The sequence below is a fragment of the Rosa rugosa genome, chromosome 1 (assembly GCF_958449725.1).
Source record: "Rosa rugosa chromosome 1, drRosRugo1.1, whole genome shotgun sequence".
In the NCBI taxonomy this organism is placed as follows: Eukaryota; Viridiplantae; Streptophyta; class Magnoliopsida; order Rosales; family Rosaceae; genus Rosa; species Rosa rugosa.
Genome location: NC_084820.1, coordinates 49909609 through 49981697, shown reverse-complemented (window position 1 = coordinate 49981697; position 72089 = coordinate 49909609). Strand labels below are relative to the sequence as shown.

The following is a 72089-nucleotide window of genomic DNA, read 5'->3' as shown; positions in this document are numbered from 1 at the left end:
TCGAAAACATGGAGGAGGTCAGCCTCTTCCTCACCTATAAAAGGTTCTCTCCTCTCTCCTCATTAATTACTCATTTACTACTTACCTACTGTTATTCTGTCAACATAAATACATTGACTAACTTAGGCATCGGGAAGAGAAGACCGCCCAGCGCGGTCTCCCTTTGACGCCCTTTGTATTTTATTTGATAGGTAGCGAAAATATTGATTACATCACGAGTAGCGGTCCGCCCATCGGACCAGCGTTAACCAAGGTTTAGCCACCGCTGAATCTTAGACATTAACAGTATTAGTACTTCCAGAATAGAGCATGTGAGCTTTTTTTCACCAAGTTTCTACAAAGGTGTATCACCATGCTTTGTAAACACAAATAAATATGTTGTTTACCCCATACAAAACAATTAACTTACAGGATATTTAACTTTGGCATTTGAGAGTAAATATCTGGAATTTCCAATCGTCTGGCTACCGGGTCTCAAACTATACCTGAGGTGAATGCTATTTTCAGTGGTGGCCGTGCCAAGAGACATGGCAACAAGCATGGCAATACTAGTGCTCGTGTTAAGGGACGTGACCGCCATCAATCTAATGGTCAAGGCCGAGGGGGTACCAGCCAATAGTTGGGTCCAAAGAACAATGAACAAAATTCACAAAGGCAAAGGTTAGATGACTAAAGCCCCTAAGAACAATGAAAGTTTTTGCACTAGATGTGGCTGTAAGGGCCATTTTTGGCACACTTGTCGCATGCCTAATCATTTAGTGACACTTTACCTAGCTCCCTTAAAGGGAACAATGTTGAAATAAATTATATTGATCAATCAGATATGTGGGATTCATCTGAGTCATGGGACACCACTCCACTCAATGTCCATCACTTTTTCGTGGACAATGGAAAACATGTTGACGACATGATCAACAACGGTGTTCTTGGCACCGATTCGTTTTAAGCCTATGTTTCAGCATTGTTTTATCCCCCTTAGTTTTGTTTAGTCATTTTTTTTTCATTTGGTTTTTTCTTAGTTGTATTTTCCTATTTTGGAATTGAATAAAGGATCTTTTTTATATCGCTTACATGGATTACATTTGATTATTGCTTACTTTTATACTGATCATGTTTGATTATATACTTATCACAGGCCCATAATGATTACGTGCATAATTGGAATTTTGTTGAAGGAAACACGAATTATATGTGTCTGGCCCGAACAACGTTTCAGTTGTAATAGAGTAGAATCTTCAAGATATCCTAATCAATGTTTGATTAGGTTTCCTTGTATGTTACAAAAAAGCCCCTATTATCAATGAAAGTACACAATCATTCTCTCGAATTTCCTTTCTCTTAAAGATGTTATCAGCGAAGCCCGAACCCTGATTCGATAAACCAAAACCCTAGAAAAGAAAATTATCGCAAAACCTAACTTGTCGGTCAGTCCTTTGGCCAAAACCAGCCAATTTCGGCCAGCAAGTGGCCAACCTTGGCCAGAGCTTCGCTAGCTCCCACCGGGTTATCCTCGCTAACCCTTGTGCTGTCCCAAGCAGCGCCCCCATGCCCTCCATCTAGCCTTGCTAGCATACGCCCAACAACACCAGCTCATGCTAGCCTCGCTAACGAAGCCCCAACACCCCCGTGCTTTTAGATAGACTTACTAGCCCTTTCACCCAGCAGCCCAACACATACCAACCAGCGCCCCTCGCTCTTGCCCCGCGTACTCCTTCACGCCTAGGGATGGCAATACCATCCCCATTCCCGGGGTCATTCTCCACACCCATCCCGCCCTAATCCCCAATAAAAATATATTAGGGATTCCTCGTCCCCATCCCCACTGGGGACTAAGCCTCCAAACCCGCCCCAAATCTCCAATAAGAATTTAATAAATAAAATAATTTATAATTTTTTTCTCATATTGCCTTTTTTAAAATCAAAATCTACAACAAATAAAATTAAAACATGATTAAATTCATAAATCATAATTCAGTGAGTGCAAAAGTCAAAACACCTAAAGTAAAAGTATAGCCATTAATGTAAAGTAGTAAATATAAATATTTGTGATTTGTATTATAAAAAATAAATTACTATATATATATAAATTATATATGTATATATTATTGGGGCGGGTTTGGGGAAGGGGATCACAATACCATCCCCGCCCCATCCCCAATCTTAGATAGCGGGGATTTGGGGGTCCCCCTCCCCATTCCCTATTTGTCCCCGAATTCTCCCCCCATTAGGGGCGGGTATCCGATAGAGCTCCTCCCCGCTGGGGATTTTTGCCATCCCTACTCACGCCTGCCCCGCGTACGCCCTCTGCCTACCCAGCGCCCCAAAGCTTAGCCTCGGCAACGCATGCCCCAACGCCAACTCTCGGCCATGCCTCGGCCAGCACTCAGCCATGCATCGGCCAGAACGCAGCCCAGCCTTGGCCAGCACTCCTTGCAAGCCCCAGTTAGCCTCGCTAGCATCCTTTTTCAAGAACAAGGCTTTCAAGCTTCAATTTCTAATTAAGTTTTACATTAAAGTTCATGCTTTCGTTAAAATTTCTGTACTTTCTTTTCTTTGGAGACTTGTGACCTCCCTTCTCCTACATCCCACATTTCTTTTACCGTGGGACTTGAGCCGAACTGTGGGGGGTTCGTGATATCTCCGAACGAGGAGTTTGTTGAGATTTGTTAAATGATTGATCATCATACATCAATGTTTTGATCTAATCCAATATCTCTTGGAATCGAATTTTTTGGGAGTGATTACGCTTAGAAATTCATATTATTTTCGTGGTAGCATTTAAGCCCCGAACCTAACTTTTTTCTTGTTTTATTTCAGGACGAGCAACCTGAACAAATTGGACTTTGCTACATTGGGAACAACGACCACTGGATATCACAAGTGGGTTCGTAATGTCCGCGAACACCTCAAGGCCCAAGAGATCCTAGCAACGATCCAACTACGCCCCACTAATATGCTTACCCAAGTTGCTACTGATGCTTTGGAAGCAAATTCTGCCAAAGCTATCATTCTGATGACACGTCATATGGACGAGTCTCTTCAATTCGAGTATTTGAATGAAGAAGATCCCCGAAAGCTGTGGATCTCACTCGAAGAGCGCTTTGGGAATGTTCGTGACTCCATACTTCTAGATTTAGAAGTGAGATGGCATAATCTCTGCTTCTGTGATTTCAAGTCTGTATTTGAGTACAATTCAGAAGCCCTTCGCATCAAATCTTTCATGGAATTATGTGGTAAAGACATCACAGATGCTATGCTGATTGAGAGGACTCTCTCCATCTTCCCTGTCTCTAAACTGATGGTTGCTAAGAACAATTGCATTGAAGCGAATGCAAGATGGACCACAAGGTTTCATGAGCTTATTGGAGCTATGTCTTTTGCTAAAAAGCACGACAACATCCTTGTAAAGAACTATAATTCGAGACCCCTGGGAACACAGGCGATTCCGGAGTCCAATTATAGTGGCACCCTTAAGGGAGGACCCCGCGAGCGAAACCCTAAATCTAAGGACAATTCCAGAGGCTTTGGTCCATATAATCGCTCTGTTTAAGAAGGTGACCGCCAGAATAAGCGAACACGAAGCCGAGGAGGCAGCAATGGGAAAAGAGAAGCCACCGTCGCCACCACCGGCGGAGGTCTAAGGAGTCGTCCTACTCGCACAAATAACGGACCTCAATCAAGAAAGTCTGACCATAAAGACATGTGTTTTCGATGTGGAGCATACAGTCGTTCGACTCACATTTGTAGAGCCTCTGAAAATATTACCACCGCATACAAGGTGTATCGCGAAGCAAGAGAAGCTTACAATGTGAAACAAGAAGATCAAGATGAGGATCTCGAGTTAAGAGTTGAAGACTTCAAATCTAGCAAGGATAAAGAGACTGCAGATTTTGTTTAATGTATATACCTCTACTAGTATGGAGAATTTTCTATGTCACCAAACATAAGTAACCCTCTCTTAGTGAGCCCACGAGCCATGGTGGGACTCGACTGCGATATCATCTCTTAGTCTGACATCCAAGCTATCCCACGATAGTCAGAAACGGCCAAGACCTCACCGGAAAGCCACTTTCCCGGCCTTGCTAAGATGCTTCATTATAGGCATTTCAAGACTAGAATAGCTATTTTTGCATCCCACATTGAAAAACAAGTGAAAGGAAAGAGACTCCCTTACTTATAAAAGGGACCTCCTCCCACTTAGATAGGCATCCCATTACATCTCTTGTAATCAACTTGGGCCTTATAGTGCAATATTAAAGTGGAAGTAGTCTTCCGCTAAGGCGGGAGACGAATCACTATACGTTAAGTCTCTTACTTTCTCTTTCTCTCTAATGTTAACTAGAGCCTCCGACTCTATATGTTAACATTGGCGCTGTCTGTGGGAAGCCGATACAAAGGCTTCGTCACTCACCATGTGTTAAGTCAGCTTAACGCAGCTACAAAAAATAAAAATAAAAGTAGCTTTCTATTATTCTCAATCTGGTCACTCAAGAGTCTACTGTGGGCTTTCTTCGTTATGTCCAGCACCTAAACACCCAACATCATGCCATCCTTACCACAAAAAAAGAAAAAAAAAACAAAAATTTGGTGCTTATTTACTCTGGACACCCATTCTCCCCCTTGCGTGCATCATCATCAGCATCTAGGCGTCATGTCAAGGCGCCATTTAGAGTGTCGAAGCGTTGCATCTTCGTCCAAGTGCTGTAATTCATCATCTTGATCAAATCAAACTTTAAACAGCGTCAGCGCAATATTCCAAGAATAACTGCGTCAACACAAACCTTTGATCAGTGTCAACTCAAATCTTTGATCAACGTCAACCTGAGCTACCGGGCGGGCACTTGGAAACCTAGCAGCAATGACGATCTCGTTGCGGTAACGCACAAGCCTCCGCTTGGCATGACACCACCAATCAAGGTGCACAAGCACAAACCCAACATTGTGGCACGCAAGCAAGGCCCGACAGTAGGCCATTCATACCTCGTCAGCATCAGTGGTTGGTATCTTCGATCATCATAATCATGGCCTCTATCTCCTCTTCCCGTTGCGTCAAGACGGGGTGTCACATCATTGAATCGAGCGTTGAGCGCCAACGCAAAACGCCGAGCGCCAATCCTTAGCGTTATGCAACTTCACCGCTACATCCACTCAACAACGCTCTTTCCTCTCTACGTGCACAGACTAGCGTACACTACATTTCCATCCATCCAATTTTCAGTGAGCAGTTAACAACGACCACCCGCTGCATTAATCCCCACCCCAAGTCATCATCAGCGTCCGGTGCTAACTGGCTAGGATAACCACATGTGAAGTTCTCCTCAACCCACTTCTTTGACCGGCCACTCACCATTATTCCAGTCTTCGATCAACTGTCAGCCAATCACCACTCGTTTTGCTTGTAGCAAGACTGGCTAGCTAAGTCTCCCATACCTCAATTTACCGGTTTACTAGTCATTCGGACGGTAAACGATAATTTCTTTCACTTTTAACTTCATTTTGGTAGTTTTAGAGGGCTTCAAAAAGTTGAATTTTTGTTTCGTTCACCTTTTGAGAAAATTTTCTTCACGGAAGCTACAGAGAACGTTAAACCGAGTTCGTGGACACGTAGCGTGCTCAAATCGGAGTTTGTATACGAAAGTTATGGTCTAAAAAATAAAAGTTACTATTTCAGAAATTTTACTATAAATAGAAATTCACCTAAAGTAAGTTTCTATTTTTGGAAAGTCACCGAAAGCACAATCTGATTTTTTCTCTCGACTCAACTCGGTCCGACCGGATCAGAATTTCCAATTCCAGAGACCTTCGGCGACAATCCTTGTTGGGTTTTGAAGCCCAAGATACAAACTACAATCCCTCCAAATGGTTTGAAGAGATTTGAAGTGAGATGGCTGAATCAAAGATTTGAAATCCGAGAGTTTTTCTGACCGTTCGAGCTAAATTCCGGCTGATTCTTTTGTTTCTGGGCTTTGTTGTAGTTTTAGTAATGGAAGGGGTTGATGAGAGGAACATTTTGGCATAGGTAGTTGGACCGAATTTGGGGTCGGTGACGGCGGTGCGTGAGGCCGTTTCTGGCATTTTACCTTGGCTCGTTAGGTAGAGCTTGGCAATACGAACATGTCCATATGCTTTTTTTGTTGGGGTTGGTGAACTTTTGGGTATCAATTAGAATTTATGAAGTTTCAGATTTTTGGGTTGTGATTCGAGGAGATCTGACCGTTGGATCGTCTTCATTTTTCATTAGGATGTTAGAATAATTAAGTTGGTGAAACCATTGAAGTTTGGATTGATTCCGATGTGATTTCAGCTGTTCGATGAATTACTTGTGCGAGGGGTTTTCGAGTTTCGTTTTAGAATCGTATTTAAATTTGGAATTGTCGTTTACGAATTACAATTTTGTACAGGATGTGATACCGACCCATCGCTCAACGAAGATCCTTAAACTTGGCCATGTTAGCTGTATACTGTGAGTAGACTTTGATTTTAAATGATGCATGCACTTATATTTCTGAATTAACGATTTATTTAATTATCATTTATTGAGCTTATGTTTTGGTTTTGGAATGCAAATTGAAATGATGATTTTCAACGAATTGTTTTTTCGATGTGATTTTTGGAACTAAATATATATTTTTATTCGTTGATTTTGAAATTTCTAAAAGATCTTCGAAAATGGAATTTTCGATGGAATTATACTTATCTATTATTTATCGACTTTTGGTTTTGGCATTGGAAATGCTTTAGCGATGATTTCGGATTCGGATATTGTTTATGATTTTTGTTTTATAATTTAATCTCGCATATGAATTTCTTTTATGAATTGTGTTCTTATCGAGAATATTTTGGCGTGTGGGACACTTCATCGGTTTTTGTTTTGGAAGTGAGAAAGAGACTAAATCCTCATCCCCTCTCAAAATTTTATTAATGAAAGAAATGAGAATACAAACAGGCTAAAGGACTAGACCAAAGCCAGCCATGGAACATTACACAAGATTACCAACCAACAAAGTCCATGATACAAAGAAAAGGTAGCCAACAGCTAAATCTAATCAAGGACATCAAACCAAACTCCAGTAAGTAACAAGGACTGAGACCATTAATCAACAAACAAATCTGTAGACAGGCCCATGAAGCAAGGTCTCGACCAAAAGCAGAAGACAAAAGCTAAGGCAATGAATCACATCTATGAGTACCTTCATGTAATGCACCATAGTTCTCTAACAAATCTGTCTTAGCATTCCCTTCCCGAAAGATGTGAGTGACATGCAACTGTAATTGTCTCTCTAATACCATACTGTTTAGCCACTCAATGCGCAGCTTCCAAGGGACAAGAGTCGGGGACATGAAATATCTCACCATTACGGATGAGTCCAATCCACAAATGGTGCCAATTACGTGACCTGGCCACCCGTAATGCTTCTAGAAAAGTATGAACCTCAGCATCAAGGGCGGTAGGAATGAAAGCATGAACAAAAGCACCCTTAGCATCGCGCGCTATACCACCATAGCTCGCATTGTCCTCGTCCCAGAAAGAACCGTCTGTGTTTATCTTCACCCAAGGGGGAAGGGGAGGTGTCCAGGTCACTTTTATGAAACAGGAAGCACTTGCTCTCAAAGATGAAAGCATTAAGATGTTAAAAATAGGATAAGTTGAAGCTGAAGAAGATTGGACAAAAGCCATACCTATTGACTCTTTCAAACTCAATAAGAAGAAGCGCATGAACCTGAGGAGGTTAAAATTAAGTACCACCATCATGTCTCAACCTATTCCTTTCTGACCAAAAGCACCATAAGAGATTACACAAAGTGATGTGCCAAAGCAATTTCGCCGAGGGAGAGAGTGAAGAGATGGAGGTTGATGAAAGGAGCTCATGTAGAGAGTGTCGTTGCATGGAAGGGAACTTGAACATGTTAAAGCACCACGTCCAAATTTCCCTTGAAACCATGCACCTCTAAAAAAGATGCTCCGGTGATTCCCCATCCAACCCACAGAAGCTGCACTTAGAGGGAAGGGCCACACGTCTCCTTTAAAGCCTTTCATCAGTAAGTATCTTCCTGTGAAGAATCTTCCAAGTACAAATTCTTTTCCGCGGTTGTATTGCCCTATGCCAGATTAACGAACCCCAGTGTAACTTAGGCAGCGACTCAGACAAGGTGCCATACGCATCCTTAGTCATTGGAACACACAACGAAGTATCAGACCAAACAACATGGTCCCTCATAGGCTCGGAAGGCAGTGTATAAGAGGTGGTACAGCCGTAACATCGGGAAATGCCTGGAGGAATATATCTGGAAAATCCCATCTTCCATGCACAATAAAGTCACTGATCTTAGTGTCAAGTTGCCCCAAAGTTTGGGAATCAAACTGAAAAGCCTCACCGAAAATTTCACCCTTCCAATTATCTTTCCACAATCTTATCGATTTTCCATCTCCAATTATCCAACAGAGCTTGGAGAGAAGAGCTCGCCAAACTCTTTTCAGACCTAGCCATACTGAGGACTTTTTGTAGTATGTACAAGGTTGCAGCCCATCCAATAGAAAACGTGCATGAAGAAACTTTGTTGATGGTGAAACATTTGAAACAACCTCCCACCCACGCACATATAAGAAGCAAGGCTAGATTTAAAACAAATGGGTTCTTTAGATTCAAACCACCACTGTCCTTAGTTTGACAAACTTGACTCCAAGAAATCAAAGCTCCTCCATCTTACAACGGATCCCCATTCCAAAAGAAATAACGAATCCAGCTTTGCACCACTTTCAAGAGAGATCGTGACCAAGCATAGACACGTCATCAAATTTAATTGACTTGTCATGAGAATTACCCAACCGTACTCGTACTTTTATTTACGAGATTTTGGAAAGCTTTATTGGTTTTCTGTTTTCGTATGTTTTTCTTCACCATAGTTGGGTTGATTTATTTAGTTCTCCTCCTCACGTGGGTTGCAATCAAGGGTTTTGTTTAGTACTCTTCCTCAGTTACTTTGTGTTTGTGGGTTGCAGTCGAGTATAGAGCCTGAGAGACTCTTTTATTGTACGGTGATATTTATCTTCCCCATGTTATATGTTTGCTTAACCAGCGGGGTTGGTCTGTTTTTATAAAATTTCTGTTTTTCAAAGAATAATGTTTTATAAACGTTGCATGCATCGAGGTTTTATAAGTTTAATACGTGGGAAAGTATAAATTTCTCATTTATTACAAATATTTATTTTTGTCCACTCACGCTAACGTTGCAAAAGTGACAAGATCACATATTCCTGCTGCAAATGTGCTTGCAAGAATTGATATCCCAATTGGACACAATAATGTGGCCGCTAATGAGCATCTATTGCTCGCTTGAAGCGTGGCAGACTTATAGGTTCAAAAGATTCAGTTCCTAGAAAAAGAAAATCAATGGCACATTTGAGTCCTAATGAAATCTCCCCCGAAAAAACTTTTGGGCAAGATATCAATGTCCGACAATTTCATGATTCTGAAATTACATAAGAGGACAATATTTTGGTGATCAGAAAAATACTATATGTACACCAATGAGTTGTGAGATCGTAGAGATATGATCATTGATAATATATTCTCATTCGCAGTAGCTACTGAAATAATAAAATATGATGATACTGAACCTCGCTCTGTCAATGAATGAAGACAGACACATGATTGGCGCAAATGGAAAGATGCAATCCAAGCATAATTAAATTCTCTAGAAAAGCACTGTGTTTTCAGACCTGTTGTCCAAACACCACCCAACGTAAATCTAGTTGGTTACAAATAGGTATTTGTAAGAAAGCTCAATAAGAATAATGAGATTGCAAAGTATAAGGCATAACTTGTGACACAAGGTTTTTCATAAAGACCTGAATTGATTATGAGGAAAAATATTCCCCGTGATAGATGCTATTACATTCAGCTATCTAATAAGTTTGGTGATTTCATAAAAAAAAATGATACGTGACTTATGGATGTTGTTACTGCACACCAATACGGTGAATTAGATACTGATATTTACATGAAAGTCCCTGATGGTTTTAAGTTGCCTGAAGCAACCACAACATGTACTCAATCAAATTGAGACTATCATTATATGGGCTTAAACAATCTGGACGAATGTGGTATAATCGTCTTAGTCAGTATCTGCTCAAGGAAGGATTCATTGATGATTCTATATGTCATTGTGTGTTTATTAAGAAATCAATTTATGGCTATGCAATAATTGCAGTCTATGTTGATGACATGAATTTAATTGGAAACTCTGACGAACTTGAAAAGACTGCTGAATATTTGAAATGTGAGTTTGAAATGAAAGACCTTGGAAAAACAAAGTATTGTCTCGGTCTACAAATCGAGCATTTAGCTAGTGGAATTCTTGTCCATCAATCAGCTTATACTGAAAGAAATCCTAAAGAGATTTGGTATGGACAAAGCTCACCCACTAAGCACATCAACGGTTATCCATTGTCTTGACACCAATAATAAATATCAATTTCGTCCAAGACAAGATGATGAAAATATTCTTGGTCCAGAAATATCATATCTTAGTGTTATTGGTGCTTTACTTTATTTGGCACAATGTACAAGATCGGACATTGCTTTTGCAGTAAGCGGGTTGGCAAGATATAGCTCTGCTCCAACATTATGTCATTGGAAAGGTGTAAAATATATTTTGTGCTACCTTTGTGGTACGACATATATGAGTTTATTTTATGCAAATAAATCTGTCAATGGTCCAACAATTATTGGATACGCTAATGCATGATATCTCTCTGATCCACATAAAGGTCGCTCTTAAACAGGGTATGTCTTTACTTGTGGAGATACAACAATATCATGGCGATCAACAAAGTAAACACTTGTGGCAATTTCCTTCAATCACTCAGAAATAATTGCACTATATGAAGCTGGCCATGAATGCTTTTGGTTAAGGTAAATGATCCGCCACATCCGCAATACTTGTGATTTACCTTCAGTGACTGACGCTCCATCTATTCTCCATGAAGATAATGTGGCATGTATTGGTCAGATTAAAGAAGGATTCATCAAGGGTGATAAAGTAAGCATAATTGCACCCAATTTCTTCTACACTCATGAGCTTTAGAAAAGTAAAGAGATTGAAGTTAAGCAAATTTGGTCCGATGACAACGTAGCTGATCTCTTCACCAAATCCTTACCAAAGAGTACTTTTCAGAAGCTAGTAGATGGTATTGATTTAAGGTGACTCTCAAAGCTATCAAGTGATGCATGCGCTATCAAGTAATGCATGCAATGATTAGAGGGAGATTTCAATCAAGGGGAGCATCAAGAAACATGCTACCTAGGACATATGCGTGTTATGCTCTTTTTCTCTTTGAACCAAAGTCATTTTTGTCCCACTAGGTTTTTGTTACCTGACAATGTTTTTAATGAGGCAACAATAAGCGATTCTATTTTAACTCGATCACTGGAACTTAAAAGTTTACGAACCCTAAGCGCCACCCTTGTGGTTGTGACGCCTCTACGGCCCTGTACCATCGTCCAGGCCACCATGTTGCAAGGCAACATTCTCGTTTGGAACTGCAGAGGTATTGTCAACCTTGAAACACAACGTGCTTTGATCGATTTGGTTCACGCCAAGAGGCTGTATCTCATCTTCTTGGCTGAAACCCTAGCAACACCCCAACTCATCAATTCATTGACATCTCGCCTGGGTTTTGAGGATAATATTTTCTTTCCAAAAGGATCAGAATCGCAGGGGGTGGCTCTGCTATGGAGTTCAGAGCTTCATGTTGACCTTCGCACAAAATCTCCACATCATATTGATGCAGAGGTAAGGGAGGCAGGAACAAATGATATTTGGTGATTTACTGGAATATATGGCTTTGCTGCAAGAGAGGATCGTCATCGAACATGGTCCTTGATTGAAACCCTAGCTGCAAAGGCGTTCTCATTCCCATGGTTGATGGCGGGTGACTTCAATGAGCTCATGACCATGGCTGACAAGTCAGGTGGTCCTCCTAGAGCACTTGCTGCAATGGCGCAATTCCATCTTACTATGGAGGCTGCAGGACTAGTGGATATGGGGTTCTATGGCTATAGGTTCACTTGGTTTAATAAGTTTACTAAGGAGCGACTGGATCGTTGTTTTCAGTCTGGCTCGTGGAAAAGTCTCTTCCCCTTGAGTAGAATGCTCACTTTACCTCCTTCTGATTCGGATCATAACCCTTTGTTGGTTGAGATGCGAGCTATGCGTGAGTCACACCGAAAGCGGAGCAAGCGTTTTTGCTTTGAAGAGTTATGGCATGGGAATGAACAGTGTACCGAAATCATCAAAAGACACTGGTTATCTCCACTAACCGGGAATATGCTGCAGCAAATGGGTACCAAGATACATGCTATGGGTCAGACGCTAATGCAATGGCATAGCAATGAATTTCAAAGGCACAAAATTGAGCTACGTGAAATTCAGGAAAAGCTGCATGATATTATGAGCCAACCTTATTCTCCTTCGCAGTATGAGGAGCAAAGAAGGTTACATGTCCAACAGAGTCAACTACTATCACAGCAGAAGAAATACTTGAGGCAAAGGTCAAGGGCTATATGGTTGAAATATGGTGATCGTAATTCTGCTTACTTTCACCGTAAGGCATCTAACAGGAAAAGTAGAAATACTATTCATGGCCTACAGAATGAGGAGGGGGTGTGGACTGATGATCCGCAAGAAGTTCAGCGTTTATTGCTCGAATTTTACAATATGACCTTCACCTCTGAAGGTATAGATGATGCTGCAATCTCTGAGGTCTTTCGGGCTACTCCAATGAAAGTCACTTCCACCATGAATGATGATTTGAATTCACCATACTCAGATGAGGAAATTAAAACGGCCTTGTTCCAAATGCATCCTTCTAAAAGTCCTGGACCGGACGGTATGTCTCCCTTATTCTTTCAGAAATACTGGCACATTGTTGGTTTGGATGTCTGTATTGCTATTCGTAATTTCTTGGAAAAGGGTGAGATTTGGAAGGAGTCTAATTTTACTCACATCTGTCTCATTCCGAAGCTTAAGACACCTACTATTGCCTCACACTTTCGTCCTATAGCTTTGTGTAATGTAACTTACAGGATTAGTTCCAAAGTCATTGCTAATCGTCTGAAAAAATGGCTCCCTGATATCATCTCCCTACTTCAAAGTGCCTATGTACCTGGCCGATTAATTTCAGATAATACTCTGGTCGCTACTGAGGCTGCTCACTTCATGCACAAACTCAAGACACAGGAAGAAGGTTTTTTCTCTCTTAAGCTCAACATCAGTAAGGCTTATGATCGGTTGGAATGGCCTTTTCTGCAAGCCATGCTAGTAAAACTTGGTTTTTCGTCAAGATGGATTACTATGGTTATGAGTTGTGTCACCTCTGTAAGTTTTGCTATTCTTGTGCAAGGAGAACCTTCTGCTCCTATATACCCCACTAGGGGCATCCGGCAGGGTGACCCGTTGTCACCATACCTATTCATCTTGTGTACTGAAGGTTTATCTGCGTTGATCTCACAAGCAGTTGATTCTTGTACTATTAAGGGCTTGAAAATGTGTCTACAAGCTCCCATATTGCATCATTTATTCTTTGCAGATGATAGCATCTTATTTGGAGCTGCTACAGTTGAAGAATGTCTAGCTTACAGAAACATTTTGAACACATATGAAAGGGCTTCTGGACAGAAGGTGAACTTCCAAAAGAGTAGTGTGGTTTTTTCTCGAAATGTGCATGTTGACAGTCAAGCTACACTTGCAGCCATATTGGAAGTTGATTGTGTGGAAGAGCATGATAGATACTTAAGCCTCCCAATGCGTGTAGGCAAATCAAAGACCCAAAATTTTCAGTATATTAAGGAGAAATTGTCCAAGAAGCTAGAGAATTGGAAAGCTAAGATTCTAAGTTGTGCAGGTAATGAAATTCTAATAAAAGCGGTAGCTCAAACTATGCCGCTTTATGCTATGAATTGTTACTTATTGCCAAAGACTTTATGTGATGATATCCACAAGCTTTGTGCCTCTTTCTTTTGGGGTGACACGACTGGAAAAAAAAAATGCATTGGAGGAGTTGGGAGAGGCTTTGTCTCACAAAGCATGAAGGAGGTATGGGTTTTAAAAATATCTATGCTTATAATCTTGCTATGTTGGCTAAACAAGGTTGGAGGTTAGTCACCAACCCTACTTCACTCATTGCAAGACTATATAAAGCACGATATTTTCCACATTGTGATTTTTGGCAAGCTGATCTTGGTGAGACACCCTCCTTCTCTTGGCGAAGTATTCTTGCAGGAAGACCGGTATTGAAAGCCGGCACTAGATGGAGAATTGGTGATGGTATGAAGGTGAATATTTGGCATGATCGGTGGGTGCCAAATTGCTCCCAATTTCTTATTTCAAGGCATGCACTCTCTCCAATTGAATATGTTGCAGATCTTATTGACTCCAACACTAGGCAATGGATACCGGATATTGTACATGCTGCCTTTCACCCCACAGTGGCCATTAAAGTCCTTAGTCTCCCACTTAGTCAACATAGTGCTCCGGACAAACCCTACTGGTCCTTGGAACGTAGGGGCTGGTTCCGGTCAAGAGTGCCTATTGGGTGGCACGAGAACAGGTTCTAGCTAATGCTTTAGCGTCATCCTCCAATGGTGATCCATATCGAGAGTTGTGGAGGAGACTTTGGAAATCGAAAGTTCCGGGCAAAGTTCAAATATGTGTATGGAGGGCTTGCTGCAATTTGTTACCTACAAGAGAGCGACTAATGTTTAAAGGCTCTGTGGGAGAGCTCAAGTGTCTTCTATGAAATCATCACCTGGAGGACACTGCCCACATCTTTTGTAAGTGTCCTACAGCCTTCACTCTATTATCTCAAGCTCAGTTTCATCTTCAGACTTCTTTGCTTCCTCACATCAACTTCAAAGAATGGATGTTGGAACAAGCTTTAAATCTCACGATGGAGAATTTTGAGAAGCTACTGATGCTTATATGGGGACTATGGACCAATCGTAATACAAAATTATGGGAGGACAACGCTCGGAGTGCTGCTGACATCTTCCTTAGTTGTATGACGTGGCTGGAGGAGTTCCAGCGGTTGCGAGCGAGTGATGCATCACCTAGGCAACCTGGTACACGTACATGGCTACCTGCAAATGAATCTACTTTGAAACTGAATATTGATGACGCGTTTGTGCCTCACCTAACAAAGGGTGGACTAGGAAGTATTCTTCGCAATTCTAAGGGAGAAGTTCTTGCTGCATTTCAGAAGGTTGTTCAATATGTGAGTTCTACTCTTCATGTGGAACTCCTTGCCATACAAGCCGGGTTGGAACTCATCATGAGGCACAATTACCGGTCTGTGATTATTGAAACGGACTGTCTGGTCGCAGTGCAAGATATCTGTAGTGCTTCTCCAATCCTCACAAAATATGGGACGTTGATAGATGGCATCTGAGCTACCCTAACAACCTTGCTGCAGGTACAATTATGCTTTGCTCCCCGAACGTGCAACTGGGCAGCACATCGACTAGCTAGTATAGCTTTTGATTATGATAATTGTAACAACTGGTTGAACTCCATTCCGGAGTGCATCCAAGACATTGTACAACAGGAGTCCCCTCCTCCTTGATTCAATAAAGTTCAGTTCTGTTGCCTTCAAAATGAGGCAACAATAAGCACGTCTAACACCATATCATTAATTGGTAGACATCCAAGGGGGAGTGTTGTAAATATTATTAATATGTGGTTGTCCACGTATTTACTCATTAATTTTGAAGAAAATTTTCACAGTTTTTCAATAATCTTTCCTTTGTTTTATTGGATACATTGGGAAGTACTATAGCCCATATCACCGTACATATACTAATCAAACACTATAAGAAATTGTTGAAAAAAATTACCTTAAAAAATTGAAGTGGACATTTTTTTTCTCCTCATAATCTTTTTTGTTTTGTTTTTTTTTATTATTAGCTCTGTTTACTAGAGGTTTAGAGGATCGAAACTCAAGGTAGTTGCTATGCTCCGCCCGCTCTCAGGTCATCACACGATATAGAAAAACCATTGAAAACAAGCATGGCAATAAAATATCAAATCCCGTAATTCACAAAGAAGTAATAATAGTCATGCAATATCGAGAGAAGCAAAATTCTAACCGAGAGAATCCCGAGTCACCCTACCTAGAATATAGCATCTTTGACTCCATTTGCTTTCTTAGGCTAACACCATCACATTTTACATTTCGGGTAACAGGAGTCTCTAAATATAAAATTCCAAACTGTAACATTTGACAAATATTGTCAAGTCCATTCAGTTACGGGTTCTTCTCTTCCCTATCGGACCGGCTCACACTCTTCCGAGACCTCTCTTAGAGGAAGAAGAAGAGAGAGAAAAAAAGTGGAATTGAGGGGTATAATAGATATTTTGGACAATTGGGTGAGAAATTGAGAGAAGGAGTATTCTGTTTAATAAAAAAAGTGAGGGACTAAACTGTTTTAAGGAACAAAGTACAAGGAGTAATTATGTAATGACTTGGATTTTCATATTAATTTCGTGTATAGTGCATGAAATTAATGAATGAATGTCCCAGTTGGTACAAATTATGGTTTCGAGGCCTTGTTCTGATGATTAATTGAGAATTAGAAATTATTTCGGACAATTATTTGCTTGAAACGAACGATTCAAAGGTCGACTTTTTATACGTTGAGATCCTATGAAAACTTCATTCACAAAAGTTGTGGAGCACGTCGATACGAATTTGTGCATAAGCGGAACACAAAAATCGGAGTTTGTATGAAGAAGTTATGGCATTCGGAAAAACTTTTCATTTTGGTATAAAGGACGAAACTTTGTAAACATTGCAAAGAAGGACAGGTTTCCAAAATTGGAAACCCGAGCTGCATTTTCTCTCTCCCCGATGGAAATCGCCGCTCACTTTCTTCCGGCGATTTCTTCGCCGTCCGGCCACCTTTGGCCGCGCCACTTGTCCTAATATCTTCGCCTCTTCCTCCTCCACCTTCATGTGGCAGGATCTCCGCCTATCTCAGCCCGTAGAGGCTGCAGCAAGCAATTCTTGATCCTAGCTATAGTGGGAGGTGAACGCCGATTTCTCCCTCCTCCAGCCACTGCAGGTCGAGCCACATACCATTCTAGAACCCCTTGAAGACGCTGATCATGTTCACCAAGTGGTTTGAACATATTTGAAGCGTGGAGAGAGAATTGAAGCAAATCGGAAAATTGGGCAAAAACTCCAATTTTCTTTCTGTTAAGGTAATTTTCGGCTTTTCTGCTTTGATTTAGACTTTGTGCTAGTTGTGAAAGTTGTTGGGCTTGTTGAGAGGAAGATTTTGGCATAGGCCCCGCCGCCCAATTTGGAGGTTGACGGTGGAGGTGCTTTGCGGCGGCTTCCGGCCACTCCAACGACTGTTTCTGTTCCTGATTACGATCTACTCGTCGATATGAGTATTTCAATATACAATACATAAATTTTGGAGATCGTATGAATTTATTAGGATTTTTACCCTTTTTTATTGTCTCTGTTTTCAATCTGAGAAAATCTGGTCGTCCGATCGACTTTTAATTTTGTTATATTGACCGTCGGAGTGTTCCGGAGACATTGGGTGGGGATGAAGTTTCGCCTCAATTGGCGTTACTTTCATAGTTTTGTTCAAACAGGGGTTTCGAACTTTAATTGCTTTGTGTTTCATGTACTGAGTTGAAACCGTATGTGATTAGGTGATTGACAGAGAGTGTTCTATACTTTATCTCGCCTATAAGAGAAGACGCAGCGAAATTTAGAGGTGAGTAAATCTCACATGGTTCGTTTATGAATCGAGTTAAATTATTGTTCAGTTTAATCGCTAAATTGCTAAATTGTTTTCTGGAAATAAAGATTTGTTTTAAATTATATGAACTTAATCGACTACGGTTCATAGGTAAGTAAAATGAGATTTTAAGTATAAAAATGATTTTTCTCGAGTTTTGCAATTTTGGACTATAGTTGGTATTAGTGGTATTCATAAGTGGATAACTACGTATATATATTACGTGGAATATATATCTTGATGGCGTGGCATTGTGTTATGTGTAATAAATTGTGAATTTGTTCGGATTACTATTGTGAGCATCTACTCTTTGCGGGAATACAATATATCATGTAATTGTTGATTTTATTGTATTGAAAGAGTATTTGAGTTTTGAGGTAACATTTTGAGTCGTGTGAGACGTTTTAAATATTTTCAGATCTATGGATCTGGTGTCACAGTGGTGACTAAGGTAAATATATCGGGAGCCACGCCTTTGGCCGGGTGAGTGGTTACGATCAGTTAGAGCTCTAGTTTGTCCGCCATTGTATGTCATGGGAGGTAACACGTGGTTACCTGGACTCACGAATACACGTTTTTAAAAGAGAGTTTCAAGTGGTTTCTTTCTTTTATTGTCCATGAGGGACTTGATTTTCATATTATGGTGTGAGTTGAAATAATATAATTTTATCACTTTAGTGATGTATATTATCCTTATGAGGTAAGGATGTTGAGTTTTGAAAACAAGTCATTTTGTAAGATCGTTTATTTGGAGTTGAATGGTGGTTTCTTGGTTTTAGCGTGAGTTGTTTGAGTTTCCTATTTATTTTCCTTTTTCATTCTATTGTTGATTTTTATGTAATCTCCTGAACTAAACTATATGCAGGGATTACTATGATTTCTTTTGTTGATTTTTAAGTAATCTCCTGAACTAAACCATATGCAGGGATTACTATGATTTCTTTTGTTTGATTTTAATGTGATCTCCTAAACTAAACTATATGCAGGAATTACTATGATTTCTATTTTGGATTGTATGCTTTTCGTTGATTTCCTCAACTAATTTTATGTGCAAGAATCACCGATTTTCATTTAGAATAATTTGGTTGTCACGGTGGTGACTGTTGTTTTCTTTAAAAAGAAAAGGATTTTGATGTTGGAATTAATCTTTATGTTGATTTGTTAGCCTTGAGTCAGAAAGGTGTTTTGTGGTTATTTAAGTTTACTCACACGAGCTTGCAAAGGCTTACCGGGTTTGTTGTTTCAACCCGATGCACTATTCCATGGTGTAGGGGTTATTGTACAGGTCAGAGTAACAATCGTCGAAGCTGAGGTGTTGTTGCTGTCCTAGCTTGGACGTAGAAGTGTACTTTTGGTTAAGTCTTCCGTTGAGTAGTGAGTGTAGTGCGTGTGTTTACTTATTGAATTGTTGTTCAATTTAATTTGTAAACTCTCTGCAATTAAATATGTGACTCTAAAGAACGAATCTGTATTGACATTGTGAGCTCGGTTTGTTTTGTTGCTTAGTTTAAATGAAAAATTTTCTAAGTGTTTACTTGTGCTTGTTAAGTCATCGCATTTCTGATTCAAATTTCTTTATTCGAAATTCGGGGTGTAATAAATCAGCATTTAGTCCTTAAAAATTTGACCAAATTTGTCTCTTTCTTCAGCTAGGTTCTTGGTCAAGGTACACGTTGTCGTTATTCTTCATAGCTTCAACTCTTGTCCAAATGACAGAGCTTTTACCACGTCCTTCATCTGACCACTTCCTTCTCTTTAGTCTCCAATCTAGGTAACCTCAATCCAGTTCCAATTCAAACCAAGCAGAATTCAACAAGTCTTTAACAATTAATGTTGGACGTCTTTTCTAAGGCTAAGGAATTTACCTTCAATGATACATGCTGACAATTATGAAATCCCAAACTTCATTTCAGTTCCAATCTGCAATGACTTGTAAAATCTAGAAACAATGAACTTGGAGTTTTTGAGCACATCAACGTTAGTTTTTTTTTTTTTTCATCCATAAAGATAACTCACTTCTAGGACTCACACCACACAGTTCTGCATTTCAAGCATAACTAGACAAAATTATACGTTCTAAGATGTAAACCAAGGTAGAAAGTAAACTAAAAATGGTTTTTTATCATAGGTGGGGTCTGAACTTTTTCAGACCGGAGATAATGGTACCTAGACTTTCAAAGTGATCAAATAGGTACCTGAACTTTTAAAACCACATCAATAAGGTGCTTCCGTCTATATTTTGTTATCCCTCCGTTAAGTGCAGGGGCAAATCAGACATAACACTATTCATGTGAAACTTTCCAACATATTTTACCTCCAATTATTGTTTCCTGATAAATAATAACGATAATCATTCCAACATCATGTTTTCTTAAATAATTTTTATTGTTCTTCAAAAATTATTGCAATTAATTTTTACAAAGTAAAATTAAGAAATAAAAAAAAGTGATTATACAACAAAGTATTTATTAATCTTTATTATAATACTGTTTTTATATATAAGAATTTGGTATGTCTATTTGTGTTAAGATAATCACTTGGTTGAGTACCGTAATTGTTGTAATTTTATTATTTTATTGTCAGTTAATATGCATGCTTGGCTATTAGGTTCATTATGCTTCATTTTTTCAGAATATTTTGTTGAATAATCACTTTTTTTTTATTTCTTAAATTTACTTTGTAAAAATTAATTACAATTCTAGGCTAATTTTTGAAGAACAATAAAAATTATTCAGGAAAACATGATGCTGGAATGTTAGATATTGTTATTATTTATCGGGAGACAATAATTGGAGGTAAAATATGATGGAAAGTTTCACATGAATAGTGTTGGAGGAAAGAGTAAATTATTTTTGGAGGAAAAATAAGATTCAAAGGATGGAAATGTGTTTATCCACGTCAGATGAGGTTATGATAGTCATTTTAGTGGTTAATTTGAGTGAAATTTTTGATTTACCCATGTACTTAACGGAGGGATAACGGAATATAGACGGAAGCACCTTATTGATGTGGTTTTGGAAGTTCAGGTACCTATTTGATCACTTTGAAAATCCAGGTACCATTTTGTCAGGTCCGAAAAAGTTCAAACCCCACCTATGATAAAAACCCAACTAAAAATGACCCAAATCGCGGCTGCACACAGTGAACAGCGCGGTGGCCGTACAACCCCAAAGCACCGTCAATTTTCTTTTTCTTTTTATTTAAAAATAAATTTCTAAAATTCTGAAATTCATAATAAATAGCTCTAAATCAAAAAATTCTACAAAAACTACTACAGACTCGTCGTGACATGTACTTTATTGTCGAGTCCTCAAATTGGACATTCCCCTTTCAAGAAGTTTCCGGAAAATATATCTCAAACATCCTTAATTATTACCGAGATAATAGAATTAACCACGAAGAACTTCATCTCAACTTCTTAAAATGTTATGGGGTCTCACAGTTTAGCACTTTAGCAGAAGATTGGATAGGAGAAAGATTAGCTAATATATATCCATTAGAATCTTAAATATGTTCAATTTGTTTTGCCGTTTGTTGTTTATTTTTTTATGTCCTATACTGGTTTTCTATTTCATTTTTAAATTTTGATATGATACTTTATCTATCCAGTCCAACTATGTAACCATGGCTCCAAAATGTTAGAAGAAATTAAATTAAGGAAGAAAAAGCAAGAAGAGAGTGTGAAAATGAATCTAAGGAGGATATTTGGTCGAAGAAGCATGGAAAATTAAAAGGTGGGGACAAAACTAAGCTATGGATAAAAGCCCAATTTGAATTAAGCTAAGAGAGAACCTCAGACTTTCGCCCCATTAGCCTCTGTAATAATTCTTATAAGATCTTGTCGAAGCTCCTAGCTAACCGACTGAAGCTGATTCTACCCCATTTGATTACTCAAAACCAGAATGCCTTGGTACCTGAGAGGCAGATACAAGATAATATATTCCTGGCGCATGAGTCCTATCACTCTCTCAAGTTGAAAAGGGAAGGTGATAACAACGAGTCGGGGCTGAAATTGGATATGAATAAAGCTTACGATAGGGTGGAATGGGATTTCCTACAAGCTGCTCTTATAAGATTTGGGTTCAAGAGAAGTTGGGTGAAACTCATTATGGCCTGTGTCACAACCGTATCTTTTTCAATAGTCCTAAACGGAAATCTCGGCAAATTTTTTCATCCTAGCAGAGGCCTTAGACAGGGAGACCCCCTATCCCCCTACCTCTTCCTCATTGTTAGTGAAGTTCTATCCCTTCGTTTGACTAAAGTAGTCAATGATGGCTTTTTAAGGGGGATCAAACTGAGCCGAAGCTGCCCAACATTATCTCATCTCTTCTTTGCAGATGATGCACTCTTTTTCCTAAAGGCTACACTATTGAACTGTTGGCATCTCAACAAGATCTTCCTTGAGTACTGCAATGCCTCAGGTCAACTGATAAACAAGGCAAAGTCTAGCATCTACTTCACCCCAAACACATCCCCTCAAATGGCTTTACTAATGTGTGAACTACTTGATTTTATTGAAGTAGACAACCCGGGAACTTACCTGGGATTACCTACTATCTGGGGTAAATCTAAAAAGGAAGCACTGGTCTATATCAAGGAACGTGTTGACAGGAAGCTAGAGGGTTAGAAGCAGCGCTCTCTATCCTTGGCGGGCAGAGAAGTTCTTATTAAATCAGTGGCAATAGCTATTCCCACTTTATCCCATGGCATGTTTTAAGTTCCCCAAGGACATTTGTGATTATATAAACTCAGCAATGGGGAACTTTTGGTGGGGATCAGATCACTCTAGCCGGAAAATCCATTGGAAAAGTTAGGATTTCCTTGGAACCCCAAAATCGGAGGGGGGAATGGGCTTTAGAGACCTCCATCATTTCAATATGGCTCTTCTAGCTAAGCAATGTTGGAGACTGATTCAGGAACCTAACTCACTATGGGCACAAGTACTCAAGGCCAGGTATTTTCCCGAGTGTAGTTTCCTTGAAGCTACTGAGGGTTATCGGGCATCATGGGGTTGGTCGAGTCTCCTGGAGGCTAGAGATAAAATGTTCGATGGTTTTCACTGGCAAGTCATCAATGGCTGCTCCATTAACATTTGGAGCGACAAGTGGTCCCCCCCCCCCCCCCCCCCCGAACACCGGTACTATACTAACCACTGGTTTACCTCTGGGTAACGCCCCTCTGAGAGTGAATTCGCTGATAGATTAGGAGAATCGCACTTGGCAACTTGATAGTATACTCCATCTCATTCAGCCTTGTGAGGTGAGTAGGATTACTTCTATACCTATTGGGCACGGGGTTGGCTGTGATAGACTGGTTTGGCCTATGAACAAAAATGGCCAATATTTTGTTGGGTCAGGGTACCACTGGCTTCATCAAAAATCATCTACCCCTTATGTTCCTACTACTGGCCCTTCTCACTCAATTGATAAGAAAGTATGGCGAGTTGTATGGAAGATTGATACTCTACCAAAGATTAAACTTTTTCTCTGGAGAGCCCTCAATGAAGCCCTTCCTACAATGTACAATTTGCACAGAAGAAAATTGGCCCGAAATCCTATTTGTCCTATCTGTGGGAATTCTGAAGAAACTATTGAGCATATCCTCCTTCTCTGTCCCTGGGTGGAGCTAATCTAGTTTGGGTCCCCCTAGGCCTCAAGATCAACAAGCAACAAATATCCACCTTTGACCAGTGGTTACTATCCATCACAAACACTATCACCAACAAAAGTGAAAAAAAATGGTTACTGACCTTAACCAGCTTCATCTGTTGGAATAGATGCGCTTTTGTCTATCAGCATAGGCCTCTTCACCCTTTGCTCACCCTCCGCTCCATCACAAATTTGGTCATGGAGTATCTAGCAGCCTCGAGAATACCCCAGATCACTCCGGATACGGCACAGTCCGTGGTTTCTCCCCCAAGTTGGACTCCTCTGCCTCTGAATTATGTGAAGGTGAACACTGACGCTGCTTGGTTGACCCCCAATTCTACTGGCCTGGGAGTCATAATCGGGGATGAGTCTGGGTCTCTCCTGGGGGGATCAGCCATCCCCGCTAACTGTAGCTCGGTGATAATTGCTGAGGCGAATGCTTTGTTGACTGGTGTTAATCAAGCAATCACTTTGAATCTGAAAAATGTGATTTTCGAGTCAGACTCAAAAGAACTCATCACAGATATAAAGAAGCCACGAAGTATGAGGAGTTGGACAACTTATCCGATCATTGACCAAATTCGACGGAGATGTTCTTATTTTGATGATTGTTGTTGGGACTGGATTCCCCGTGAAGTGAATCATGCTGCCCACAATGCAGCCTCACTTGCCATTCGAACGGTGGGTCCACTGCGATGGGCTAGTCAGCCGCCACCATCCTTGACTCTGGTATTGAGGAACAACGGACTTCCATGTCCTCGAGTGGTGGAGTGAAGAATGAGGAAGACGACTGTATGTCTTTCTCTCTTTTGTTTCCCCTTTTTTCCTGCTGCTATTTCCTACCTGGACTTAGTTGGAATCGTTGTTTTCATTGACTAGTTGTATCGGGGTTCTTGTGTTTGCAAGGCCTATTGGGCTCTGCCCTTTTAATGAAGTACTTCATTCTCCAAAAAAAAAAGAGAACCTCAGACTACCCTCTCCCAAAGCAGATCGTCAGCAAAGGTAAAAAAAGGATAATGATTTTCCAAATTCATTTTAGAGGAGTTTTAAATACACACCCCTATTTTCTTAATACACACCTCATACTCAATACACCACCTATTTAATTTTTCATTCTAATATTAGACTAAATACACAAGTCAAATGACCTAAAATACCCTTAATCTCTAAAACCATGAAATATCCTATTATTTGACTATATTAAGATTCTTATTTAATATGATTATTATATATTAGTATATTGAGATTTCATAATTTTCTTTTACATATTTTCTTATATTTTTTGCTGGAAATTTTGGCCTATCCCAACTCCATTACGACATCAATCAATTGGAATTTGAAAATATAAAATTTCGAACATTTGCAAGTCCTTCAAAATTTAAACTTTCAATATGGTCTACAAAGTTTACACTTTCATGCACTACATGTTCAATATGTTACGCAAGATGAAAACTAAAAACTGATAGGAAAAAAAAAACCCAAATGCTTTGCTTTCGTACTCTACTCACTCTCACAACTTACTGGCTACCACCTCTAAAACGACGGTGGATCTCAATGAGATAGCTTTCGAGATCACGTTGAATTGTATTCAATATAAGATGAAAAATACATATCTCAACTGAAGATTGTTGAACGAGGTCTTCAAATTCATGTCCATAGTCGAAATTCAGGTGATGAAGTACATGCGAAGAAAGATGTATTGCAACGTATAGGGTTTAGAAAAAGAGACATAGAAATGCGCGATTCAAATTTTTTTTTCTTCTAAAACATAAATGTCTATTTTGATCTTTTAACCTACTTGTAAAATCTAATTTGAAATATAAAATAATAGAGATGTGTATTAAATAGTTATGGGTGTTTAAAACTTCTCTTCATTTTAGGAGAGGAATTAAAGTAGGCACAAAAAAACAATGGGGAAATTGCCCACTTACCCAATTTTAGCTTAAAAATTGCCCACTTACCCAAACACTCTAAGAGATTACCCACTTACCCAAAACACTCTAAGACTATGTTTGTTTCCCGGAAAGTGGGCATTGGGAAAGGAAATACTTTCCTTTCCTGCGTTTGGGACAGCCAAGGAAGGGAAACACTTTCCCAAAGGAAAGGAAAAAGTGGAGGAAAATGGTTCCTCCCCCCCCCCCCCTCCGGATTCACTTTCCCAAATGAAAGGAAAGAGATTTCCCTAATACCCAATTAAGTATTTTTTAATTCATTTTTATTTATTTTTGGGACAATTTTGCCCTCTCCTTCTTTGTCACTTAGAGAAAGAAGTCATTGGAGACCTTGCTTGACTTCAGTGGCGGACTCCGGCGACTTGTGACCCGACTCCGGCGACCGGTGATCGGACTCCGGCGACCGGTGACCGGAATCCGGAATTCGGCGACCAGTCACAGGAATCCGGCTACCAGACTGGTGACCGGATTCCGGTGTCTGAATTAATTGCCCCCTAATAATACCCAGTAATCATATTATTGCCCCCCAATACTCATATTATTGTCTCCCAATAATCATATTATTGCCTCCACTAATCATATTATTGCCCTTCAGTGAATTGCATAAACTCTCAAAACCAAAATGAATACACTACATGCACAATTGATCAATTTATATGCATATTATTGCCCCCCAATACTCATATTATTACCTCTCAATAATCATATTATTGCCTCGCAATAGACATGTATAACTACTCAATAAAACTTTTTTTCATTCTTCTTTCTTCTTTCCTTATAAGCCTTCTGCCAAATTTACCAAAAAAAAAAAAACTGATTTGGGCACCCATGTCTTCACCAGCCATTTTGCAAAGACTCGGGTTGCAGCTATCAAACTGATAAATCTTGAAAACGGCCAGAACATATTAATCTCGACTCTGGTTGACCATTTTGCCCACAATTCCAGTCATTTTGCAACGACTTCGGTTGACCATTTGCCTTCACACTGATTTGACTCCGATTGCAACGACTCCGGTTGCAGCCCGGACCTGAGATACAATCAAGTTGCGATTTCCGTGATGATCAGTCGCCGGCTAGAGAGACAGAAGCAAATCGAAGACGTACCCGATTCTACTGGCGGTCGTCGACTCCTTCAGAAGGTCCAACCCGGCCTCGCCGAGCTTCTCAGCGACGAGGACCGTCTGCTTGGCGTCGAGCCTGACCGCGGAGAGCACGACAACGAGTTTCGACGCGGCGATGGCGAGAGCCGGCGTCGTGGGCGTCCTGCTGGAGGGATGGAGGGAAGGAGGGAGGGAGGGAGGGAGAGAGAGATCCGGCGTCGTCTGGAGAGAGAGAGAGAGAGAGAGAGAGAGAGAGAGAGAGAGAGAGAGAGAGAGAGAGAGAGAGAGAGAGAGGAAAGAGAGAGAGAGATCAGGTCTGTGGTCAACATATCGCCGGCCGGAGGTGGGAGGGAGGGAGGGAGAGAGGGAGAGATCGATGAGGGGGAGGAGAGAGAAAATAGATCGAAGAGAGAGAGTCTGAGAGAGATGGAGTTTGAGAGGGAGAGAGAGATGTAATTTATTAATTAAAAAAGGGGCAAAACTGTCAATGAATGTTAGATTGGGTAAATGGGGTTAAAAAACTCTTAGTGGAGTAGGTGGACAATTTTTAAGCTGAAAATGAGTAAGTGGTCACGGCCCCAAAAACTGTTGGAGAGGAAATATCCCACATTGGAAAAGTGACAAATAAAATATAACTTATAAGTGGGTGGATCTCACCCAATTGTACCGAGGCCTTTTGTAATTAAAACCCAACACCTAACAGGTGGTTAAGTTTGGACAGTATCGGTACAATGGTAGACCACGGGCCACGCTTGTCGCTGTTTAATAAAAACAATACGCACTGACCCAGAAACCTCCTTCCTTCCTTTGGGAGTTGTGACACGAACCACTGTCATTATTACTCAGAGGGATTCAGTTTTCCACATTAAAAATCTGAGTCAGTCTCACTCTCACTCTCACCGGTCATGAAAGACTCAAAATTAGCAAAGAATCTTCATCAGTCAGAGACAATGGAAAGAAAACCAATGAATTCCCTCTCTGTATTCACCAATTCTGAGGTGTTTCTGCTTTATTTCCCTCAATGGGTCTCTGATTTTACACTTCAATCTGCACCAAATTCCTCTTTTTTTGCTTTAAATTCAGCTGCTTTATGGGTTTCTTTAACTGGGTTATTTTCTGTATGATGCTTGGTGTTAAATTTTTGCTTCTTATGGCAATTTAGTTTTGTATTACAACATTTTGACCTTTTAACTTCCATTGATGTGGGTTAAAGAGGAACATGGAACTGAAATTGTCTTGCTTGATTTTGGGTTGGAACAAACACAAGGCATTAGTCAAAGAAGTAATCTTTCTTTTTTCCTTGGCAAGAAGCAAAGACAATCAATTGTTCAAGTCCAGGGATTATTAACTGATATGTTTCAAATTCTGCACAAGATTTTGACTGTATATTTCTCTTTGTCAGATTATGAAAATGGAGAATATTTTCAAGGAGACACCACAACAATCACTTTCTCAGGAGTTTTTCCAAAATCTTGCAACAAATTTCAGGTGAATTCCTTTTCAGTGATGCAACGAAGTGTAGTGTTAATTTGTGATAGTCATTTGTTAGATTCAATCTCACCAAAAAAAGGAGAGAATAAGTAGTAGAATTTTTAGAGTTAAATGTTCTCAAATTACATATCTTCTGTAAAGTTATTTACCATGCTCTGTCCTTTCAGCTGCCAACCAAGCCGTGTTGGAAAATCGGATATAACAAGGCAACAGGTTTTTGCTTCATCTAATGATCTAAATTTTATCTTTTATAGTCTGCAGCCTGTTGTAAGCAATGGTATCATACTCATATTCTATTCCAGGTGGAAGGTTGGTTCCAGAGTAAACGAAAAGAGATTCAAGCCAAAGGCACTTCGTCATCTGGTGCCTTTGATTGGGTTGTTGAATCCCATGAAGATCTTTCAGATTTGACTATGTTCAGCAATGCACCTGACAATTCTCAGAAGCCAAAAGGTTATCTTTTTCACTTTTTGTCAGTATCGAAGAAGCTGTTCAAAAATGTGTCGCATTACGTTTGAATTCAATGAATTCTCCATGTGTTATCAAACTGAATTTTGACGTGTTGTGATGCACATCTATGTTAGCATCAAACATAAATATTCTTAAATGGTGCAAATTTCTTCTAAATCAGAATTCTTCAGCTTGAATCCTTTGCAAAACATTGTAGCAAGTCAGTGCTACCTTGGACGATAAGGAAAGTAGGCGTGTTAAGAGCTTTGTCGTTCTTGACAATGGATCAATTTGTGATACTGAACATAGAAAAACAACATCTAGAACATACAGTTTTCACAACATAATTAATTCAAACTGGCTGTGTGTCCACATGATACTAAATTCAGGAAGAGAAACCATACTTTCTCTTAAGATAGATCCTCAAAAGCCATTCATTTGTAACTTCTTTTGTAGAGCTATCTAGGCATCCGATATTAAAACCCATTTGTAACTTCTCTTTCGTGCTCAGCATTACATGGACTTTCGCTTCTTGTAATTAGTTACATGAGATATCTTGTTATATCTATTTTATTTTCACTATTTTTTCATGCTTTTTATCTCTGTGCTGAGGGTGCCTTTTTTCCAGACTTTTTGGTTCATTGTTTCTGTACCTTCTTTACATGGAAACTCTCTAGGATAGTATCTACAGGCAGGGTCTTCTGTACTATCTCATTTTGTTGCATCTAATGCTTACAATGTCCACAGGTCATGATCTAGGTGGAATAATATGGTTTGACTAGTGGTATAGTGGCTTTGGAAATCTTCCATACATCTATGAGTTCAGTAGTATTTTAAAAAACTTATGATTGTAACTTTAATACAGATCCATGCGTCACAGATCTTTCAGAGTTGGCATTTGAAGCAAAATCATCGAAAGACGGTGCATGGTAAGAATGTATCCAAGAAATGTAGAAGGTTGTGTTATTAAGTAATATATCTGCATACTAAATATTTGAAAACTAAAATTAAATTTTATATGTACACTTTTGTTTATTCAGTTGCATGAATATTCCCTATTCAATAGGAGTAAAATTTGTTATATACTAATGGCATTGAAAGCATATATGAGGGTAGCAAAAAGAGCTTCAGGGCCCACACACAAAAACTTGTACATGTGCCCATGCACCCACAAGCGTACTTGTGGTTGTGTCGATATATTATTCACATGACTGTATATGGTAGGTCAAGAGCCCCATTGTTCTGTTTCACCTCATCCCCGAAATCTTAGATACATAACGGCTGTATTTATTATAAATAGTCTTTTCTGTTGCATATTAAATCTCCTGTAGCTTGTTTACTTCAACTGTTCTGTGGGATTTCCCTGCCGAAGTGATGTTGCATGTTAGAAGAACTCTTCTGCGTGAAAGAATAGAATATAAAACTGAAAAGATCTTAAAGTGGATATAGTCATCATGCAGTGCAATCAAACACTGGTCTGCAAGAAATTCTGGAGTAATTCAATTGATTGTATGTTAATAGTTTACTATTTAGGATTAAAGTGTGAAGTTACCTTGTAAGTTTAGTGCAATGTGCTTTGGGGAAAGGAAAGAAAAAAAGGAACAGTACTGCCAAGAAAGAAAACAGTGTGAAAGCCTTGTACATCTCTACAGTTTCACAGCATTTCTAATTCAAATTGGACTGGAAACCATAGCTAACCAATCTCTTGCTTTCCAGGTATGATGTTGCTTCTTTCCTCTCCTACAGAGTTGTCAGTTCAGGAGAACTAGTAAGATTCACTCGTATCGTTATAATCATTATCCTTATACTCCCCATTTGGGTGAAAGAGTACTTCTCAGCTTACATCTTTTTTCGTTAGTGTTTTGTGAGAACAGTGCAATGGGTTCTTTCATCAAGTCTAGTTCTCGTCGTTACTTTTTGATACACTTCTGTTTCTTTTTCATTTCAGCTAGTAATTTATTTCTAAAGGAGTTCAATGTTGTTATATGGTACAGGAAGTTCGAGTTCGTTATGCTGGATTTGGTAGGGAGGAGGATGAATGGGTAAATGTGAGAAGAGCAGTGCGTGACAGATCTATTCCTCTAGAAGAGTCCGAGTGTCATAAGGTCAAGGTTGGGGATCTTGTCCTATGCTTCCAGGTAGTCTTTTACTTTATTTCTTTGGAACCTTCCCGTAATTTACATTGACAAAAGGTATCAGAGTTCAGGCTATTGTAGAAGGCATATTCTGGCTTGTGAAAACCTGTTCAAGACCAAGATATAGTAGAAGGCATATTCTGGATTGTGTAAACCTCTCCAATGATTATTATTACTGTCTTCTCTTTCAGCTTTAACACCCTATGTACAGGAACGAGAAGATGAAGCTGTCTACTGTGATGCCCATGTTCTGGAAATCCAGAGGAGCCTACATGACCAAACAGGCTGCAGGTGTATTTTTGTTGTTCGCTTCGACCATGATAAAAGCAAGGTAAATCTGTGAGAAGTTAAGTTTTCAACTCTCCCCACGCATGTTTGTGCATAATGGAACAATTTGAAGTCCATTTTATCTCTCTAATGCTGCTGATTTTTCTATGCACTAATACCAGGAACAAGTTTCGTTGGGAAGGTTATGTTGCAGGCCTTCACAATACACTTCTTCAGCCATTGTTAAACCCAATCAGGACATCAATACTAAGCAGGAGATAAATAGAGACAAGGACGTGAAGTTTTCTTTTCTTTATTGAAATGTGGCACCGCAGATGTCAGTAAAAGTTCTTGAGAGTTCAATCCTCAGCATCAGAATCAGTTTTTTTCAGCAATAGTTTTCTTCCTTGGCCATGCAAAGCAGGGTACTTACAAACACTTGAGCTTATTACAGTTAATGATTAACCAGTAAAAATTCTTGAAAAATATGTCAGTAGGGTAGGGGGAAGCTAGAACTTGCGATTTATACTGACAAATAACAAGTTGGTGCTCTCTGCGGAATTCATAATAAGGAATGTGGATTATAGATTAGGGTGTGAATTTCATTCTCCAAAATTAATTTTTGTACTTCACCATTTATCCCAAGGTCTTTGAGTAGGGCTGTCAATTCTGACACGACCCGATTACACGACTCGAAACCCGCACGAAATAAAGCGGGTTGAAACCGCAAGATTAAAAAGCTGGTCGGCCGTGGGTCAACCCGCCATGATCCATTTAATAAATGGGTAGGTCACGGGTCAACCCGCCAACACGAAGTGAACCGGTATAACCGTATAACCCAATTATGCTGTACTTATTCTTGAAATTTTGGACATTAGGAGTATTTGATTATAAGATTAAACAATTTGAAATATTTTTCTTTATAATTATTGGATTTAATTATTTATGAATTATATATAATTATTTATATTCTTAGTCTTGTGGAATTTTTAGCGAATTTAATCAATTTATGCATTTTTTTAGTTAAATTGGTCGTATTGTTAACCTTTAAATGAGTCATTTTGTCTAACACTACACGACCTATTTATTAAATGGGTTAAGCGGGTTGGAAACGGGTAACCCGTTTAATAAATAGGTTGGGTTTGAGTTTGTCTCTTGCGACACGACAAATACCTTGACCCGACACGAACTCAACCCGACACGACCTATTGACAGCCCTATCTTTACTGCTTTTTTTTTTTTTTTTTTTTTCTTTAGTTATTTTTCTATGAGTAAAGAAAATGCAATGGAGACGATTTTTTATAAACAACCTACAACACCGAAGTAGTTAGACTGTAGGCCATGGTATATTAAATGGTATCAAATTGTTTTGTTCAGAATTGGCTAAAGAGTAAAACATATGTTCCTTGTTGGAAGAAAATGACCTTTTAATTAATCATTGACATAAAGACGGTTTCCACAGACCCTGACATAGACAAATAGGTTTTCCTAGAGTTCTATACTTTAATTACACAACTAAGGCTTCTTGTCTTCAAAATTTTCTTGATGGAGGGTATAAATCTCCCAGGTTGGAACAGATAATTTGGAACAGCCATCTGAACGATACTCGCAGTGGTGTCTGCAGCATCCCTAAGAAAAGTCGCGGCCCTTATGATACTGTTCGTCCATAACAAATAGATGCAATATAAAGGTTCTTCGCCCACTTCTCCTGTAAGTTGCAGTGTATTAAAAGATGTTTCACAGCAAAAACTGGGAAGAAGAAAGTGGAAAATATTATGACAGTAAGTTACCTTGACATGTGTACTTGGAAAAGCAGAAGTACGAAGCGTCTCCTGGGTTTCATCTTGAGGCTTCTTCCTTGGCACGCTGAGAACAAAAGCGGCCTGATCCCATGTTGCTGCAGTTGCAGTTATACGATATCCAGAATCCCAGCGCCGATGTATTCCTTCACTAGGATAAAGGAAATCTAGTTCAACAACCTGAAAACAAAATATTGGGCCTGTTACATGCCTACTACAAAATCAAAAGTGCATTGCATCATAGGCAATTTGGAGAAATGAGTCGGAAAAGATTTTTGAAGTCAAAATTACTTGGTCTGAATAATTAGCACCCCGAGACATAACAATGGCCCATCTACTTCCTGCAGTGGCCATTGACGTAACAAAAAAGTCCTCTTTCCACTTTTTGTTAATCCACTTAAATGGAAATGTATCGCTGACTTTGTATGACTGCTGCGTAAAAGTTGTACCTGAACACAATCAACTGACAACATTTATCCAGAATTCACAACTGGAAAAAAAAAAAAAAAAAAAACTAACAAACAAAAGAAGAAAACACACAAAACAGAAAACAAAAGAATTTTCTGGATCAAAGATGTTCATGAATAAAACCAAAATACTAACCCTTGGACATTACTACTAATGAACTCCCATTAGTAGCTCCGGCTAATGCACTGATGTAATAGCTTTTCTCCCACTGTTCCATTATCCATTCCTTCAAGCACATCAAAAAGTTAATCCAGACGTTAGTTAAAATACACATTCCAAATAACGAAACATGAAGTAATTTTTATGCAACATCTCCTCCTGTATACTATAAAATGATAAAATCAAAGTACAGACTCCAGTAAAAATAAGTCATTATGCCAAAGATGACTATTACTTCAGGTTTCCTGAAAGCGTAAGCATGTACCTTGTGAAGACAAGTCGGAGCAAGTTCATAAACTTGGGAAGTGAAACCAGTGCCTGCATCCATAATCAAGGCCCACAAATTTTGAGAAGAAGCCACACTGCTTATATATAACCCATCCTCATTCCCTTTCTCAATATGCTGTGCAAGCCTTGTATCAGCCACATTATAGTGATACCTAGAGCAACATGAAAATTAAAAACTTAAAAAAATAAAAACAAAAAATCTAACATAAAGAGAACGAAGATGACTACAAGATTACAGAAACAGAAAACATGATAAAATAGGGTGAATTTTGAGAAATGTGCCCAAAATAATAAGTACATAAGCAGGTTCACTGCTCAAGTTATAGAAATACCTTTGCTTCATCGGTCTCCGAGCATTATAAACACTGATCCATTGTGTTGCTGGCATACCCATTCTAATTCTCTTCTTTGGTTGTTCATCATCCTCCTCCTCCATTGTCAATCTTCCTCTCTTATGACCAACCAGATTAATAAGCTTCAAAAGATATGAAGCAAATATTAGACACACCAATCTTTCCATGAAATATTAAGTACATATACCATGCTCAAGGGTAAACCATCAACAGAAAATTAGAAGATTATATGTACCTTCTGTGCACCCTCTGTGTTTATTGGCCTGATATCAGGATTTGGACTTACAGTCCCATCAAATAGTGATATATATTTTGCATAATTAGGTTCTTCATCAAACTTCAAGTTCACCACATGTTCAACAAATTGTCTAAAAGGGAGTGGACAGAAAGAACACAAGGTCTCTGGAGACGTTGCCATCTTCTTCTTGCAGACAAGGAATCCTTTATTCTCTCCCTGAAAACACCTTCATGTTACAAACTTTTAAGGCAAATATGATGGTATCTATTCCGGCTAAGAAACAAAGGACAAACCTGGTATCCTTGCCAGGGGAGGCGACCACGGAGAAGGAACACAAGGGTATAAGCTAGAGACTCAAGATCATCTCTCCTACTACTCGTTCTCCCTAAATGAGCATGCACACTAGCGTAACGTACTGTTCCTCTGTCACACCATAAAAGATAATTAAGTAAGAAGCAGAGAGCTTAAAATTAGGAAGTGATGGTAAAAGAAAGCAGCTTTAAATTTTATAAAAGATTAGGGAACATTGCTTATACCTGAAAACATCTGGCCTTTGGTCATAATCAACATGCTGACCGGTTGAACTATCTCGCCATTTAGTTGCTGATTAGCCAAAACAACGTATAAGATATAAATTATTAACTACCATGCTGCTTAACATTAATAAAAAAAATAATTATAAAAAAAGGAGATCAAAGAAGTACCTAGTCCAAGATCAACTAAAAATAGCTTTTTCTCATCAGGAGTCCCAGGAGTACCAAGTAGAAAGTTTTCAGGCTTTACATCTCCATGTACATACCTGACAAAGAAGTAGCAAATAAGTTAAAACACATTTATCATGGCTTTGAAGAATCTCAGTAGTGTCTAGATTATATTAAGGCAGACAAACACAAATAAGGTGAATATTCCCCAAAACTATGTCAGTTGCCCCTCAACCAAGTTATAGTGGTTGCATCCTAATTTGTGCAATGTCAAATTTTCAGCACTCCAAATACTCTGAACTGTCCAGAAATTTAAGAATAACACCTTTCAATGTCTTGAGTAACAATAAATGGTAAGATGTAGACGAAACATGAGAAATTCATTCTGTGGCTTTGCATTGTTGGAAACCCAATATACATAATATGAATGTCCAGATAGCAGAGCATAGATATACTACTTCCATATACCACCGACATATAAACTTCAGTTTGAGGAATCAATCACAGACATAATATTGTACTTCTGGCATATACTCATACATAACTTCAGTTAAAGGAATCAATCATATAAGCGTAAGTTGTAATTCTGTCATCCCTAAAGCTCAGTTGAAGGAATCGGACACATAGACAGAAGTTCTATGAAGTTTATTTTGTCTTAGCTTGTTTCTGATCATATTGTAAATCTAAAAAAGTCTCCCAACAAGGAAAAAAAAAACTAAACTTCATGCTATAAAACAAAATTAGATAAAAAGCAGGGTTAGAAATTGTGTGTGTGTGTGTGAGAGAGAGAGAGAGAGATGGACAATGACAACAAATATGAGGCAGCGATTGGTAACTGAAAGTCATACCCTCGAGAATGCATCTTCTCCAATATTGATATTGCTTCAATGGCAATACACGCAACCATTTCAATGGCCATTCTGAAAGTAACAGGATAACTCAATTATGAAATTGAAAATGAATGAAAGCAAATATATATATATATATATATATATATATATATATATATATACACAACCTTGCTCAAGTGCGGATATCCGCACCTACGCAAAAAGGTACGGATTTCCATATTTGACCCACTTTTCAATCATATTTTCACATCTTAACCGTTCAGTTTTTAAGTTCTAATATATAGATCATCTCTACAAAATTTCAGCCAAATTGATGATCGTTAAGGCATTCAAACTGCAATTTACGCGAACGAACCGAATCTGTCGAACCGGAACCGTTCGTGTTTATAATGGTAAATTGCAGTTTTGAATGCCTTAACAATCATCAATTTGGCTGAAAATTTGTAGAGATGATCTATACATTAGGACCTAAAAACTGAACGGTTAAGATGTGAAAATATGATCGAAAAGTGGATAAAAACTGGAAATCCGTACCTAAGAAAAACTGCGGACGTCCGCAGTGGAGAAGCTCTGTGTGTGTGTGTATATATATATATAATATGTATAATAAAAAGTTTTTCAGACTTACGTTTGATTGCCATTATTCCAAACATCCCACAAGCTTGGCCCCAACATGTCCATCACCTGCAGCATAAAACTTCAGTCAAAAAAGTATCCCTCAACAAGACGACATTGTGTGTGTGTGTGATACTCACACACACACTTCCAAAACATTAAGATCTAGCCACAAAAACTCCAAAAACCCATAAGCCAAGGAAAGACTGCATACCATAATATAATACTCGCCTTGCTTGCCTTTATAGTGTACCCGCGGCACACCATGGCTGCCGCCAAGAGTGCTGAACAAGTAACACAAATGTCAAAATGAATTTACAAATACAATCAAAGTATAAAGACAGAAAATACAATAAGAAATAGGAGCATGCTCACTCATAAACTTTCCACTCCTGTGGGGGTCCATAATTGCACCCTTTACTATTTTTGTGCTCGAGTTTTAAGGCCACCTGAGAAACAGAGATAAAAGCAAGTGTCTAAGCAAGAGAGCGAAAATTAAAAGCAGAAGCGAGAAACCAAAACTCAACAATCAAAAACTACCGCATTACTATACCTCAACAGCTCCTGGTCCAGTTCTCTCATTCGTATTTATAGCAGAAACACGCCGACCGACATACACTTGTCCGAAGCCACCCTTACCCAGCTTTCTATCTAATCTGTAGACAGGGGAACCACCAACAGTAACCTGCAATAACAAATTTAGGTATCGTTATTATAAAAATTAATTAATCTTCTTAATATATACATTGTGAGATGGCTAAAAACTAACAGAAGTAAGGACTATATGCAGCATGGTGTTCATACAAACAAATGTCAGGACATTAAACAAATGCTGAATGTACCATGCCCAACTAAAGCCTTTGTCTTACAAAATAGCTGAACAGAAGCAATATGCAACTGGGAATAAAATCATACATTGTTACCTATATATCACTTGTATCAACAAACAGAATGCCACATATTTGGCCAATATGCTACTTGTTCCCAAAACAATTTTGAAGGAATAACCATGATCTCCTCGAAGACGCATGAAATGGAAAGAGGATCCTAGCCCCTAAGAATAGACAACTCTAGATAAAGTACACTACCACATTCTCACTACCAACAATACAACCATCCTAAAAATGCACTTTTCATGTATTAGTCCCTAATTCGAACCCCCATAGTATCAGTCTGGCTTTACCCCGCCACCTATAACAGCATAACCATCAATAACCTCAAACCTCTTAGATTATACCCAGTAGAACAACACTTACCCCACACTGTAAAAACATATAAAAATGCAGACAAATACAATCAAATTCAAAATCAACAGCTACAAACAGAAAAGATCCCATTTTTAATTTCACGAAAAGAGAACAAACCTTCTCAGGAAGAGGAGCAGTGCTGCCTTCTTCTTCAGCCTTGGCATTACTCCTAACGCCGCCACTACCACTGTCATTCATCTTCTTCTCTTTCACTTCCTCCTTCTCAACGACCCTCTTTTTCTCCGCCTTAACGACTACCTTCTTCTCCTCACCGGCCGCCGCCGCAGCCGCCGCCTTCCGATTCTTTTCCTCCTTCACCTGATTATTATTGTTGTTGTTATTATTATTATTCGGCAGTGCCGCCGCCGCCGCCGCCGCTCGCCTTCGCCTTGTTCTGGTGGCAATGGCCTCTCCGGCGTCGATCGGATTCGTAACCTCCTGCTTTTTAGCTGCTCCACGGCCCCTTCCACGCAGTACCGGCATCGTTCATCCTCCGATTCTCATCCTCCGTCCGGCTCCGACGAGTTCACCACCGCGCCGCCGCCAATCGCTGAGAAACACGCAATGCGGCAAGAACGATCAAAGCGTCGCCGTATCGGTCTTCAACGTCGACGTCTGGCTTGTACAATCCGTACAAATTTCGAGCCTTGAGCCTTCAATCCCCAATCGACGAGACACTGTGTGATTGTCGACGGCGAATTAGGGTTTCGAATGGATCAGAAAAAACGAGGTTCAGGGGAAGAAGAAGAAGAAGAAGAAGAAGAAGGGCTTCGACTACTTCCAGAGAGACGCAGAGAGAGAGAGAGAGAGGAGAGAGAAGACGGACGATAATTAATTTATGATTAAATTTTTTATTTGTGTATATGGAAAAGAAATAAAATATAAAGAAACAAAGAAGGAAGAGGAATTTGGGAAAGTTATAATTTATTTTCTTTATTTTTTTAATTTCTTTTCCGTCGGTTATTTTGAAACGTTGATGTGGATGGAAATGGACGGTGTGATTGATGAGAAGAGGGTGAAATGACGAAAGTGGGGCTAAGGAGTTGGGATATTTGCTTGGCCACGTAGGCTGGGTGCTTGGGCTGGCTGTAACGTATGTGTGAGTGTGTGTGCTGGTGCCTCTGATTTTGTGCCAGATGATTCTTGGGTCGGGTTTTTTTTTTGGGCCTAGGGTCATTCTGATTGGTAATTTCCACTGTGAGACGTTGACTTGAATATAGAAGAGAAGCAGTCGTTGACTGATTGGGTGGATGAAGTGACAGTTTGTACTTGTTTTTTTTTTTTTCTTTTGAGAATTGGTTTTTTTTTTTTTAAAGAAGATTGTTTTTTACTAATGGCTAACTCTCGAAAGAAAATACAACAGATATAAGTATGGTAGATGACTATTATGGAGAATTGGTTTGTACTCGGTTATTCTCCTTTAAAAAAAATAATAAATAAAAGGGGAGGAGGCTCAAACTCACCTCAAGTGTGTGTGAGCCACACTCACTACTCTTCAGATTTCCACGTGGATGGAGAATGACCCACAGAAAATTTGATCTTTTTATTTCCTTTCTTTAACCCTCTTAAATTAAAAATTTAAAAACTCTTATGTTTTTATGTCATTTCAGAAGAAGGAAGCACAAAATTGAAGAATGTCATCACATAAATTTTTAGGAAAAAAGTAGCAATTCATAGCATATAGAGGCATATAGATACGAGTACCCCCACCTAGTATCACAACACTAGGAATCCTTACCACACCACTTGGTGGTAACCAAAACATCTCATGGATTTTCCTCCATGTACAACATGCACAACAATTCTGCAAAACTACAGTACCACACCCCGACTACATAAGAGTCAAGAATCCTATTATCACAATAGTATCTGCATCACAACTCAATAAGTGTCATACCATCTCAAAACACGAAATCACAATAAGGTCTAGCCTTGATCAACCCATACATAACTCATCCCATGGCATAGCCATGCAATCAAGGTTGTGGAGAATTTCTACTGTCACAACGATGAAAGATGCATCACGCATATACCACACGCGCTAATAGAAAGTCATATGCAAAAGTTTAACTATAGACATCAGGGAAAACTCAACACAACACAGCACAATACCACATAAAACAACACAACACAACACCACGGAACGAAGTACTCTACCATCTCACGTCATACTAGCAAGGTAAGCGGAATTAGATAAAGTGCCTTCCTTCCTAGCCCCCTGCTGAGCAACCGCAAACACTCTAGCATTTCCCTGTGATGGTTGCCTCTGCTAATTCCCTTATCCCCCGCCTTGCGCTGGGTACAATCCCTGGAGTAATGCCCTAACTGGCCACAATTGTAGCATGTCAAGTTCCTCGGCTTCGTGCAAAATCTGACAGCATGGCCTGTTTCATTGCAAATTAAAGCATCTCAAGGGTGCCACCTGCCCAACAGGTGCAGCCCCAAAAAGTGTAGTTGCTGCCCTAGCTGACGCCTGCTGATGAGTCATTCGCCTTTTCCAGGACCCACCCAGATTGTCCATCCCATCACTGCTCTCAGCAATTGCCTTTCCCTTTTTTCGGGAATCCCTCTCAGCCGACAACTCTTCCAGAAGAGTCTGGTTTTCCTGTTTAATGGCCAAAGCCTTTGACAAGATGAGCTCCACAGTCTTCAGTTCCAGCAGAGCCACATCGCGCCTGATCGAAGCATTCAGTCCCCGCTGAAACTTCATAGCCAAACTCTCAGCATCCATTGGCCTCACAAACCGATACAACCTTGAGAACTCCACCTCATAATCCCTCACACTCATAGTCCCTTGGGTTAGCTAGATGAATTCCCTCTCCAACTTCTCCCTCACTGAAGCCGAAAAGTACTTGTTCCTGAAGAGTTCCACAAAACCATCCCAGGTCATGGTGGATACATCCCTAGCTCTCTGTGCGCAGTTCCACCATACCTGTGCATCGCCTTGAAGCATAAATGAGGCTATCTTTCTCTTCTCAATGTCGTCACAAATGACCATCTCAAAGTAGGTCTTCATGTTCTCGATCCACTGATCTGCCAACATGTGATACATACTTCCCTGGAAAGCAACTGCTCCCAACCTAGAAATCTCCTTTGCCAACCTCGACAGACGAGTAGCATCCCTCACATCAACCACAGGTGGAGTAGGCTGCTCAACATGCAATTCCTCCACTTCTTCCTCGAAAAACTCTTCCACATGAGGGGTCCTACCTCTGCCTCGGGCTCTACCCCTACCTCTGGGTCTACCTCGACCCCTACCTATACCTCCTAGATGATCCACTACCTAAGAAGCATAGCAACACATGGTTAATACTTGTATAATCCTTAAACACAAGTATTAGTGAATCACTATGACCGCATCAACCAAAAACACTAAAGTAAGAGGATACAATTCCCAATAAAATCCCCTACGTCAATAAGAGTTTAATCTGGAGGTTCCCATTCCTCAAAAGACTATAACTCAAAAGAACTACCCAACAGTTTCCCCACTTCACTAACAGAGCATACCAAGGCTCTGATGATTCAACACTCTAACCCACATCTTAAACTCCTACATACCCAATGACTATATTGTTGAGTCACAAATTACTTATGCAATTGTGCCCCATAATTATGAAAATTAACTTGTCTTCCATGCTATTTTGCCCTTTTTAATCCATTTCCTTTTATTTGTAGGAAACTTTGCATTGGGAATAAAATGACTATTTGAGGCTTGAAATGCGGAGATTTGAAGCTAAGGGAAGAAGACACGGAGATTGGAAGAAAATTGCAAATCGACTTTTCTGGCAACTTTTCCGGCAAACTTTTCCAGCGACTTTTCCAGTAAACTTTTCCGGTGAGCCACCACTCATGGAGGGTCATTTCTCCAGCAAAGGAGGACCATGGTTGTGAGAATCTCCCATCACTTGAAATTCAAATATCTCCCTACACCTTGTCCTTTTGTCACCTTGCCAATTTGGGACCATTTGGGGGACAATGGTGTAAGAGCATCTCTTGCACACTTTGGGACCAAAGAGGACACACATAGCTGATCAAAGAGAGACCAAAGACCAATTCTTCAGCATTCTTGACTCCATTCAATCATCTTCATCCTATCCAAGATCCATTTTTCTCTCTAGAGAAGACACCACCATTTCCACCACAAAAACCACCATTTCCACCACTACAACATCCATTTCCTCCACTACAACGTCCATTTCCTCCACCACTCAACACCACAACTCACCTTAGAGATTCCAAATTTCACTATTCTTACCAATACAAGAGCTTGGAGCAAGGAGAAGGAGGTGACTACCACCACATCATGTTCTTAGAGACCCATCTCCACCACCTCTTCCGGCATCATCAATAGTCACCCTTTACTCCCTATCTCTTTATGTATTTGATGTTTAATAGAATGTTGAAACTTGTGTATCTAGCTATGTATGAGTAGTGAACTAGTTGGGGCTAGGGTTGAAAGCCCTAGCCAAACTTGCTTGTATTGATGATTTTGTTTATAAATTGATGCAAATTCATGTTGTCATTCTCACATGCTAAGTCAATAGTTGAATGCATTACTTAGACCTAATCAATTTGAGTTATGTGTTTGCCATGACATGAAGTTTTTCCTAGAGATTGATTACCTTTAGGCAAAAAGGGAGCATGAAAGCACACCATGTGTGCATGTGAGGGTAGTGAGCTAAAATCACCTAGAGATAGGATTGGTTTGCTTGCTTGGTTACCTAAACTCTAAGCTTTATGCATTTAGGGGCAAAGGATTGAGACCTATCCGGTAATTGAATTTGTCTCTAGGTAGTTAGCTCTAGACTTATCCGGTTAGAGTTAATAAAATGAAAAGGGTTTAAGCCTTAGTAGTCCTATTCGGATGCTAAGAGGGTAGTTGGACAATTAGCTTTGCATCATTCATATTCAATTGCTTTAATGCTTGCAAGGGAGGCAAAAGGTGAAACCTGATGCCCTAACTCCCATCCATTTGATAACAACTTGTTTAGTTTAGCTTAGTTTATATTACTTGCTCTCATTGTTTCAATTTGAATAGAAACCAATCTAAAAATCAAAATCAAATCTCTACACACCATCTTGCACATACTCACCATGAACTTTGGTTCACTTGTGAGACTTTGTTTGTGATTGTACATTTGCATATTCTTCTAGTTTTTCCTTAGGTTTTCCCTAGCTAGGAAAGGATTTACCAATCCTTGTGGGTTCGACATCCTTACTTAATCCCCTATTCTATAACTTGTACCTCTTGCACCTGAGGGTGGCTTCAATGCTAACATATATCAATACTGAAGAGCATCAGATGGGGATCCACTGTAGACAGGCCATCACTAGAGTATTACTGATTTATCACCAAGTATGTACCTTACGCTCTGATACCAAACTGTCACGCACAGATTTTTAAAACAATTAAAAATCAAGATAATCTCACAATTATACCGGACGTGAATGGTTCAGTCATCAATATAAAATACCTGAAAAACGTGTTCCTTTTAAACCAAGTACATACTGATTCCCTGAACGCACAATGTTAATACATACCTACTCTGTAGAGTCATATATTACATTACACAAGTTACGAATTAAGTTACATAACAAAATAATAAGTAAATGATCCTCAGACCTTACTACACAACGGAAGTCTTAACAACAGTAAAGTCACAAAATTAGCTTCTTACCCGTACTGCTGCAACTAGATCTCAGCTTCACCCGCGATTACCTTGACATACATGATAAACTCCTACACCATGAAATTGTGCACGGGGTTGCAACAGACAAACCCGGTAAGCATTTGCAAGCTTATATGAGTAAGCCCAAATACAACCATTGAAACAACTCACACCATCATAAGAAAATCACACATTCCATTTAAGGAAACCACTCACACAATCATGAGAAAATTATCCATTCCATTTAAGGAAACAACTCGCATAATCACGAAAAAATCACCTAATTCAACTTGAGAAAGCAACTCACGCATGATTTATTTCGAAATTTCCAATCCTTTACTCATAAGGAAAACATGTGCCACATCGTGACAAAATCATATTAATTAAAACCCCGAAAATTAAATAAGAAAACCTCTGTCCTTCATAGACAATAAAATAAAGAATATATTCAAGACACTCTTTTAAAAACCTGTACTCATGCGTCCCAAGTAACCTCAATGTTACCCTCATAAGATACAATAAAACCCAGCAGACAGAATAGAGCTCTAATTGATCGTAACAATCACCCGGTCAAGGATTGGTTCTCGATAACATGCCTTGGGCACCATCTGTGACCCCCGATCTTCAGACTCTCAGTCTTCAGATCTTCGGTATAAATACCAAAACATTAAGCGAGTCGCACTGGACCCAAAATGTTACACAAATCTCGATCACCAACTGTGACCCCCGATCTTGATCACCATTCGTGACAAGATCAAAACATTAAGCGAGTCGCTCTGGACCCAAAATGTTACACAAATCCTGATCACCAACCATGACTTCGGATCTTGATCACCATCCGTGACAAGATCAAAACATTAAGCGAGTCGCACTGGACCCAAAATGTTACCCGAACCTAAAATAAAAGATTCCCCGATCCTCAACCCTCAAGTCTTTGGATCCCCGAAATGTCACACCCCAAAACAATAATATGAACCCATTCATAAATACTGCTTGTATCACAACAATTTCCCCCAATACATATATATTTCACGTAAATAAATAAATAAATATATATATATATATATATATATATATATATAATACCAACTATACTTTGCAATTAAATAAATAACTCCCAAAACGATAAGGTAACTCTGTTCTTAAATGAACATTGTGAGATTACTCACCTCTAAATCCCGCTGCGTCTTCTTACAGAACCAAGCTAAGACAATCACAAAAATCTGTCCAAGATAACTTCGTCACGTACCTAATCACATCAATGTCACATCTTAATATCACTTGAGGTATGAAAGCATCTAAGTTCGAAACAAGCGAACTAAAGCCCGATTACGACGTCAATCGAGACGAAGCATCATCTGAGACCACCCAAAGTCTCCGGAACAGTCCTAAGATCCATATGTCAAAATGACAAGTCGATCCAACGATCGGATCCACACGGATCGAAAAATGAGATAATCGAAATTACGAAAAAACCCTAACATTTCCGAAGATATCCAAAAGTTACAAACCATATATCAAAACGTTCGTATTGACAAGTAGATGATACTAGTGAAAGAAACTTCCCCAAACATGGCCGGACGCGCCGCCACAAGCGGCTGCACGTGAGCCCTACGCGCCGCAGTGCCAACTTTAATACCTAAGACTTGAGCCAATTTGGCCTAGATAGCCGCTGGTCGCCCCCACAAGCCAAAAATCACTATTCACAATGAGTTGAAGCTCCTCCAGTGCAAATCGATCAACACCACCATCTAGGATCGAAAGAGGATGTTGCCAAGAGCAAAACGCGACCAATTTCGTGCTCAGCCGTTCCGGAGCACAGAGAACCAAAAGGGTCCGCGGCCTCCTAGCTTCGCCGCCTCGATCCACAGCTGTGGGTGAGAATCGGAGCTAGAGACCACCGTAGGGAGGACCGGAAGGAGGAAAGGAAGAGATCTGGGTTAGCGTCGTCAACTGTAGTCGCCGAAATAGGCCAGAAAAGTCGAGTCAGGTCGAAAGGAAAACTTCCAGACCCTACGGTTTCGAAGAGAGAGAACAGAGAGAACTAAGTTTCCGATTTTGGAAAGTTTTCCAAAATATTAAATTATGAATTTCCCAAAACAGAAATTCCTATTTATAGTAATTACCAAAAATAGAAGAAATTTTCGTTGACCATAACTTTCTCGTACGAGCTCCAATTTACACATGCCGCATGTCCATGAACTCGTATCGACACACTCTACGATTTCCAATATGAAATCCAGCCCAAGAAATACAGCATCCCACTTTTTTTTTACTACTCCAGGCTTTGACACATTTCGAAATCGAGAAATTTCTACTGGAGCAGGTGTTATCTAAGAATGGAAAATCTAATTTTCTAAAATATTTCATTTTGATATATTAATTTAGATCTATTTCTCAAAATATGTTTATCAATAATAAATATCCTAATTTGTTTAATTAGAGACTAATATTTTTTTACTATTTCATATTTAATATTTCCTTTACTATTTTTTAATATTGTTTTTTTTTATATTTTACTATTTAAAAATAAAATAAAAATAAAACTATATAAATTCTAAATAATATATTTTGGTACATGGTTTTTTATTTCTAGATATTTATTTAGATTTAGAATACTTGTAATAGAATTTTTTCTTCTATGTCGAAATTGAATAAAGAATTCAGAAAATCGAATAAAAAAAAGAAGAATGAATCAATGAACTGGTGCTTGATCATCTTTGGCAACTTGAGTAAGGAGTAGGCCCTTTATGGGAGTTTTATATAATTTTTTTGAATTTTAAAGTAGGAACCCCTCTCTTTATTTGGTGCAACTACTAGAGCCTAAGAGTCGGTTCATCAAATTAATACCATGAAACTAGGAAAGAATCATTCCAAATAATTAAACCCGAAAGCTGAAAAAAAAAAAACCCTAAGGCCGCCGTCACCTGTGTGCAGCCATCAAAGCCGGACCTTTTCCGGCACCTCCTCCCATCAAAATGCATCAGGACAGTGTCCTCGTTTGGAATAGTAAACACAGAGACACAACGTGCGCTCATTGATATGGTGCAGGCTAGAAAACCTAGTCTAATTTTCCTGTCGGAAACCTTAGCCAGAAAGAATCTCATTGACTCGCTCACCAGCAGACTTGGTTTCAAAGGGGGTTTCTATGTTCCCCATGAGAAGGAATCCTAAGGACTTGCTCTAGTCTGGAGTGAAGATACACATGTGGACATATGTACGTACTCTCCAAATCATATTGATGCGGAGGTTGGGAAGCCGGAACGGATCTCTGGAGATTTACGGGTATCTATGGAGTAGCGGCACGAGGAGGGATGGATCGCACTTGGTCTCTTATTCGCACCCTTGTTGCGCAACAGTGCACCTTACCATGGTTGATGGCAGGGGATTTTAATGAAGTTATGTCCCAGACAGACAAGTCAGGAGGACCTCCTAGATCTGTTGCAGCTATGGCCAGATTCTGGCGAACCATGTCAGTTTGTGGTTTTATTGATATGGGTTTCGTCGGAGCCCGGTTTACTTGGTCTAATAGGTTTACGAAAGAGAGACTAGATCGGGGATTTCAAACAACCCATTGGCGGAGCAGATTCCCCTTTAGTCGGGTAATCACCCTACCTCCATCTGAGTCGGACCATAGTCCTTTGCTGATAGAGGTCAGTGCAGCGAGGCTTCCTAACTGTAAATGGGTTCGGCGGTTTCGTTTTGAGGAGGCCTAGTATGGCAGAGAAGAGTGTTCTTCCATTATTCAACAGGAATGGGCAAGGCCAACTACAGGAAATGCACTAAGGCAGTTAGGGCATAAAATCAAGAATGCAGGACGGAGATTCATGGCTTGGCATAGGACTGATTTTGATAAGCAGAAAGTCGAGATGCGCATTATCCAGGAGAAATTGCATGATATTATGAAACAGCCTTTTTCTACTGAGCAGTTTGAGGAACAGAGGCAACTCCATGTTTGTTACAGTCGATTGCTTACCCTACAAGAAAAATATTGGCGTCAAAGATCTAGGGTTTTATGGCTCAAGGACGGCGACAGAAATTCGGCATTCTTCCATCGCCGTGCTACCAACAGAAAAAGTACGAACACCATAAAGGGCCTTACAGATGAGCTAGGACAGTGGCAGACTGCTCCTACGGAAGTCCAGCGATTGCTTAGGCAGTATTACACAGAGGTTTTCTCTACTGAGCGCACTGATAATGTAGCCCTTGACGAGATTATAAACGCCACTACTAGCAAGGTAACCATCTCGATGAATGATGAACTTACTAAGTCCTACTCTGATGATGAAATTAAACAAGCCCTTTTCCAGATGCACCTATCCAAAAGCCCAGGTCCTGATGGTATGTCCCCATTTTTCTTCCAAAAATATTGGAATATTGTTAGCCATGATGTGTGTACTGTAGTTAGATCTTTACTGGAGCAAGGAGAAATGTGGCCTAAATCGAATTTTACACATCTATGTTTAATTCCCAAAATTAAAGACCCGAAGGTGGCTGCTCATTTTAGACAAATTGCACTCTGCAATGTCATTTGCAGAATTAGTTCTAAGGTGGTGGCTAATAGGCTGAAGTTGATACTCCCAGAGATTATCTCCCCTTTACAAAGTGTTTACGTTCCAGGAAGACTCATTTCAGATAACACTTTAGTTGCTACAGAGGCTGCTCATTTTATGCACAAGCTCAGACAACAACAGACATGTTTCTTTTCTTTAAAGTTGGATATCAATAAAGCCTATGACAGGTTGGAATGGTCCTTTTTATCAGCTATGCTTACAAAATTTGGTTTTACTCCGCAATGGATTCGAATGGTCATGACTTGTGTCACATCTGTAAAATACTCTATTTTGGTGCATGGAGAACCTACTTCACAAATTGTTCCCTCTCGGGGTATCAGACAAGGAGATCCGTTATCACCATATCTATTCATCATTTGTAGTGAGGGATTATCTGCTTTAATTTCCAAAGCAGTGAGCAATAGTGTCATTCAGGGACTTACTATGTGTCCATAAGCTCCTACACTTCATCATCTTTTCTTTGCAGATGACAGCATTTTATTTGGGACGGCTACTAGGGAGGAATGTTCCCAATACAAGAGGATTCTTGACACATATGAGAAAGCATCAGGGCAGAAAGTAAACTTCCAGAAAAGCAGTGTTGTCTTCAGTAATAATGTTGCTCAGGACACTCAACTAGAACTTGCTTCTCTATTGAGAGTTAAATGTGTGAAAGAACATGACAGATACTTAGGTCTTCCCATGCGAGTTGGAAAATCCAAGACAGCTGTCTTTGCATACATCAAGGAGAGACTCACTAAGAAGTTAGTGAGTTGGAAAACTAAAATTCTTAGTTCAGCCGGCAAGGAAATCCTCATTAAGGCAGTGGCATAAACTATGCCTCTATACGCTATGAATTGCTACATGTTGCCTAAGGGATTATGTGATGACATACACCAACTATGTGCCTCTTTCTTTTGGGGAGACACAGATGATCGGAAGAAGATTCACTGGAGGAGCTGGGAAAGACTTTGTCTCACAAAGAAGGAAGGAGGTATGGGCTTTAAAAATATTTATGCTTATAACTTAGCTATGCTTGCAAAGCAGGGATGGAGATTAATCACAAATCCAGATTCTTTAATTGCTAAATTATACAAGGCAAAATATTTTCCACAATGTTCCTTTTGGGAGGCTGAGTTGGGGGACTCTCCCTCATTTTCTTGGCGAAGTATTATTCAGGGTAGACCTACACTCAAGGCCGGTGTTCACTAGAGAATTGGGGATGGCAAACAGGTTAATATATGGCAAGACCGTTGGGTGCCTAACTGTCCTCAGTACCTCATTCAAAAGCCTACGGCATGTACCCAACTGTTGGTATCGGATCTCATTGAGGCAGAGTCAAGGCAATGGAAGACCGCACTTATTGAGAGCATTTTTCACCCGGAGGTGGCAGCGCAGATTCTATGTATTCCCTTAAGTCATAGGGTGCGGTAGGACACTGTGTGTTGGAGGCCAGAAAAGAGAGGCCTATATTCTGTTAAGTCTGCATATTGGGTGGCTAGAACTAGTGTTCTTCAAAATGTTCTTGTACCTACATGTACGTTGCAAAGCATAATTAGCTATAATCAGACACACTCATCGTACCGCCAGAGGTACCAACTATCGTCAAAGGAGTAACCCACAGATAGGCAGCCAGGCGGGCCACGGCCTGAGCACAAGCGTTCCCCAGGATCACCGCTGACGCGCCGCCACGCACTCTGCCAAGACGGCATCAGAAGCTACTGAAACTGGGAACTGAAGCACTTCAGTCCCACATCGAAAACAAGGAGAAGATCAGACCTCTCCTCACCTATAAAAGGTCCTCTCTTCTCCCTTCATTAAATTACGCATTAACTCTCATTTATTACTATGCTGCCTATATATATCAACTGACTTAGGCATCGGAGAAGTGAAGACCGCCCAGCGCGGTCTCCCTCTGACGCCCTGCTTTCCATTTGGCAGCTAGCAGGAATCACCAAATATACAGAGTAGCGGTCCACCCGCCAGACCCGCGTTAAACGAAGGCTTGGCTACCGCCAGACTTTGAGCATTAACATTGGCGCCGTCTGTGGGAACCCTTGAACAAGAGGTCATCCCATCACAACTACCATGACTAGCGGTAGCGGGGGAAACGCTGATGAGCAGGCAGACCAATCCGCCATCCCCCAACCATCCAATCCAGCGGTAGGTGTTAACCGCGCACTATTCAACACCCCAACCAACCCCGGCGGTGAGACGGATCCAGGCAGCAGCCGCCCACCAGGCCAGGACCTCGCCGCCATGTACGAGTTGGCACTGGCAGACCTTCACAAGGCAAACAGAGAACGTGAAGAGGAGCGCGGAGAGAAGACCGAGGCCCAAAAGCAGGTGGCTGCGCTGATGTCACGTTTTGATGACCTGAAAAGGACGTTAGAAAGAACCGCCAACCCGGTACAGAGCGAGCATTCGCATAGTACAAGGCGTAGTCATCCCAACGCTGGTACATTGGGACCGGAACCGGTTGTACAGATGCAGGTCCCGCTAAACCCCCCTGAACTGCTAGAGATGGGACCACCGCCCATTCCCCAACTCATGTTGGAGCAGGAAGCAGAGTCGGTACCATGCACCAACCGCTCGGAAATTAGGGCAAGAACTGAGGGTGGTCCGCCTGCGCCAAGGCATAGGCAGACCCAGCGGAGTACATATGCCGGACCCGCCGGCGACGCAACAGCCCAAATTCTGGAGAGGATGCAGCAGTTGGAACAAAGGCTGGTCCGGGCGGAGTCGGGCGCCGCGCCGTCAACTCAAAGTCCACTTTTCACGTCCAGACCGGGACCCTTCACCGCTGAAATCCTACAAGCTATCAGGCCTGCGTACGCAAAAACTCCAAAGATGTCGCACTACAGCGGTGCAACCGACCCCTTCGTCCACATGGACACCTTCAAGAAGGTCACCAACAATAAGGGATTTGACGACCCCACTCTGTGCCACTTGTTCAGCGAAACATTGGACGGAGAGGCAATGAATTGGTTCTTCGAATGTCCGCCAGGATCCATCGACTCATTCAACGCACTGTCACATACCTTCCTCTCCCGGTTCATCTTACTGTCCGCCGGACATCATAACACGAGTCAGCTGTTCAGCGTCAAACAGGGAGAGAATGAGTCACTCAAGGCATTCGTCACAAGGTGGCGAGCGGCGGCATCTCAGTGCCGCGATCTGGACAAATCGATGGCATCGACGGCCTTCAAGCAAGGACTCCTCAAGGGACCATTCCTCTATCACCTCAACTACAATCATCCAAATGCGGCATATGACCATATCATGAGTGAGGCGGTCATTCACGCCCAGGCAGAATTCATTACATATGGAGAAGTCCCACCGCCACCGGCAACGCCAGCAAAGGCAACACAGCCCGCCTCCAGTCAGCATGAGACCGTTAACAAAGCACCCGCCGCATCACCAACTGACAAGAAGAGGGAATGGCCACAGGGCCACTACCAGAACAAGCGGCAGAAGGATCAATACCACAAGGGCAACCGCCCAACCCAGGAAGATAACCGCAACAAGCAAACGGAGTCTTCTCAGCGGTATGCAGTGTTCACGGTCCTCACAACCTCGTACGAGGAAATATACAATCAGTGCAAGGATCAAATCCCGCCACCTCCTCCAGCAAAATACCCAAAGACGGGCAAACCCAAAAACACCGGCAGATGGTGCAAATACCACGAGGACAGCGGCCACAATACCAACAGCTGCAACGCACTCAAGACGGCAATTGAGACCTTGTACCGTGAAGGCAAGATGGAACAGTTCAAGGTGCGCCAACCACCACCAGTGATCGCCAACGTAGAGACGTTGGGCCGCATTAACACAATCGACGGCGGTGCTCCAATCACGGGCTTGTCTCACAGAGCCAGAAAGCGTTACGCACGCGTTAATCACCCAAAGGAAGTCTGCAATATCCGTTACGAGAGATCCGCCAAGGTCCCAAAGGTTGGTTGGGAACCTATCACATTCTCTGAGGAGGAAGAGCGCGGGGTGCACCTACCCCATGATGACCCCTTCTTGGTCGACGCCATTCTTGGTAGGTTCTCAGTGGGGAGAATATTGGTAGATAGCGGGTCCGCTGTCAACGTCATCTTCAGCGGTTGCTACAGCCATCTCAAGCGGAATAACAAGTTGCTCCAGGATCATGAGCCACTGCTCAGCTTCTCTGGTGACGTCACACAGCCACTCGGTTCTGACTACATGCGGTTGACTATGGGCACTAGTCCGTGTATGACGGAGGTACATACAGAATTTATAATCGTTGATTGTCTCAGCTCATATAATGCCATCCTCGGACGACCGGCGCTCAACAAGCTTAAGTGCATTATCGCCGGGTACATGCTTCTCCTAAAGTTCCCCACGCCTAACGGCACAGGCAGTGTGAGGGGAAGCCAGCAGTTGGCACGCGAGTGTTATTCAACGACTATGGCACGGTCAACGCGCCGCCATGATGTCCTAACGGTGGGAAACCAGGCACCGCCACCAAATATCTTCGAGGACCCTAGGGATGAGGAGGAGAAGTATGTGAGGAAGGAGCCGGTCAACCCAGACACATCCTTGAAAGTTGTATGCATCTCGGACGAGCACCCTGAGCGGACAGTCCGCATAGGCGCCCAACTAGATCCAGAAGTAGAGGCAGAACTCATTCAATTCCTACGTCATAACGCCTCCGTCTTTGCATGGTCCTACGCGGACATGCCGGGTATCTCCCCTGAGATTATCACTCATAAACTGACCATCAAACCCTCTTTTTATCCCATCAAGCAGAAGCGGAGGGCCTTCGACGAAGAAAAATACCGGGCAATCGGAGAAGAGGTCGCCAAACTCCAGGGCATTGGATTCATCCGCCAAGTTGTCTATCCCCAGTGGATCTCAAATTTGGTGATGGTCAAAAAGCCCAGCGGCAAGTGGCGGATGTGTGTTGACTTCAAAAACCTCAACAAGGCGTGCCCAAAGGATAGTTTCCCGCTACCCCGTATCGATCAGCTGGTCGATTCCACCGCCGGACATGAGCTCCTCAGCATGATTGACGCTTTCTCCGGATACAATCAGATCAAAATGCACCCCAGCGACCAGGAATGCACAACCTTCACCACCGACAAAGGCCTCTACTGCTACAATGTCATGCCTTTCGGTCTGAAGAACGCCGGTTCCACTTACCAGCGGTTGATGAACGCCATGTTCGCGGAGCATCTGGGAAAAATCATCAAGGTCTACGTGGACGACATGCTAGTTAAGAGCATAAAGGCCGGCGGACATGTGGCAAACCTCAGGATCATTGTAACCATTCTCCTGGCCTACGGCATGCGCCTCAACCCGGAAAAATGTTTCTTTGCAGTCACCGCTAGCAAATTCCTGGGATACATTGTCAGCGAGCGGGGCATCGAGGCTAACCCAGACAAGGTCCAGGCCATCCTTGACCTGGCGGACCCAGAGTACAAGAAGCACGTCCAGTGCCTCCAGGGCAAGTTAACCGCCCTTTCTCGATTCATCTCTCGACTCACTGACAAGTGTGCCCCATTCTTCAAACTCCTCAAAACAACGCACAAGAAGGTCATCGACTGGAATCCGGAATGTCAGGCGGCTTTCCAGGGCCTGAAGGAATATCTGGCGGCAGTCCCTCTCCTCTCCGTCCCTGTCCAAGGAGAAACCCTATTCATATATCTAGCGGTATCTGCATCAGCGGTAAGTTGCGCAATTGTTAGAAGGGAAGGCCAGGATGAGCTCCCGGTGTTCTACGCCGGCAGAGGCATGAACGGAGCAGAAACAAGGTATCCCCCCTTGGAGCAACTGGCCCTTGCACTTATCGTTGCCGCCAGGCGCCTCCGCCAGTACTTCCAGGCCCACACAATCCATGTGTTAACAAATCAACCGCTGAGACAGGTAATGCAGAACCCTGAACACTCGGGGCGCCTCAGCAAGTGGGCCATCGAGCTCAGCGAGTTCGACATAGAATACAAACCAAGAACCGCCATAAAGGGCCAGGCAGTGGCGGACTTCATCGCTGAACTCACCGAACGTCAGCCTGAACCCGGTGTAGAGATGGTACCTGGAGCGGAAGTGGTAACCGTCGGGGAGGCGAGTCCCCTCTAGTCAGATTGGAACCTGCATGTGGACGGATCCGCCAGCACCAGGGCCAGCGGCGCCGGAGTCATCCTAACAGGACCTGGGGGACTGAACGCGGAGTACGCGTTGAAATTCAACTTCAAAGCTTCAAACAATGTGGCGGAGTACGAGGCACTGATCGCCGGTCTACTTCTCGCCATTGACTCGGGGGCTGACAGCGTCAACATCTTCAGCGACTCTCAATTAGTCGTTAACCAGGTCAACGACAGCTTCCAGGCAAAGGACCAGCAGCTGGCGGCATACTTGGGATATGTCAAAACGTTGCTAAAAAAGTTCAACTTCCACACCATCACACAAATCCCCAGGGAAAAGAACGCCAAGGCTGATTCCCTGGCAAGACTGGCAACCGCCCAGCCACATCAGAGTCCAGCGGACACAAAGGTGGAATGCCTCGACAGGCCAAGCATCACAAAGACCCTGGCAGAGATCTTCAACATTGAAATCAACCCCAGCTGGATGGACGAAATCACTGCATACAAGCGCAGCGGCACACTACCAGAGGATAAGGTCAAGGCACGCCAAATTCAGCGGAGAGCAACCCGCTACAATATCCAGAATGGCAAACTTTACCGCCAGGGGTTCACTCACCCCAACCTCCGCTGTTTGACCCCGGAGGAAGGAAAGCTCGTACTGGCAGGAATTCACGGCGGGGAGTGCGGAAACCACTCGGGGGCCAGATCCCTGGCCAATCGTACAATGCGACAGGGCTACTTTTGGCCTACGCTTGGTGAGGACGCCCGGCAGGTGTCAAGATCTTGCCACAAATGCCAGCAGTTCGCCGATCTCCCACATGCGCCGGCTGAACCACTTTCAGTCATCATCGGTCCATGGGTCCACTCTACATGGGGCCTCGACTTAATGGGAAAATTCCCAACCGCCAAGGGACAGTTCAAGTACATCATTGTCGCTATCGACTACAACAGCAAGTGGATAGAGGCCGAGCCACTAACGGCCATCACTACCGCCAAAGTCATTCACTTCCTCTGGAAAAACATTTACTGCCGCTATGGTGTCCCACACACAATCATTACAGACAACGGCACACAGTTCAACAATGAGGAGCTCATTTCATTCACCGCCAATCTGGGCACCAAGATGAGCTTTGCCTCTGTCGCCCACCCCCAAACCAACGGCCAGGTCGAGGCGGCAAATAAGATAATCAAGAAGTTGCTAAAAAAGAAGCTCGACACTGCCAAGGGCTTGTGGGCGGAAAAGCTCCCAGAAGTACTCTGGGCCATCAGGACGACTCCATCCTCCGCCACTGGTGAAACCCCCTTTTGTATGACGTTCGGAACTGCGGCCGTTCTGCCCGTCGAGGTAGCTCAACCCACCGCTCGGGTCGAGTGCTACCACCCAGAGACCAACGGCGATGGCATCAACCTGGACTTGGACCTCCTAGAGGAAAAACGACACAAGGCCCATTTGCAAAACCTGCAAAACAAACAACGAGTTTCGCGTTTCTACAACGCCAGAGTCAAGGCCCGGAACCTCCAACTGGGGGACTGGGTAATGAAGAAAGTCATTCCAGCACCAACAAAACTCCGCCCAACTTGGGAAGGTCCGTATAAAATAGTAGAAGTCGTTAGCCCAGGCACCTTCTACTTAACGGACAAGGATGGCGTCACTACGACCCACCCTTGGAATACCGAACACCTTCGGTATTACTACAAATAGTCGTGTCACTACCCAGGAGCATCTTAACTTAGCTAAATTTTTGTTCAATATTTAGCTAAGGGAAGCTACCCAACGGGTACATCCCCACTTTTGTTAACACTGACCAGTCAGTTATCAATGAAATGAGGAATTATTCAAACCATTGTTACCAAGTCTAGCACTGAGGGCAGCTGGCAACGCCAGCAATCGTCAGCGGACCTCGTCCGCTACGTTGTGCACTTGGACCAATCTTAATTCCTTTAATTTTTCATTGATTGCAAAAGAAAATCCTAAGTCAAACTCTAGCGGTATAGACATATCATCACACAACGTCAAAAATTCCATATATTCAGGGCTGGGACTCCCCACCCAAAAAATTGTTCCTTACATTCAAAAAAAAAAAACACAAGTACATATATTTTCAGCCTCAGCGGCTACACAGTCAAAACAGGGCACGTCCGGCATGTCAGGGGTTGGCCTCGGCGTCGCCTACTTCGGCCTGCGACGGCTGTTCACGGCTTGCTTGGTCGGTCCCTCGAGCGGTGGGACTTGGCGTCTCAATGGTCCCATCCGCCGGAGTCTGATACCCACTGCCTGAGCTGCCACCTCCTGCGGGGGGACTGGGTACTAGCGGGGGTCTCTTCGTCGGCGCTGCATTTTTTGCCTGCGGCGCCTTGGGCAGGGACGCCTTGGCCCAATCAATTGCACCCTTCGCTCGCAACAACTCGACATTCGCCAGGGCGCCGCCCTTCGCCGCTTCATTCAGCGCGTTTTTGTATTCCGCCGACTGCTTGAAATTCTCCACAGCGGCGGCGGCGGCTCGGCTTCCGTCATCCCTCAGCCGGGTCAACTCTCCCTCCAATCTCTTCACTTCCCCTTGCCTGGCGGCAGACTCCCGCTGCAGGATGTCAATTTTCTTCTCCTTGGCGGTCACGCGCTCTTGCAGCAAGGCCTTGTCTTGCTCCAGCTGGGAGACTCGATCATTTCGTTCTATGTCCCGCTGGATGGCGACGTCTAGCTTGCCCCGAGCGTCCGCCGCGTCACAGTCTGCCTTCATCAGGCGTCGCTCCACATCCACCAGCCTGTCCTTGGCCTCCGCCAGCTCCCTCTCCAGCCTCTTCACCTCCTCCCGGAGCTGTCCCTCAATTCGCGGTTGCTTGGAGGCCGCCAAGAACATTTCGTTCAGCCCAACCGCCAGATGCCCGAAGGCTGAGCTGAAGGGCGACTGCTCGATCCCCGTTGGCCGCGTCATCCCTGCCAGACCGCCGAACGACAACCGCTCGCACAAGTGGTAGAGAAACTCCCGCTCGCTGTTGGTCATGAACTCGGTGAAGGCAGCGAACGAGTCCAGATCGCTCACGGGCATCTCTCTCTCGGCCGTCACAGGAGCCTTCGACGGGTCCTGTCGGCTCCTCTTCTGCCTGTGGACCTCAAGGGTCTCGTCATCATCCTCCTCCCCGTCCGAATCACACTGGCGCCGCCTCCGCAGGATCGACCGGGTATCTCCAGTGGGCGCAGCCCTGGTCCCCTTCGGCGGTTGCCTCCCCACCGCAGCGGCGGCAGCCCCCACTGGAGCCACGACCTTTTCTTTCTGTGGCCCGCGTCGAGTGGCAACCACTCTTTCCTTCTGCGGCCCGCCAGAGGATCCCTTTTTCCCCCCGCCCGCTTGTCCATCCACCTGCACGCTGGGCAGACCGTCGGCCCCTAGGTGCGAGTGGTGCGGCATGGGCAGCGTCACCGGACCCTCGGATGCGCTCACCTCCAGCGTCTCGGGGTTCACAACTGTCATCTGGGCCGCCTCGCCTGAAGCATACATTGTCTCCAGGAAGTTTTCTATCTCCGCACGGTCCATGGCTTTGTCAAAGGCGTCACGGCTCGCTTTGTTGCCTGGCGGAGTCTCTGAGAACATGCAAGCGCCCGTTAGCTTTAACCAAGTTGTCAAGAGATACAAGGTGGCGGAAATCTCTTACCAATAGCGCGCGTCAGCTGCTGATCGACCAACAGCTCCCAGCCGGTGAGGAGACGGAAGTCCAACAAATTGCGGTTCTTCCAACAACCTTTGATGCGCGCAACCCGGCACTCTTCCTCTCGCGTCAGATTGTAGCGCAGTCCCGCTGTAAAACAACAGAAGGTGTCAGTCAAACGATTGCAACATATATACATTAAACTGCCAACTATGTTCAGCGGAGATCGGCGGACAACCTCGGATTGGCTGAAACTCCGACTTAATCCTAAACGTCGGCTCCCCCTGGTTGGACTCCGCTTGATACTCCCACCCCGTCGTCGCCACGCAAAACGTCCCCCGCCAGTAGGACATCGAGTCCCTCAAATTTTCTATCAGCTTGGGCGCTCCCTGCCGGCGGCTCAAATTTACTTGCCCCCTACAACCTTGGCGCTTAACGTACACCAGTTCGTAGAAATGCAAGACCTCCGCCACCGTCGGCCCCTCGCACCCGGATAGCCGCCACAAGGAGTTCATCACCAGCATCAACCGCCACATGTTGGGACAGATCTGCCCAAACGCGATGCCGAACTCACACACCAGGATCTGAAGGTTGGGCACTAGCGGTAACGTCACCCCCTGGCGGAATATTGCCTCGTGAACGGCGGCGAACCCCGCTGGAAGGATTGAGGCCTTCTCGTCCGCCGTCGGTTGACGCAGTTTCACAACTCCCGGCAGCCGGTATGTCCGTTTCATCCGATTAACAGCGGCGGCCGTCATCCGCCCTCCCGCCTCGTCGACGGGGGTCCCATCCCGGAGCACCCACGCCGATTCCGTTTCCTCCCCCGTCACGTTTCCCCAGTCAGCAGAACCACTGGCGGCACTATTACTTGCTCGCCGCTCCTCACTCTCCCGCGCAGCAGCCTCCTCACCCGCCCTAGAACTCTCCGGACGCGACGTACGGCCCATGACAACTTCCCAGGGTATGGTTTGCAGCGGCTCGATGTCTAACGGCTCTGGCAGTGAGGTTCCTGCACGGGCAGACGGACGCAACGAGTCAATAAAAACCCTATCCGCCGCACTGATTGACACGTCAGACCCGGAGTCCTCACTGCTCGAGATCTCTACGACGTTGGCCATCCCAAAACCCTAAAACCCAAATCAGTTAGCCCACAGAAGGATCTAACCTATCCCTATATCAGGTATAGAACAGAAACACCACGAACAGCTACCCAGAAAATACCAAAATATGAACAAACCCCCCTCAACCCAGATTCAACCATCTAGCAAAACCTTAAACTGACAACTCTCTGTTAAACACCGTCCCCTACCCTCAAAATTCATCTTACACCCCCGACGAACATCAAGAAACCCAGTTCAAACACCAATCCCATAAATCGACAAAAACACGAAACCAAAGAGAAGGATAACCAGAACACTCACCTCAGTCGTGAACTCTCTGGCGTGCTGTTACTCGCTGTGCCCCGACGACGGAACTTTTTCGTCTCTCCGACCACGAGACCTCCACCACCGCACGGCACTCTCTCTGCAAATCTCGGCTGGGCAGAGCTTGAAGACGACAAACAGTTCGAATGGATTTTCTGATCCCCCTTCTCAATACGTTCCCCCCCTTTTATGTCAACGTCAGAGGCTTTTGGGTCGTCCGCTAGAAAACGACATCACACCCCAGCCGTACACGTGTCCCCTGTCCGCACTAACCCTCCGGGTTAACCGAGGCGTCGCCTCGGTTACGAAATCCATCATTACTCGCATTAATGACGAGAAGACGGACGGACTGAGGAGACGCGTCTCCACACGCTAACCCTCTAGTTATTTGCCACGTGTCCAGGCGTATCACGAAAGCAATCCAGGGTACACCCCTCTCCAAGTGAGTCTCCGCTGAGCGAAACCCCGCCAGCGGAACCTCTCGTCCTCTCCAAGTGAGTCTCCGCTGAGCGAAACCCCGCCAGCGGAACCTCACTTGTCCTCTCCAAGTGAGTTTCCGCTGAGCGAAACCCCGCCAGCGGAACTTCTCACTTATCCTCTCCTAGTGACCATCTCCGCTGGGCGGAACCCCGCCAGCGGAACTTTTTCACTAGCTGTTATTCACGAAGTCTCCCAACTGCGGAACTTCTCCCTTGTCATCATACAAACGGGGCACCTTCCGCTGCACACCTCTAGCGGAAACCTCTTTTATCTGGCAAGTCGCTTACTTTGTTCAGCGCGGTACCGCTCAATAAATTAACGCCAAGCACGTCCACTGGACGCTGTTTACTGCTGTGAACCAGCGGGGGGACTCACGCCAGCGGCGGATCCCGAGGCCACGCCTCATTCTGACAAATGACCGCCACGCGACATTACAATCAGATTGTCCCTACGGGACACGGGGACTAGTCAACAGTCTACGACGACCCTGATCAGGTACGTTGACCCCCGTCACTCGGGTCCTAAAGATTGGGTTCGCTACCCAACACCATCTGCTCTGTGCAGCTCCCCCTCACCAAACAAATTTTGCGACCCTCCGGAGGTCCATCTTAGCCGGGGAGTGGGGGACTCCCTGGGGGGCCTAGCAGGGGCCCACCCGAAAGGGTATAAAGCGTTTGCTCAGTAATATCCATGGTTGACAACGCACTGACGCTAATTATGCTTTTGCAAAAGTCTAGCGGAAGAAAACGCTTAATACCGCCGATCAACTCCCCAACCAAGATTGCCCTCCTTGACTGGGGACTTGGGGGACTTGTACCTACATGTACGTTGCAAAGCATAATTAGCTATAATCAGACACACTCATCGTACCGCCAGAGGTACCAACTATCGTCAAAGGAGTAACCCACAGATAGGCAGCCAGGCGGGCCACGGCCTGAGCACAAGCGTTCCCCAGGATCACCGCTGACGCGCCGCCACGCACTCTGCCAAGACGGCATCAGAAGCTACTGAAACTGGGAACTGAAGCACTTCAGTCCCACATCGAAAACAAGGAGAAGATCAGACCTCTCCTCACCTATAAAAGGTCCTCTCTTCTCCCTTCATTAAATTACGCATTAACTCTCATTTATTACTATGCTGCCTATATATATCAACTGACTTAGGCATCGGAGAAGTGAAGACCGCCCAGCGCGGTCTCCCTCTGACGCCCTGCTTTCCATTTGGCAGCTAGCAGGAATCACCAAATATACAGAGTAGCGGTCCGCCAGCCGGACCCGCGTTAAACGAAGGCTTGGCTACCGCCAGACTTTGAGCATTAACAGTTCTAGTTTCCACATCTTCAGGGGACCCTTTCAAGGAGCTTTGGAAGCGTTTATGGAAAGCACAGGTGCCAGGCAAGGTACAGATTTGCCTATGGAGGGCTTGCAACAACTTGTTGCCTACAAGAGCAAAACTCAGTACCAAAGGCTACACCGGAGAGCTAAGTTGTCTTCTATGTCAATGTAGCTTCGAAGACCATGCACATGTCTTCTGTCAATGTCCGATTTCAAAGAACATATTGAGTGCTGCACCACTCAACTTGGCGTGTAGTCTACTTCCATCTATTAATTTCAAGGAATGGATGCTAGGCCATGCTATACATCTCCCACAAGATCGATTTGAGTGTCTTCTCATGGTGTTGTGGGCGTTACGGAAAAATAGAAATAATAAGCTGTGGAACGATACTTGTCAAACTGCATCGGACATCCTTTTGAGTTCAACAACTTGGTTGAAGGAGTTTCAAAGTGCAAGACAAGTTGAAACTGTTAGTATATCATGTTTGGCATTCCTCACATTAACAAAACATTTCTATCTGAGAGTTAGAAGCCTAAATATGCAGCCCAAGCCCATAATTGTTTAAATACAAATGTTGTGGTTGCCTTGCTGTCAGCTTCCCTATCTTGGCATAATAGTTTAATTGCAACTTGGTTCTTCTTCTCTTTTGTGTGGCTGTGTTGCTGTCGAAAGCCAAGGCCAAGTTTGAAGAATTAGTTCAATTACAACTTGATAACCTCATCACAGTTTGCTGCGTTGCTGCCTTGCTATTGTGCTTCCCCATCCCATCTCATCTTGCTGTCTTGTCCAAGATCAAGCTTCAATCTTGAAGATCAAAAGAAGACCCCTCTTCATCATGGCTCAAGTAAGCTCATACATGACATCTCTTTCAAAAAGTCAATGGTTTTTCATGGGTTCCCTTCCTATGTCAGTTTTGATTATGGAGCTTGAGTGTTTTGGGTTCTTGAATTGGTTTCCCAATTGAAATTAGGAGCATGGGTTTACATGGGCAATCTGAAATTATGGATATGGGTTTACCTACTCCAATTGAGATTAAGGGTTCTTTGAGTGAATTGTCCCTTCTCTTCTTCCTCTATATATATGGGTTCTCTGTTCCATTTCAGGAATTGAAAATACTTTTGTGTTTCAGTCCCTTTGTTTATCAAGAGTTTATCTCTTTGGTTTTCTGTTTTTCAAAATGTCTTGTTCCATGTTGAAAACAATTTGAAAAAACACAAAATCATTCATGCATATTCATCTCTTGCATCCCATGAGTTCAGTTGGGAATTGTAAGCTTCAAAGGTGAAATCTCCAAGTTGAACTTGCTGCGTTCATAGCTTGTGTCATAGTTGAGATTTCTGAGTTGTTCACTTGTGTAAACAATTAGCAAGGAGTGATTACAACAGTCTAGTGAGTTAGTCTAGAAGGATTGCCGTGTCAGTGCAATCCCAGTGTTGTAAACTTGTAATCTGTTTCATTAGTGATTTGGTTTTGGTCTTTCAAGAGTAAAGGCCACGCAGATGTTTTCCCTTGATAGGGTTTTACTGCGTCAACAAAACATGTGTTCTTTATTGCTTTAGTTGGTTTGTTGAATTTACAATACTTTCTGTTCAATATCAGTTCTCAGGATTGATCACCCTGTTGCAATCCCTGAGAAAGTTCTTGAACGAAAAAATTGGTTGTGAGCCTATTCACCCCCCCCCCCCTCTAGGCTCCTTCTAGGATCTACAGAAACAAAGCCTAAGCAAGCTAGGATGAAGCAAACCTGGCAACCAGCACCTCATGGTAAGTGGAAACTAAATGTCGATGGGAGTTTCCTACCTAGTAGTAGTACAGTTGGGGGCCTGGGAGGAGTCCTTCGTGATGAGATTGGACAGTTCAAGGCAGCCTTCGCGCTGCAGACGTCAAATGCTGCATCAGCCAAACATGTAGAGCTCTTAGCTCTTAAAGAATAGGCCTAAAGCTGGTACGAACCCTTCAGCTGGAACATGTAATAGTCGAAACTGATTGTCAAGCGGCAACAACTGATATACTTAATTCCAATCATGCTTTCATAGTAGAAGGAGGCTTAATTGATGACATAAAGGTTAGTCTACGGAATATGCCTACTGTGTCCATTGTTTTTGCTCCTAGAACGTGTAATCATGTGGCTCATAGACTAGCCAATATAGCTTATGAAGACAGGCCAAATATGGTTTGTTTTGACAGGGCTCCAGAGAGCATTATGGAGCTTCTTGCTTACGATTGTAACCTGCCCAGTTAAGGGCTTTTGATATAAGAGTTATTTCTTTGATTCAAAAAAAGAGTCGGTTCATCGAAATAGAAAATTGATCAAGAATTCAGTTGGAATAAATTTACTACCATTTATATTTCTTTTACTTTGTTTCTTTTTACTTTCAAAATACAAACACGGAAATAATTGAAATATTTGTTTGATTGAAAGAGTATTCTTCATATATATTATTCAAAAACTATATTACTACACTAAAACCCAAGCTAATTTTGAAATGAAGATATTTTTTTGTTTCTATTTCAATTTAAAATTCAAATAGTGTTGAAACAATGAAATTTCAACTAAAAAAAGCTTTTCAGAACTGAATGATTTATATAAAAAATTAATCCAATTTTTATTAATAATTGGAAGTTTCTATGAAATAATCGAAGGGGCTCGGTGACCTTTAGAAATGGGCAAAGAAGCATTTCAATTTAGATTTCCTATTATCAATTATCTAAAAAAAAAATGGAGAAAAGCCGACTATCGGAATCAAACCAATGACCATCGCATTACAAATGCGATTCTAAAATTTAGAATGATATAAATAAAAAAATAGAAATAATTTATAAAAAAAAATTATTTCTTATAGAATTTCCAATATTAAATTCTATTAATCTCTGTCCGAACCAATATTATACGATTATAATAGACAATAAGATTCTAACTTAATTACTAGATTATATTCCTAACTTTAGCTACAAAATTCTATTTCAAATTCTAAATCTAAATAAATATCTAGAAATAAAAAACTATGTACTAAAATATTTTATTTAATAGTTTTATTTTTATTTTATTTTTATATTGTAAAATATCAAAAAACAATATTAAAAAATAGTAAAGGAAATATTAAATATGGAATAGTAAAAAAATATTAGTCTCTAATTAAACAAAATAAGATATTTATTATTGATAAACATATATTTGAGAAATAGATCTAAATTAATATATCAAAATCAGGGCGGTTTGCCGGAATCTTGGCCGACCGTGGGTAGAGCTGTCAATTTCAATACGATCCGATAACATGACTCGAAACCCGCACGAAATAAAGTGAGTTAAACCCGCCATGACCCATTTAATAAACAGGTTAGCCGCGGGTCAACCCGTTAACACGAAGTGAACCCGTATAACCCAATTATGTTATACTTCTTCTTGAAATTTTGGACATTGAAAATATTTGATCCTAGGATTGGACAATTTGAAATATTTTGCTTCATCATTATTGGATTTAATTATTTATGAATTATATATAATTATTTTATTATTCGTCTTGTGGAGTTTTTAGTGAATTTAATCAATTTATGCATTTTTTTACCCTTAAGTGGGTCATTTTGTCCAACACGATACGACCTATTTATTAAATAGGTTAAGCAGGTTGGAAATGGGTAACCCGTTTAATAAATAGGTTGGGTTTCGGTTTAAATTTTCAACACGATTATTAAATGGGTTGGATTTGAGTTTGTCTCCTGTGAAACGACAAATACCTTGACCCGATACGAACCCAACCCAACACGACCCATTGAGAGCAACTCCAACAGCTTCCCTATAATTTCTGTATTATAGGGAAGCAAAAGTCAAAGCTTTAGCCTCTTTTTTTTCTCCAACTCCAATAGATTCCCTATTTTACAACAATCTCTAAAATCTCCATATTCTTCCTTAAAATTTTAGGGTTTGCTGTAAATATAGGGAATTTGGTTTTCTCTTTCCTCACTTTCCCTAAAATAGGGATAGTTATAGGGAATTTGTTGGAGCAAAATAGGCTTATTTTTCCCTAAAGTAGAGAAAAATCAAAATATAGGGAATCTGTTGGAGTTGCTCTGACAACCCTAACTGAGGGTGTTTGATGGCGGGCATTGTAAAACATCTACTTATGAAGACTCGGGGACGGAGGCTCTGAGTTCTGGCCTTGAAGGAGTGCAAGGCCAATCATGGTCTTCAGAGGTCATCCACGGTGGTGTTCTGGCTAATGGTGACGACAGCTAGGTATTCTCTTTGAGCTCGACTGTTGGGGGATTATGGGATCATGGTGATTTTGGTCTCTGGTCTTGTTTGTGCAGGTTGGTTCATACTTTCTCTTCGAATTCTCCACGTCAATGATGGGCTAGTGATCAGGGATCGAGCCAGTGGTGGTGGTGGGCTGGCAATCAGGGATCACGCTGGCGGCTACGCAGAAGGATCCGAATCCGGATCAGGAATCCGGGTAAGATTGGGCTTGGTCTATGGCCCACTATCTTTGGTGGGCTACATATCAGTTGCAGATTCGTTTGGGACTCTTGTGCGTTATTGGTATTGGATTCGAGACCCATGTATATGGTATCTGTTTGTGAAAGATCGTCTGCCAACATGGCCATGTTCTGACAACCTTGGCCAGCTTCGATCTTTACGTGGAAGAGTACCCTCGATTATGCGCCAAATTGACTTGTGGCAGTTTGTGCGTTAGATTTGCATGGGTAGTCAAACCACCGACTACTCAATTCACTACACCATTACAATCCGTAGTGTAAAATCAGCCATGCGTTTTGACGTTGCTGCTCTTGCGTTATTTATATTTCCTTGTATTCTGATGCAATTTTTGCAACTTTTCCTTTCGTATTGTTTATTTTGGTTATTGATGCATTATCTCATTGTAATATTTCAATTTCAATAAAGGGCTGACCTCATTTTACTAAAAAAAAAAAATTAATATATCAAAATGAAATATTTTTGAAAATTAGATTTTAAAGGAGTAGTTGCCCAACCAAGAGCTACTTTACCATATTCAGAATTCAATGGTTTCAATAAACTCCCAACATTAGTTCGTTTTGGGCGGCCAGATCTAGAACTGCCCTCAACGGTTTGTGTAGCCATAATATTTTATATTCATTAAGATCTGTTGACTTTGTATACCATTCCGTTGTAAATAAATGATCTTATCATAGATCCATTGTGGTCTTAAAACTACATAATCTCTTAAAACTATATAATAATGGAAACATCAACCTTTTAGAATATGCTTTTCTATTATGATCTTATGACTTTATAGTTTCTAATAAACTTTATTATTTATTATCAATTCTAAATTTAATAAATAACTAGATTTTTTTTATTAATTTATAAGAAGTTATCCTTAATATAAAGATAAAAACGAAAATCTTTAAACTCTATATTTATTATAGAGAGAATTTTAAGAACAGTACATGAACTTAAGGCCACTCCGAATTTTGGTGCCCAACGTTTATATAACCCAAAATAAGTACATGAACTTTTAATCCCGACCCACGTGGCATAGATGTTAACGGTGTTAGTGATGGCATGTATGAAAACTGGGTCGGGATTAAAAGTTCATGTACTTATTTTGGGTTATATAAAAGTTGGGCACCAAAATTCGGAGTGGCCTTAAGTTCATGTACTGTTCTTAAAAATTTCCCTTTATTATATAGAAGTATCTATCTTTTATTCTATATATATATATATATATATATATATATATATATATATATATATATACACAGCAGGGATCATTAGAGGACGTCCGTGAAGAATGAAAAATGCGGACAAACAAGTGTCAGCCAATCAATCAACTTCATTTCCAAGTGGGTTCCACCCACATCTCCTCCTTTGTCTCTAGTTCTAATCTCTAAGACTGAATCTTCTCTTCATCCCGATCCTTCTCCGTCTCTCTAATCTCCAAATCCAGAAACAGAAACAGATTGAATAGAAAGTGTTAATCTTGAAATGGGCATCACTTTCTAGTGTTGCTGCTCATCTCCCATTCCCCAAAGAAACCTATTTCCCATTCCCCAAAGAAACCTGCCAACCACCACCGCCGCCACTGCCGCCTCAAGCTCTGCTCTAACTTCACATTCTCTCCTCCCCTCCACCGTTCTCACAATCCCATCCCCTTCGACCAGCCTCTCATCCACTCTAATCATCATCGTTGCCAGCAAAACCATCATGCCCAACAAAATCATCTGGGTCTCTCTTCAAAAATCGTGTAGCTGCATACCCCTAGCCTAATCCTCGGCACTGCCCCAATCAAACTTTACACCATACAACATTCAATTAACAAAACCCAGAATCAAAGCTAGAATATTCACCTGTCTATAATCCCATTAGGCATTATAACAAGGTGGTTAGGTACTCGGGTTAATTCTCCGACCCGTTTCGACGAGGCAACAGAATCAACACGCGCTAGAGTTAGGTGTAGGTGAGGTGGCGGCGATGTGGCTTCGGTGTACTTGAGAAGAGTCGGACGTGCCATTGATCATGAGTGGTGGCTTCTGAGAATCATAATGGGGTGGTTTTACTTTCCTCTTTCAAGTGGTCAGAGCGATGAAAAAGATATACCATATTCATCTCAAATGGTCTGAGACTTCTTGGTTTTCCTTGATTGTGCTTCAATCCAAAAGACAAGAGAGATCTTGATAAAAGTTTTCCATCAATATTAATAGACAATTGTTCAATTTCTATAGATGTGAGAAATCTAGAGTTTAATGGCTATGAGTTCATTCTAAGATGATTTTTGTTTTTTAACCACAAAAAAAGTAATAATTCAAACCAATCTTTAACCCACTTGAAAACCAAGATGGTACCAATTACAGACATTGGGTTTTCCAGAATTGAAATGCTCTACAACATTGTTTGTCGAATTAGATCCAACCCACGAATTTTGAAATGCTGAATTTAGAGACGAACCACAGTAGCAAGCAGATTAGATCCGAAGGTAGAGAATAGAGAAAATTGAGAGGGAAAAAATAGAGCACTTTGATTATGTGGCAGAGGTACTAAATGAAGAGGGGATTGGTCGTCTGGGATGTAGAGGGCGACGACCGACCTCTCGAAGTCGTCGGCAACATCTTTCTTCAACTATTCTCTCTCTCTCTCTCTGTGGGTCATTGGGGTTGGTTCGTCTGTGAAATTGTAGGCAGCTTTTGTTGGGTGATCTGAGATCTTCGAACAGCTCTCTTTGTGTGTCAAAGAGTTCAGAATTTCAGATTTTCATGTGGGAAGGAGGAAGCAAAGCGTAGTAACGAGGACTACTCGCATAAAAAAAAAAAGGAAAAAAAAGGACTACTCACATAAAAAAAATAATTAAAAAAAAAAAAACAGATAAAGAAGATGATTAATTAGTAGCTGGCGGGACCGCTTCTCAGTTTTGCAAGTAAACCAACGAGCGGTTGACACGTTGTTTCGTCCGCATATTTCAATTTCACAGACGTGCGCTTCGGATCGGTTCTGTATATATATATATATATATATATATATATATATATATATATATATATATATATTCTATAATAATAATAATAATAATAATAGTATCTATTTTACTATTAATATACTTCTATTATTACTATATAATTGTACATTAATTTACAATTTCATTTATATAGAACACATACTTCACAAGCCATACATGTATCAAATTCAAAATGAATTCGACCACGGAAACGCTCCTCGGTGATTAATTTTTCATAAGGCTATTGAATAGTTACGGATAAATGATTTGCGTGAGATAAAGTAATCATGAAACTTTAACCAATGTACCTTCCAACCCGTACTGTTTGTTGACCATAATTCATGAACCTAGTTACCATAGAAAACATATCGTGAATATATATATATATATATATATATATATATATATATATATATATATATATATATATATGAATAATTTTATGTTTGTTTATTTCTCTTGTTTGAGACAAATTGTGAATCCAAAACAAGTCATTTGTGGATATTATCAGGAGGTTCGTGCAGATTCAGTGCAGTCCCCCCTTCACTCCACAAGGATCAAGGATCAAGATCAAGCGAACGTTCATTCGTGAAGGAAGTTTTTGGAGAAACTTAACGAATAAAAAGTCAACTCTTTGACCCCTCAAAAATAAAACATTTCGAGTAATTATTCGTCCGAAACACTTCCGGTCCACTCCTTCCTCAAACCACGAAATCATCCTAACAATCAACATAATAATTTCTGAAAAATCATCAGAAATTAATAACGAATTTCTGGGGTATTACAATGACTTTCTCATACACACTCTTATTTGACCGTGCCACGGGTTCACTATCTTAGTTTAACATCTCTACAACTTTTGTGAATAAAATTTTCTGAAAAGATAAACAAAATAAAAAGTCAACTTTTGGGTCCACTAAAAGTTCGAAATAGAAGTAAAAAAGTAGCTTTAGTTGTCGTTTACCGTCCAAATGATTAGTAAACTGGTAAATTAAAGTACGAGACATAACATCCATACAAGGATGTTACCCTGACACATGATGACAAGTTGGTGGGGCGCATAATGGCTTAGTACTGGCGCACAGGGATACCGAGCAGCACTTAGGATTTTTTTTTTCCTTCTCTTTCCTAGCCTTCCTCCATAATATCAAATCATTTAAGCAGTCTTTCTTTACGATACCCTGCTTTTTCTCTCTGCTGGTTTCAGAGTCGTCAGCGCCTCCACCCTCTGTGGTGTGTCTCCACCCTTCTTTGTGGTGAGTTTTCCCTAAGCTTTGTCTTAGATCTGAGGCTCTATGTCTCATTTTCTTTATCTTTTTCTTTGCTCCAGCCCAATTTATTTCCAAATGCCCAGATTTATTTTCACTTCTCTCATCCTCATACAGCTCCCCTTCTCATCCTCTACCCCATCTTTTTCTTTTTCCACAATTCTACCACCACACTTGTGCTCGACCTGGGTTTATACACCTAACTCTACACCTGGAAATAGCTGCCGAACCGGCACTCCACCGATGTGTGTGGACGTCGCCGGACCAGTGGCGTTGTGTTGCTCAGTGGTCTCCACCACCACGACTGTCGTTTTTATGTCTTTGGGTACCTTTATCCTCTTTGTGCAGACTATTTGGGTATGGAGAATGATGGTGGACAAATCTTTAGCATCCGGAACTGAAGCTTTGGTAGATGTTACTCTCTCTGCAGCTTGGTGGGCAGCATCCATGGCGGCGGCTGGTCTATTGGAGGCAGTCCTTTGTGGTTTTAGATCTAGGGTTGTTTTGATTGTTGTTGGGCTTTTGGGCCTCGGTTTATTATTTTCTGTAAGATGTCGGTTAATTAAGGTTTTGTCTATTGGGCTTCTAGGCATAGGACTCTTGCTTCCTTATGCACATCTACATTTGTAGTAAGTTTTCTGGTAATGAATAAACTATTTGACCAAAAAAAAAAAGCCCTCCATAATTAATTATGCTCCTATCAAACTGATTTTGGATGCAAACAGTTTCCGACTCTTCTTCCCACTCTAGAAAAATTCTTTCCCCTCCTTTATCTGATTTCAATTTCATCATTGTCATCCGTCTCTAATATATAAACAACAAAGAAAAAGAAAGTCATTAAAAATGATTAATTCTCCCTTTGAATTTGAGGTTCGGGCAACGTCTTCCCTTTTCTGATTTACATTTCGTCTACCATCTTAGGCTCTTCTTATTCTGGGAAGTTAAGATTTCCTGAACCAACCACGTTACAAGTGCTGGGTGACTGGGTCCTGCTCGTGAAGGATCCTTGTAGAAATTTTGAGCAAGGACAATGTTCCCCATCTCTCACTTGGTTTTACAATCTAACAGTCTTTGTCTGTTTTGATCAATTTCTCTATTAGGAATCTTTCAAGGCTCAGGTATCTCAACTTTGCTTCCTCTGTGTTTATTGGCCAAGTCGCATAAGAAATTTCACAGTTTTCCAAATTGTCATCCCTTAATCTATCTGTCAATCTTGATACAATTTTTGGTGAGGGGTTGTTCCAGCTCAAAGCATCAAACCTGGCAAACCTAGTTCAAAACTTAACTAGTCTTGAAAAACTTCATCTCACTAAGAGCATCTCCAACCATTTAGTCAAAAGCCAAAGCCATATGCAAAATATGACTCCCCTAATGTCATCACTATTCATTCAATTTTTGCATCTCCAACCATCTTTAGTCAAAAGCCAAAGTCATTTAATAAATTAATCATTTTCGAGAATTAATTAACTACAATATGTAGCACATGCAGCGGGGCCCACCATTTTTTCAGCCAAAGAAATTTGGCTTTCGTTCTACAAACTTGAGTCATTTTGACTCCAGTTATGGCTCAAGAGTCAAAATAGCTAAAGCAAGAGCATGGTTGGAGATCCCTCTACCAAAAAGCCAAAGTCAAAATGACTTATAGCTAAATGGTTGGAGATGCTCTAACATTAACCTATCTTCAACAATTCCTGATTTCATGGCTAACTTGTCATTTTTAACATCCCTTGTTCTAAGAAATTGTTCTAAGAAATTGCATGTGAGTTGTTTGACGAATTCCTACCACGAATTTTCAAGTTATCGAACTTAAAACAAGTTTTGCTTCAAAAAAAAAGTTATCGAACTTAAAGATATTGAAAATATTGAGTGTGAGATTCAACCAAGATCTCAGTGGTTCATATCGAAGTAGTCCTCTCATGAGAATGATACTTGTCGTTACTAATTTTTCGGAAAACCTATCTTTATCGATTGGAAAGCTTAATTCATTGAAAGAGTTGGATGTGGGTTCATGCGGTTTCTCAGGGAAGGTTCCATTTTCTCTTGGTAAGATGAAATTTCTATTGTGATTGAAACCTAAGAAGGAAAAATAACAAAACCCAAAAAACAAAATCAAATTTAGAATATTTTGGTTCAAATAAGCGTACAATTTGGGCATCAATTTTGGTATCATGTCCTGCTTCATTTCGGCATGGATCTGGGCTTTTTTGTTTTTTTTGGAGAGATTGATGATAAGTTGATATATCATATTCATATATTTGAACCAATAATTGATATAGAAGATATAGTTATTTCTTTTATACTTCCCTTGAATTTTTTTTCATTTTAGCTATAGAAGAAGGAGAAGTTGAAGAGAGATGAGAGAAAACTGAAACTCAGTAAGTGATAAGAGCAAGTTCACCCGTTGGGTCACCAGGTCACCCACTATTCACTACTTTTTAGTGTTAATTTCACCCTCTGGGTCACGAGCACAGTGTATTTCGTGCCCTGGGTCACGGGCACAGTGTATTTCGTGACCCAGAGAATGAAAATATACACTAAAAAGTAGTGAATAGTAGGTAACCCGG

General features: G+C 41.5%; 3 protein-coding genes across 4 annotated transcripts; 2 read left to right on the top strand and 1 right to left on the bottom strand.

Moving 5' to 3' along the window:
- Positions 1-21831: 21831 nt before the first annotated feature.
- LOC133729842 (uncharacterized mitochondrial protein AtMg01250-like) lies at positions 21832-22440 on the top strand. The gene has a single exon (XM_062157431.1). It carries the CDS (start codon positions 21832-21834, stop codon positions 22438-22440), a length of 609 nt encoding a protein of 202 aa, XP_062013415.1.
- A 4861-nt stretch (positions 22441-27301) lies between these two features.
- Positions 27302-31769, top strand: LOC133725284 (protein SAWADEE HOMEODOMAIN HOMOLOG 1-like). Of its 2 annotated transcripts, none has more exons than XM_062152495.1 (9): positions 27302-27511; positions 27916-28001; positions 28172-28217; positions 28307-28457; positions 29335-29383; positions 30171-30222; positions 30449-30592; positions 30801-30920; positions 31039-31769. In XM_062152495.1, the coding sequence occupies exons 1-9, from the start codon at positions 27419-27421 to the stop codon at positions 31174-31176; spliced, it is 879 nt and encodes a 292-aa protein (XP_062008479.1). In that variant the 5' UTR covers positions 27302-27418; the 3' UTR covers positions 31177-31769. The 2 variants fall into 2 exon arrangements, with proteins under 2 accessions (XP_062008479.1, XP_062008478.1); XM_062152494.1 differs by having other exon boundaries at positions 29320-29383.
- Positions 31770-32180: 411 nt separating this feature from the next.
- On the bottom strand, positions 32181-38422 carry LOC133725281 (casein kinase 1-like protein HD16). The gene is made up of 16 exons (XM_062152491.1): positions 37693-38422; positions 36882-37013; positions 36704-36777; positions 36543-36612; positions 36342-36397; positions 35711-35782; positions 34866-34960; positions 34698-34764; positions 34455-34584; positions 34159-34377; positions 33903-34045; positions 33548-33722; positions 33259-33349; positions 32947-33104; positions 32647-32835; positions 32181-32564 (listed from the first exon to the last, which is right to left on the bottom strand). Exons 1-16 carry the CDS (start codon positions 38056-38058, stop codon positions 32505-32507), a joined length of 2097 nt encoding a protein of 698 aa, XP_062008475.1. The 5' UTR covers positions 38059-38422; the 3' UTR covers positions 32181-32504.
- Between the last annotated feature and the right edge of the window lie 33667 nt (positions 38423-72089).

Coding starts and splice junctions, on each gene's coding strand:
- LOC133725284 (XM_062152494.1), top strand. CDS start 27,419: ATGAAAGACTCAAAATTAGCAAAGAATCTTCATCAGTCAGAGACAATG. Junction 28,218..28,306: donor CGGATATAACAAGGCAACAG/GTTTTTGCTTCA, acceptor ATTCTATTCCAG/GTGGAAGGTTGGTTCCAGAG. Junction 29,384..30,170: donor TCATCGAAAGACGGTGCATG/GTAAGAATGTAT, acceptor CTTGCTTTCCAG/GTATGATGTTGCTTCTTTCC.
- LOC133729842 (XM_062157431.1), top strand. CDS start 21,832: ATGAATAAAGCTTACGATAGGGTGGAATGGGATTTCCTACAAGCTGCT.
- LOC133725281 (XM_062152491.1), bottom strand. CDS start 38,058: ATGCCGGTACTGCGTGGAAGGGGCCGTGGAGCAGCTAAAAAGCAGGAG. Junction 37,014..37,692: donor CTGCTCCTCTTCCTGAGAAG/GTTTGTTCTCTT, acceptor TTGTTATTGCAG/GTTACTGTTGGTGGTTCCCC. Junction 33,105..33,258: donor ATTAGTAGTAATGTCCAAGG/GTTAGTATTTTG, acceptor GATTGTGTTCAG/GTACAACTTTTACGCAGCAG.